This window comes from Nicotiana tabacum, chromosome 19 (assembly GCF_000715075.1).
Source record: "Nicotiana tabacum cultivar K326 chromosome 19, ASM71507v2, whole genome shotgun sequence".
NCBI classification, from domain to species: domain Eukaryota; kingdom Viridiplantae; phylum Streptophyta; class Magnoliopsida; order Solanales; family Solanaceae; genus Nicotiana; species Nicotiana tabacum.
Window position 1 is genome coordinate 81669639 of NC_134098.1, and position 72089 is coordinate 81741727.

Consider the following 72089-nt stretch of genomic DNA (forward strand, 5'->3'; position numbering starts at 1 on the left):
TCAATAGCCACCCTTATCGCTCTTATTGCCACCCTTATTGCTACTATAGCCACCCTTATCGCTCCGTCCAGACAATATTCTAACAAACACAACAACAATAAAATGCCACCCTTATACCCACATAATATCAACGGTGAAATGCTACCCTTATCTCCCCCAAAATAATAACTCACACAACATAACAATTTGCATGGGAAATTAACACGGCAACATAATAAAATTAATTCATATCACAATTTGCCCAATGGCCACAACCAAATTCCAAAGATATAACGAAAATCAATTAATTTCACAACAAATAGCCCAAGGCTCCACACAATGTATATAACACCCAAAAACAATCAATAGAGATAGAAATTACTCAACATAAAGCAAAACCTTAATTAATGCAAATTTAGATAATTATATTAACACTTATTCTTAAGTTCGCTTAAATTAATTATTTGCATAAGAAAATTCATATTGGAATTAATTTTCAAGAAATATTAAACCAACAATACTCACAAAATTTCATAAATATTTCAAGTAACAATCACATCAAATTATCATATAAAAACAAATTCAATAATAAGGATTTAGGCATGGCAAACAGATGATTTAATAATTTTTCACAATTTCCTAATTTACTACACAATAATGCCTAAAACTTAAATTCAATGAATTTTGCACGTATAAACTCGAGTACGTACTCGTCACCTCGCGTACACGGCTTTTCACATTTCACAAATGGCACATAAGACTCAATGCCTAAGGGGTAATTCCTCCACTCGAGGTTAAGCAAGACACTTACCTTTTTGAAGTTAGGCCGATATTTCAAAATAGCCTTCTTGCTTGAATTGACCTCCGGACAGCTCAAATCTATCCAAATTAATTGTATAACTCCATTAAAATTCGTCAGAAATAATTTCGGATAATAATACGTCGGCTTAAAAATTTATTTCAAAAAGTCAACAAAAGTTAACGACCCGCCCCTCGGAACCCGACATAATTTTCATGAAATCCGAACACCCATTCCGATACGAGTTCAACCATACTAATTTTATTGGATTCCAATAACAACTCGACCTCCAAATCTTAAATTTTCGTTTTCAAATCCGTAAGTTTAAACCCCCGATTTATACTTCAAAAACATGTAATCTAATCGTATTATTCGATCATAATTCAATATTATGGAGTAGAAATGATCACAAGGGATTTACCTCAAGTTTTCCCCTGAAAACCTTGCTCAAAAATCGCCCAACCCGAGCTTGAAATGCCCAAAAATGGCAAAAGCTCGGAACCCCTCTGTTTTTGTATTGCCCAGGGGTTTTTGCACTGGCGGTGATTTCTTCGCACCTATGGCTTCGCACCCGTGGTAAAAAATTTTGCACCCGCGGTAATATTCTTCGCACTCGTGGCTTCACACCTGCGATGGATTTCTTCGCACCTGTGGTTTCGCACCCGCGGCTTCGCACCTGCGATGTATTTCTTCGCGCCTGCGGCTTCGCACCCACGACATAATTTTTCGCACCCGCGATGCCTGGCCAGCCCATTCATTTTCCGCTTCCGTGACTAATTCCTCGCATCCGCGACCCTTTTTGCGCAGGTGCGATCATACCAGATGCCCAGCTGCTTCAACTCTTCCTCCAAATCCAAATTCGATCCGTTAGGCATCCGAACTCCCCCGAGCCCCCCCGGGACCTCAACCAAATATACCATCAAGTCCTAAAACATCATACGAACTTAGTCAAATTCTTAAATCACATCAAACAACATCAAAACGACGAATCGCACCTCAAATCAAAATCTATAAACTTTGAACTTTCAAATTTTATATCTTGTGCCGAAACACATCAAATCAATTCGGAATGACTTCAAATTTTGCACATAAGTCATAATTGACATAACGAAGCTATTTCCATTTCCCGAATCGAAATTCGACCTCGTTATCAAAAATTCACCCTTCGGTCGGACTTTTCCCAAAATCTTATATTTTCCAACTTTCGCCAAAATGTGTCGAATTGTCCTACGGACTTCCAAATCCAAATCCGAACATACACCTAAGTCCAAAATCATCATACGAAGGTATTGACATCATCAAAATTCTATTCCGAGGTCGTTTGCTCAAAAGTCAATTCTTCGGTCAACTCTTTCTATTTAAGCTTCAAAATGAGAATTTTTCTTTAAATTAAATTTCGAATCTTCCGAAAATCAAACTCGACCACACCCGCGGGTCATAATACATATTATAAAGTTGCCCGGGACCTTAAGTCGTTGAACGGGGCGTTAATTCTTAAAACGACAAGTCGGGTCGTTACAAAAAATGATTGAAATTTGTTTAAAGGAAGTAAGGAAAAGAAGTTCGTGGTTTAATTAACTTTTCCATCAGAAAATAAGACTCAAGCCTCGAGCAAAACAGACATGTTGGCCCATTTAGAAAATGTCATCGTCGCTTTGTGAGAAACTTGTTTAATTAATGAGATTTTAGTTGGAATTTTCTCCATTTGATTCTCCATTGCATTATGTCCTCTTTTTTTGGCCTTTTCTCATTTGGTTCTATTAGATTCTCCACTAAATCAAAAATGGTAAGGTTTCAGTTCTTTCAGTTTTTTAAGCTGCTGTTCATATGAAATACACTAAAGAGAGTAGGTTGAATATTTTCATGTCAAAGGCTATAGCACGTAGTGGGTATTAGACTTTTGAATATATTACACTAAATATTTATTCGAGAATCAAGCAAATGTAATGAGATTGTTGTGATTCCTCTATCTTAACTAGATGTTTCGGGCGTATTCGAACCCTGAAATTATAACATTTCAATGGGAAGAGTTTTATTTTTTAGTAGATTCACTCAACGTAAATCTAAATTAGTCAGGGCAAGTGTACTTCGAACATAAATGGTTAAACAAAGAAAAAACAAATCCTAGTTCAAAACTTCAACTAACAAATATTTTCGACGTCTAACCGCGTTATCACAGTATCACGAACGCCAGAAAGATTGCTATTACACTGCTAAAGGATGTACATACGAGAAGATCACAATTCACACTTCTTCACTTTTTTTTTACTTTTTTTTTAATTAATCGTTTCAAATGCATGTAAGTCCAACTGAATGGTTACATTATATGATATCATCTATCATCAAATCATGAGTACGAGTTGTCTGTCTCCTTGTTATGTAGTTAATATTATTAGTTTTAATTTATTTTTTCTATTTATTTCGTAATCTATGTTGTAAGAGTAATCCACAATAATAAGTTTGATATATTTGTTATAATTTATAGTATCGTCTTAACATCAATATTACTGCATCTTATGTCTTCTTTAAGCACAAAAGAATTAGAAGTGGGTGCTATTTTAGTCCTAAAGAATTTGACCTCACCATTGATCCACTCATAGTGAATTTTGGGTAGGTGCACAAACAACCATTCTTAGGATGCTATTTAGAGATTATACTTATTTTATTCGAAAATTTTGAACTAGAAATCTTAACATTAGAACAATTTAGAACATTTTTGTCCAAAAAATTGAACTGAAAAATTAAAATTCAAGATGCACCAGCTAATTTCTAAATAACAGCACTTTTGAGTGCCTACATGGTGTCATTTCTACCAAATTTTGAAAACAAATATAAGATCTACATGAGTGGGAGAAGAACAAAGCCCAAATATAAAAACACAGGAAGAGATTTTTACATGTCCAATCCTTTATTTAATATTATTCTTCATTTATTCCATAAATGACAATTCTTTTTACATTTATAGCATATTTTTAATATTTTAAAAATAAATTGACCCTCAAATTAAGGAATTAGTTTTATCCTAATAATATTGATATCCTTTCTCTCTCATCATTATAGTAAACTTTCCATTTTTTACTCCTTTGTAACGGCAACCCCCCCTTTCCCCTTCCTTTGTTGTTGCCACCTTCCATCTCCATTCTTACATATCATAAACAAATTTAAATATTTAAATATATATATATATATTGCTTTTGGTTACGGATTAATCTAAGTGATATTTCACCCTTCTAAAGGATAGTGTGATCACTAGATGTTTTGAGTTATACGACAAATATACCTTATATTTTTTCAACTAAAATATGCATACATTTTTTGTTTATATCTTGTATATAATTAATGTATTTAGCTGGAATTTTTTTTATGGGATGTTCATGATATGTTTAAGATATAAAATGTTAAAGAAAAAACCTATGCATATACTAGTATATTTGTAGAATATTTACAGTATAAAACTTAATTACTCTAAATATACGATATATAATTAATGTATTTGTAAAATATTTACAGTGTCAATTAATATACTTGTTATATAATTAGGATTTAAATATACAAACATGAAAGAAATCATAAACCAAAAAATATAAAATTAGTCAAATACATGTTAAATAATATGTGTATTATCCAAAAAGAAAAAAGGAATGGAATCGATAGGGTTGGGGATTAAGGAAGCTTAGGAGATAAATAAGGGGCAAATCCTTGTGTTACAAAGGCATATTGTTAGGGTTTCGGTTTTGATTAAGATATGATATAGAGGAAATATTTGTGTTCCTACTATTGATATATTATGCCTTTTGTGGTAGTTTAACGGTAGACCAGCATACCTCTAATGAAGTCAGCCCACCCTACTTGTCAGCAAGCCCAATCGTTGGGGCAGATAAGGACACCATGACACATATATGGGGTAAATTTAAAAAATAGTCTTTTTTGCCGGACTTGTAATTGAAAATAGCCACATGTACAAAAGTTATTAGAAAATAGCTAATTTTTGGAATTCATGACAGTGTCCTGAAATTTTCACCTATTTTTAAGGTTGAAATCCATGACACTATCTTAATGTTTTCGTCTTAAAAGTGACTATGCTATTTTTTAAAGACCAATCTAAAAAGTGGCTAGCCCGTATGGCTATTTTCCAAAAACCGGACCGAAAAGTGATACCCCACGTCTATGCCCATCACACAAACTGCTAGGATCCACAAGATTATTGATGAATGACAATACAACTAATTCAAGGGCGATATATAACTAAGTTGATCAAATACGCAGAGAGAATCGAAGATTTATATGACAAAATCCAACTAATTTAATCTTGAAACATAACTAATTGACAGTGACATATAAAATGGTCAAATTTGCCTATCATTCAAAGTTTTTTGCCCACACCCTGATCCTCTGAGTCTATGGAGGATATAGCGTTTGATATGATACACACATTCAGATCATTGACTTATCTAAAGTTGGCTGTATATCTCCATGCCTCAGGACAGTTGCCTAATTAGTGTACAAAGAGTAAAACGGATGCGAACATTGATTAACGTTCTGCCGTTCCTACGAGAGATGACCCACCCAGAATTGTTATGTATAGGTCAAATATATTGTAATTGTTTTCGGTCCTCGTAAACTATTTATTTCTCAAAAACAAGAGATAGTCCTGATTGGAACCTTGTATATGCATGTATAATTGTATTGTAGCCTGTTTCGCGCTTCTAAAATCAGCTTATTTTGAAAAGTATTTTTTCTCAAAAGTGTTTTTTTTTCAAAAGTGTGAGAAACAGTTTGTGCTTGACTAATTGATTTGAAAAACACTTTTTGACAACAATTAGTTTTCGACCAAGCTTTTAAAAAGTGTTTTTAAGTGTATTTTTCTCATAAGTGCTTCTCAACAAAGTATTTCTTAGGAGAAACAACTTTTTTCTTCTTCTACAAAACTGCTTCTGCTTCTACTCAAAAAAACATTTTTTTTCTTTACCTAAAAGCTTGACCAAACACCCCAACTTTGAAATTTGGAGAAGTTTGGCCAAACATGGTATTAGTCGGTCAATAGTGGATGAAAACCTACCGTAGTTCAAATCCCAACAAAAATACATTATCATATATAGTTAAACCTCTTTATAACAACGAATCCTAACAAAGACATAATGCTAGTACATTTAAACCTCTATAGCAACCTAGTTTATTCCGAATATTTTTAGCTGTTATAGTGAAGTATTGTTATAGAAAATAATTATTAGTATAACATAACATGAAATATAAGTTGCAAAAGAAACTTGGTTGTTATAGCAAAGTACCGTTATAGAGAATGACTATTGTAAAGGAGTTTGACGGCATATAATTTATTTTCTTCTAAGTCTTAGTTGGCAAAATCAACCGGCACCTAGCCATGTTATAGTTGAGATGCACCGAAATTGAACCAAACACCCAGCCTGCCTATGTGAATACAGAGGGTGACTTCATTTTAATGTTTGCAGTAATACAGAGACCATGAGTAACATGTTCTGTTCAACCAATTCATGATAATCAAAAGGAGCAAAACTGCTAGAAAATTTCTCAGCTTACAAGTTCTTCTACAGTTACTCTAACCAAAATCAATCACCTTTACTCATCAAAAGCCAACCAATAACCTAAGATACCAAATGCAATTCTTTTTTTTTAATCTCTGTCCAGAGAAAGAAAATAGTACCAAAATCCATATTCCTAACTCCTAAGCATTGCAGCCTCACAAAGCATCAACAACTTAATATAAAATGTAAGTGCTATCTGTCTTCATTTTGTGTCTTATTTCATAGCATGACAACATTGTCACTCAGTATTTACTTAACAGGAGAAATCAATATCATAAAATATAAGTATGTGATACTGTGGATCACCACACAAATTATGGTATTCTATACTTTTTCAAAGTCCTTACTAAAAAGAATCTCATTAACACTTGAGTCTTCAGAGTTCAAAGTGCAGTGCAAATTATGAAGAACAAAAGGAGTTCCTTATAGTTGACATATTCCAATAAACATAATACTGGAAAGAGAAAAGACTGGATATTGAAATTGCAATGCATTAGATAAATTCAGATATTTACATCCAAATCCAAGTAAACAACCTAAGGCTTAAAAACAAACTAAAGAGTTACCAAATTAAACAACAACCTAATTCCAACCAGTCCTAAATACACGAATTAAGATTATATTCAGATCAAATCAGCCATAATTCCAGTTAAATAAACAACCTAAAACTTCCCAGTTATTCATCCTTGTTGAAACTCAAAAATGCAATATTTACCTTAGACATAACTGTGCTGTACACCAAGTCCATGTTTTCCATGAACACAACCTGGCCTGTTAAATATATAAGGTCCTCTTTTTGATTTGTTCATTCTAGAACAAGCCCTTTTCCCTAATTTCCTTATCCTTTGTCTCCCAAATTTATCACTCAACCATTTTGGTACTAACTCATCATCCAAATCATACCCATCATAATCTTCTTCTTCCTCTTCCTCTTCCTCTTCCTCTTCATGACCATCATCAACCCTAACATCAAAAACAAGCAATGGACCAGTGGTTTCAACATGTGAAGGAGAATACGGTGACCCGATTTCACATGGATCAACAAGCAATGGACCAGTGATTTGAACATGTGAAGGAGAAGACGGTGACCCGATTTCACATGGATTATCTTCCTTTGACATCAATTCATCACTTTCATCATCATCAGTTTGATCACTGAAGGAGTAGCTGTCTTCTTGTTCATCGTCCGATGGATTAACAAATTCCCACGAAGACAAATCTTCAATAACATCGTAAGTTTCGATTTTGGACTCAGATCTGGTAACCATTGTTGTTGTTTTTGGTGTTGTGTGATTTTTGCTAAGGATTCTCAACATATTGGCTCTGATTTTTTTGTGTTAGAAGTTTACTTATGGAGGAGTTTTTCTTTGAAAGAGATATACAACTTACAAGTAATTATAAGAAGAGCAGTTTAGGTGACGTAGCAGTTCTAGGCAATTTGGTCCACCTGTTTTTTTGCTGCATTTTTATTGGTTTACGTTACGTGTCGTTTGCTTGTATCGTGCATTTCTTTTTTCTAATCTTTTTGTTTTGCAAATTTCTCTGGGAATACACCGAAAGTCCGAAACAATAGGATGGATTATGGAATATCCGGAACGGTATCGTTTTACTCGAGACGTGAAACAAGGGAAACCATCTTCTAAAGTTTTGGGTTAAGTTGACCCGACAATAATGGAGAAGGAAAAAGAGAGAAAAGAAAAGAATTAGGCTTAACTTCTTTTTCCAAGAAATATTTACCCAGTCAGTCAATTTAATATGTTGTAGAAAGTTACTTTTTATTTTATTTTTAGGTTATTAATAACTTCACTAATTACTTAAGCAAACCTAATAGGAGTAGTAAGTGCAAGAAAATTGCAGTGTAGTAATTAAACCAAGAAACTTGTAATTTTGATTGAGACTACAGTCTGTTTGGATGGTCAAGTAATTAGTGAAGTTATTATTAAAAAAAAAGATAGGGAGAATGATAAAATATAATTTATTAAAATGAGAAAAAATAAGGAAAAATGACAATGTATGGCCACCTCAAACTTGTATAGAAATATATATATATATATATATATATATATATATATATATATATATATATATATATATATATATATATACATTCTTTATGTTATATAAAAAAAAATTATAGTACAAAATTTATTGTGCAGGCTAAAAGTGAAAAAAATCCAAAAAAATAAGGTAATAAGAGTATGTCCGATCATATGTTACATATATCTGGAGATCATTGGTAATCTTGTGCACGATTCAGTGCCCGTTAGTAATGTTATAGTCCGATCGTGGGGAGAGAAGCGAACTGAGAAAGGTCTTAAAAATCATATTGATCTCATTGAACTTCTTAGAATTGTAGACACAATAAATAATGATTATAATTAAGTAGAATAGTAGCCTGAAAAATAATGCATGCAACCTAGTTAATTACACCGATAGCATAAAAGTTCTTCTCATTGTCAACATATACAAGTTAAATCCAATTACATATGCTTCAGAAATAAAAGGTACTAAGACACACCTGCAAATACAACCACGACACATGCAAGTTGAGTTTGAGGCAGCAGAGATAGTAACTGCATACATGATACACCGGGTAAAGTAAAACAATGTGGAATAAAGCAGCTAACTCTTACAACTGCGGAGCTGCTCACCTTAGGAAAATACATTTGCAGTCATAAAAAATACTATAGAGAAAGCAGTTTCATAAATAACTGATCTACTGGTAGCTATACCAAACAGTTCCACAGCATGCAGTTGCTGCAGTGAGGCACCAGCTCAATCATTAACTATGAAATCAAAATCAATTGATAGATTTCATTAACCGAGGACAGGGGGTACAGTTCCACCAGTTTACAACCAATTAATGTAGGCCATGCAAACGGCATCCAAGTTAAAATTGCCAAATTGCACTGTCACATTGTGTTATTGCACTCAGAGAAACTTGCGATGCCGGATACTTACAGGTTAGCTGATGTACAAGGGACCAAACAGGAGGCAGGAGAAGAGAAATTGGATAAAAACTAGACATGAGTGGAGAAAAAAATAATAGAAAACAATGGGACAAAAATGGAAGATGTTAAACGTGATAGAGACCTCATAACTCAAGGGGATCGACTGTGGATCTCAGATTGCTTCATAAAGGTTGCTGCTCAGTAATGCGTGGTAGAGAAATGACGATATATAAACGAATACCATCATGCTTTTTGTAAAAAGAATGTGGACTTATGGTACCTCCAGGTGTAATTACTAGTTTACTACCAAATCTCAACCTTGGAGTACTTTGACAATCTCCCCCGCTCTTGCCTCAATACCTTTCAGATACTCAATCAGAACTCGCTGCTGGTATGAACCGCCTTCCTGAGAGAGAAAGAGAAGAGAGAGTAAACCATGTTGAACAATCCTTTGATGAATGCCACAGCAAAAATCAACTATTGCACCCCTACCGTACGTATCAAAGTCCTTTCCATTCTCTTCTTAATAACAGCATACAATTCCTCAGGTGAAATATCACCTTTTCCAACAGTCATACCATCTATCAAGAGCTTGTTCCATTCTTCCTCTGGTGCTGCATCAAAGGGTAAGATGCATTTCGTGAGAGATAAATAAACATTTTAGGCAATTGTAAAGTAAATTCATAAAAAGGTGAAGGTCATTTATTCATTGCTCTGCTGGTAAATGGATCGTAGAGAGCGAGTACAAGCTTGTCACACTCCATAAGGAGAGATAAGTCATGTATGTCCAGTGAGAGATAAGTCATGTATGTCCAGTTCCAATGTTAACTGAGAAACTCATTGCTCTAGAGAGTCTAATTACTCCATTGCCCCCCAAAAAGATGAATTTTACCCTTGTGGTATCTGAAACTACAGGTTACCTTCGTGTGAAGAGTAAGAGATGTAAATTACTGTAAAACAATGATCTTGATATGGTATATCAACACAAACCTATTACACCACCTGAACTCCATTACTGAAGACTCAAAAACCTCCACCTTAGAGTATGGTTACTGAGCAGATCATCTATTTCCATCCTCGAAATAATTTGCTTATTATGCCTCATATGTCTTTTTTTTTTCTCTTGCTTTGTATTTTTTTTTAGGCTTTATCAGTGTCTAAATACACCTTTGATAGCAAACTGAGAAGGGAATCCATGACAACTACTAAAACCTAAAACCAGAAAACTAACACTTTCTCCTTTAGCGCAGAAGCAATGCTAGAATAGCAAATCTTAAAATGACCAGGGATTGAGATTTATGCTGGAAAAGTTGTTCACTTAACCAATTTTACGTAACAAACAGGCAAGACAAGAAAGCATCATGAACATAAAAATATAACAGACTAACACCTTTCCTCTCCGATTTTAAAGCTACTATAACGACAATCAACTTTATCTAGTGTACCAAATTCATAGTGCACACCACTATTTCTTCCCTAATTCAACAATTCAATGGGAATAAAAAGTTCTGTAACTGCCGACTCAAACTGGAGCACGGACAAACAGTTCAAGTCTACTCCTGCAATAGATTTTACTAATAAATGAGATCAGAGACAGATTGGGTATTTCAGAAAATTTGCAAGGTCCGTAACGGTTGGTTCATCAAGAGGAATACAGGTAAATGGAGATGATATGAAGTTGAGTCTGCACTCCTTAGCGGGGCGGTTCCAATGGCGTAGGTGCCAGACTAGAGACTTGGGTAGTGATCAGCTGACTTTGGTGCTGAAATGGGAAGAGATTATCTTAGACAAAGACGGCTGTCACTCTGCAATTGATTGGTGAGATTGTGAATTGATGCAAGAGGGGAAGAAGAATATTCATTTTATTAACATTATAGAATTTAAGAGCCTCATGATATGAACTGCGGCATGCTGCATGCATTGCTGCAAGTGCAATACAAGCTCAGCCTCTTAAGACAGTAGACCCAATACCAGGATGAGCTTCAGAAACTGCAAGGTTGGTGGCCATTATCTGATGTGGGATAATCAGAATGACTCCACCCACAAGAGATAAAACAATTAGAACAACGAGGCAGAGAGCTAAAATATCTCAATATCTGTACGACTCTCTGCCTCGTCATATAAGTATGTCCTCTCTAGCATAAGTATGTTGAAGACATGATTAAGCAATTAAAAAGATGGATGTGCTGAAGACATGATTAAACAAATATAAGTGTGTCGTCTCTAGCAACTTAAACATATAGATGAGGTGGTCTCACAATTCAACTAATATGAATCCCTGATGCCTGTTTATAATAAGCTCATAACTGAGAGATACCTTTGATAATGCTCTCAAGAAACTGTTCAGCTTTTAACACTTCATTTCCTGCACCAAAAGCAAAGCAAGGATTAGAACAACAAATTCTTGTTTTCAGATTGAACATGCCAGCAAACGAACACAATGGCTTCAACTTCGCAATTACAAAAGATTTATTCCGATGGCCTAGAAAATAAATAAAACTAGTTCATCACTTAACAATTAAGTCAAATGGCATTAAGCAATAAACAGACCTTTTTTTGCATAACTCCGCTTTGATAGCACTCTGGAAGCATACAATTGCAGAACCTTTTGTAACATAGCTTCAAGTCCTGGCTTGTCCCCGTCTTTTTTAGCCTACACAGTGAAAAGTTCAGTACTATTACCCCTTCTCTGTGAAAGAAAGAGCACTATAATGATCATTCCTCGTATAAACAGAGTTTGCTTGTGACTTGAAAGCTTTGTTTGCCAACTCAAGCTTAAAATTATTTACTGTTAACAAAAGAACAAATTCATTTACTGTTAAACCGAATAGGGAGAACAAGTTCCAAAACTAAGAAGGGGGTGAATTTACTGTTAAGGAAGTTGTCAGGAAACACAACAAAATATGAGGAAGTGAGTCTGATGAATGAAGAAGTATTAGAAGAGGGAGGCCATGACGGAGTAGGGAAACCATTTCTATTTTCAAAACTACCCTTTATTTCAGTTAAACAAAAACCCCATAAAGGCAAGACCAGCAGGGAGGAGTACGTGTTAGGAACAATACATGCAGATAACTATTTAGAATCTTTCTAGTTCCTTGTAAAACCTAAAACCAAAATTGACATATGTTCCATCTATGCATTCTTTTTGTCCATTACTATTACAGTCATTTTGTTTAACGGCCATGTCTCACAAGCTGCCCCAACATATTGTTCTCTTTTTTGACAACTCTTTTGCATACATGAAAGATAAAAGAGTGAATTCTGGGTCCAAGTTAGAATCTTCAATTTCAGCTGGAAGGTTTCCCATGTCAAGTAATCTGACTCCCAGATGAGAGAAAGAAAAAATAAAATATGCATTAAACTAAATCACAATGCCAGAGTACAAAGATCCGGAGTAAACCTAAACCATAAAAGAGAACTAGGCTGTGAAATTAACTCAAAAAGACTCACTTGCCGCAACTGTGCATTGACTTCTGAGAGGAACCCTTCATCAAGTTGGCCTTCTTGCTCCCTTTGATTTATTTCCTGAATGTTAAAGTAAACTAAAACAGGTATAACACATAGTGATAATGCCCAAGAAAAATCATATAAAAAAGAAAACGAAATTCTATGTACAATAGATTACATGAACACTCAACAGAACTCTAGCATAGTTCTTTTTTTTTTTTTTGAATAAGTAAGAATTGTAGCATAGTTCCATTACTCAACCTCCTCCTTGCACCCCCTTACTTTTGACTTAAGAGAAGATGATGCTCACTTCAGGTCTTGACCCTGGCATGGCATTTCAAAAGAGTCAACTATGAAAACTAGTTCAAATAAGACAGGATGAAATGACATACTTTCTCCATAAGACTGAGAGCCTCAGGATCACTAACAGGCCAAGAAATTTCTTCTACTTCATCAAGCACAGGTTCTAAGATTGCTTTGAGCACGTCAGTAGATGAATCTATCTTTTCCTGCAGGGAGAAAGGAAATGCCATTAGAAACTGATCGTTGCTCATATGATTTACATAGCATAAAAGTATTATTGTTGTGGTCACTAGCACCAAGCGAACCTTCTGTGGCAGGGTAAATGAGGGTTGAGAATAGAAAGAGAAAAAAAAAAGGAGCGGCGTGCTTTATGTGTGGAGATGTGAGGAACATGGAAGAAGACAAATAACACATCATACACTCAAATCCTATCATATGGAAATACTCAAGAAATTTTCTTTTCTTAGCTTTGATATTTCATTATTTTTATTTGAAGACTTAACCAAATAGCCGCCCATCTAATTTCTTAAACTAAAAATAGCTGGAGGATGTATAATATATGTATAACTATGTATAATCAATGTATAATCTATGTACACAGGCTAGAAAAAGTAAATAGTGAATCTGGCCGGCTATTTGTGTAAAAATCCCTTTTTATTTGATCAAGTGGAAAATCCATGACTATTTCTCCTCATTGTTCATCTCCATCTCTCCAATAACATGTACAGCCCTAATCTGATGCTAAAGAGAAGTTACTTATGATCAGATAGGCACCAAAAATACATGCACTTGTTATGCGTAGTTCAAAAGGGAGATAGAACATATACTTTTGTCTTGTGAACAAGACGATCTACGATGTTCATTACCGACAACGCCAGCTCTTCGTAGTCTTTCTGCAAAAGAAAGTCGACAAAGCTTATTCTGGAAGTTGAAAGAAATTATGAGGCATAAACCACCTGAAAATAATAAGAAATGGAACCATGCTTTGTCATCGTCAGATTTGCAGGTGTCTGCTCTAGCTGCAAGTCTTATCCAAAAGCTCTCGTTGAAAGCGAGAACATTCTCCACAACTAGCTGTGGCAGCTGCAACCATAATACAAAGAATCATAAAGGAACATGTCATCAATCTAGATCAAAGCTGAGATAGAGAAATGGTCCCAACTTGATGACTAGTACAGCTATCTATTTCATAGCTCTTTAAGGGTATCATAGCATGTTCAGATTCACAACAATAGAGAGCTTATCAGGACAATCAAACCTATAATCCAACAAATTGCACTACACAGCAACAAACTAGGCCCACTGTGTTGAAAAGGAAAGAGAGGGCTTGACCAGAATTCCCCAACTAACAGACAGAAGCAAATTCATTGATACAGAAGAACTCGCAGCTACACTAGCAGCCTCATGATTGACAGCAACATTGCTACATGCTTTTGAAACTGACAAGACATTGCGTGCAATTGAATGCAGGTAGATGAGGATAAGTGCAAACTAGAAGCTGCTGCAGGCACACAGTAGAATATGCCTATTAGCTATCTTGCCAATTAATCAGCAGTGGACACTGAGAATGCTTTAGGTGAATGCAAATCAGAGGCATATCTAGATAAGAACTAGCACAAAGCAATTATTCTCGTCGTCATCGAGTAATTAGTGGTCTTACTGCTGTGATATTTTGCAGGTGTACATCTTTTGGTAGGATTACCTTTCTACTTGTGGTCTTATTAGTTATTACTCTAGTGTGAATCACTGGATCCAGAGCAAGCAGGAATGGACCATGGGGAGACCACGGTTTAAATCCCTATAGAGATAAAAGACATTAGGTGCATTCTTCCCATCTGTTTAAGGCTTTAAGCCTTGGTAGATAGAGTTACCTGCTACCTATACAGATGGGAGGTAGCACGTAACAGGTGGATTAGTCGAGTCGCATGCAAGTTGCCCAAACACCACGGTTATAAAAAGAAATCGAGAGCAGCTGAGATATGCTTCTGGGATAAAGCCTTGAAGAAAATGAGAGCAGATCAACTTACTTCCTTATCACTTGCCTCCCTCAATGTATCTATAAGCCTATCCACCTCCACAGTCTTTTTGAAAGATTCCTCAGCATCTTTACTGACTGCACATATGAATTTTCTCCTGCTTAATATACCCAAACAATTAACTTGAGCATCAGTATGTCACCTATAGAAAACGGAAAAAGTACTTGAACATCACTAAATTGTCTTAACAAGTAAAGATTTCCTTCAATCTTCATCCTAATGATCCAGAAATATAACCAGCACTGCCCAAAATGAAAATATCTAAGACATTTATTTTGACTAATATAATAGTACAGTGATAGTGGAAAATAATACTTATATGTAAATTGAAATGTTAGTTTAATAGAGAAATATCACATCAAAGCTTAAAATGTGACTATTTAAATCAGTTTGAGTTCATAAAAGTTGTACGAAAGGAAGACTAATGAAAGAGATTTTTGCCAACCTCTTGTTGAATATGAAAGAAATTTGATAATGCTTCTGAATGTGAATCCCTGCTTCCCCCATTCTCATTGTTCTATGCAAGTAACACTGCATTTATAAGAAAAAGCAATGAATAATGTTGCAATTTAAAAGGTAAAGATTGAGACTTGAAAATGCGAAGAAAGTACCAGATAGCGCTGTGAATTTGAAGGGAATAATCGAATTGCAACTGGTGTTATTGACAAAATAGTTGCCATTTTCAAGCTTTGATTTTTGGTAATGGTGTTTACGGTGTTTTAAGGAATGGCGGGAGAGAGGCTGAGAGGGAGACACATAGCCAACACGTTACGATTCTCATCTCGCGTTACCCGGGCCCACGCAACACTCTATTGGGCTGGGCTGCACAGTAATTCGTGTCACAGACTAAGTTAACCAGTAATGGGCTTTTTAATACATTAAGCCCATAAACTTGTATTGGATTTTAGTTCAAGTCTTCAAGCTATAGAAAGAAGAATTAACTCAAATAGCCATCCATCTAATTTCTTAAATTAAAGTTCCAAGTGGAAGAATTAACCCAAATAGCCGTCTACCCTATCGGTGAATGTATAATATATTCACAATTTATATACTACTTATATATAATCAATATATAATTTATGTTTATGATTAAAAAATATAGTTAATTAATATGGCTATTTGGGTAAAGATCCCATGGGCTTTCAGAATTTCTGAGCCCATATTACTTGGATGAGTTTGGCGATACAAGCAAGAATGAGATGGGGTAGAAAATAAAACATGAAATAGATTTATATAAATCTCAAGCTAGATTCTAAAATAGGATCACACTGAACATACTCCTAATTTCAAAGTTTGCGCAAAGATTTTAACAACTAATATCAAGGTCTAAGGCCATGTTTATTTTTGGAAGATTAAGATCTGAAATACTAGGTAATTAAGAGGTTTTCTCACAGCATCTGAATGTAATTATTTATTTTTATTAAAAATAAATAAATATATAATTTTAAGGCTTTGTATAAGATTTGAGTGATCCAAACTTATTAAAAACTAATAAGTGATTGTCAAAGAAAAACCAAATACACTTAATAAGCTAAGATTTGATAATTCACATTCAAATTTCTATAAGTGCAAACAAAAAACATCTTAATATTTTTAAGTGCTTCTTTCCAGTAGCACAATATTGTCCCTTCATGACAATGAGTGTTCTATTTTTCTCGACCTCCATATTTTCTTGATTTAAGAAAATATAAGGAAAAAAAGAGTAAAAGAAAGTAGAAAAGAGATTAGCAAAAACATATGGTTTCAACTTTCTAGTACAATGCATATGGCCCATAGGCATCACTTTTTGATCCTCAAATTCCAGTTCCATGTGAGAAAGCATTAGAAGTTGGAACTTTAAACCATTTAACGACATATACAATACATAATGGAGAACTATTCATTCTTGAATAACGTCATATCCACCATCATTAATTTTATTTAATAATAATCATATTTTATGATTCTTTTGTTCCTTATCTTCTCAGTTCTCATCCAATCAATGGGTTTCAACAAGTTGCAAGATCTACAATTCTTAAATATTCTAGTCTTCCTTCTAAGATGTTCTAAAGATCTCATCCATATCCCAATCCTGAAAAAGTGATGTTTGTCATTTTGTGATCCTTAATAAAAGCACAACCCTCCTTGAGAATATTGAACTTTTCTTTTCCCAACTTTCCCCCACCTATTTCATTAGGGCCGGAGGTAAAACTTCGATAACGAGTTCAGTCGAATTCAGTAACTTTTATTTCAATTATATATTTATTTTAAAAAATTCATTAAATAGGTATATATTTTTATTTTAGAACTCAATAATATAAAAATATTAGAATTCCGAATTCAGTAACTTCAAATCCTATCCCTGCTTCTATATGTTGGACTGCTATAAAGATTTATTAAGCCAAACTAGTAATGGGGGCTGACAATATGAACTCTAGAACAACAGGCAAGGTAGAAAAGCGTCGGTTTTCTTTCTCTTAAATTTTTGATATGTTTACTACCTTGGGTACATTTCAATTATTCAGCCAATCAAAGTTTAGATAGATAAGAAAAGTTATTTAGCTGTTTTTTCCTTATGCTGGGATTTTAGCCTTATTGGTTTATGATTTTCATTAATTTTATTAACAGCTAGATTACACCTTTAAGTGTGGAAAAACTAAAGTGAAGTTTAAGAATATAGTTAAGAACTGGTGGTCAACCAATCAGAGAATCGTGATTCATGAGCTTATAATTGATACCTTCCTTAATTATGCTACTGGCCTAAAAACATCTTTATCTAACAATTCACACTATATATATATATATATATATATATATATATATATATATATATATATATATTGTATACGGTCAAAATCGGGCTCGCCCCTTGTGTGATTAATCGAGACTAGAATATGATAGGTTAAAGTTCGACCTCGTATTATATCGAACCATGATGCAAAATTAGATCGTCGAGCTCGTGACCTAAAGACCGATCAAGATCGAGATCAAGCAAGATCGAGACCGAGCAAGATCGGGAAAAACTTACCGAGTCAAATAACGGACAACCGAAATATCCGCGATCGGTCGAGGATCACGACGGAAATCTCGGCACGTATCAAGGAGAGGCCGAGTAATTAGCAAATCATAAGATTTTTTACCCTGTATAGAATTGTACCAAGAGTAGGACACCCCTACTATATAAAGGGGGTCTAATCATTTGTAATAGACATCATATCAACGCAACATAAAGCAATATACTGACACTTTCTAGCTTTTATTATCTTGTTACTCTATTAGCATGTTCATACTTCAGTTGAAACATTTTTGGTTTGAATGTGGTCAAACTCGAGGGCCAAGCCAATTCGATACGCGTGGTTTGCATTTATTTTTCTATTGTCAATTTCAATATTAATTTGTCTTCTTAATTTATACCAAATTATATCACGTATCCTTAAAACCGCGTATAAATTCAATTGTTATCCGTTTTTAAGGGTAAATAGTTTGGCGCCCACCGTGGGGCTAAGGATAATAGTGATTATTTGGTGCAAACTTTCATAACACACACTATTTTACACTTGTTTTTTGGAGTATTTTTTATTCCAGGACCAAAATGTCAAACTCACAATCAGCACCCCTTCACGTTGACAATGATTCTGGCCACCACGGCGAGAATGACAACATAGCACCAGGGAACAATGTACCTTCGGTCAATCTCGATGGAGTTCCGGCTATAGATCCGGTTGACGTCAGTTCGCATTTAGCCATTAACGCAAATTTGGCCGTCGATCCCGAGGTCAGTGTCTGTAGGGATGTTCGATCGGCCGCTCAAAGCACCCATGGCGGCGAAAAAGGTGGGATCATCCTGCGAGTAATCTTCGAAATGTTGCAGGCTCAAAAGGCAGCGATAGCACAACTCCAAGAATCGGGGACCGACCCTGCAATCATGAAGATGCTCGAAGAGTTGACAAAACGAATCGAGTCGGGGGAAAAGAAGATCGAGGCAAACGATAAAAGGTGGAAACTTACAATTCCAGGGTCGATCAAATCCCGGGGGCACCATCGATATTAAAAGGGTCTGGACCCCAAAAAGTTCGTGCAAAAGCCTTTCCCCCCGAGCGCGGCTCCCAAGCCGATTCCCAAGAAATTCTGAATGCCCGAAATTTCTAAATATAATGGAACGACCGACCCGAACGAGCATGTCACCTTTTACACATGCTCTATCAAAGGGAATGATCTAGAGGATGACGAGATCGAATCAGTCTTGCTAAAGAAATTTGGAGAGACCTTGTCAAAGTGGGCTATGATATGGTACCATAATTTGCCACCTAATTCTATTGACTCGTTTGCTATGTTTGCAGATTCTTTCGTAAAGGCACATGCCGTAGCCATCATTGTCTAAACTCGAAAATCGTACCTTTTCAAGGTAAGGCAGAAGAACAACGAAATGCTCAGAGAATTCGTGTCTCGATTCCAAATGGAACGGATGGACCTACCACCAGTTGCCGACGATTGGGCAGTTCAAGCTTTCTCCCAAGGACTCAATATTCGAAGCTCGGTGGCTTCGCAACAATTGAAGCAGAGTTTGATAGAATACCAGACTGTCACTTGGGTCGATGTACATAATCGGTATCAATCGAAGATTAGGGTCGAAGATGACCAACTCGGGGCTCATTCCGGGTCCATTTATCCTATCAGACCCGTCGACCAAATTAAGAGGGATATCGACCGAGAATTGGGGTCGAACAGAGAATGATATCAGCCATATAATGGAGATCGCAGAAGCGGCGGACCTAGGCGGAATCTTGTACGAAATGAAAGAAGAAGTGATCAAGGTCAGAGGTCTCGAGGTCTCATGAGTAAGAACGGCTTCGACAAGCCCATCGGACCCAAAGAGGCACCTCAGTTATCGGAGTACAACTTTAGTGTTGACGCAGCCGCCATCTTATAAGCTATCGGACGTATCAAAGACACCAGATGGCCTCAACCTATACAAACCGATCAAATACAAAGGGATCCCAACCAAATATGCAAATATCATGGCACACATGGCCACAGAACGGAGGATTGTCGACAATTGAGAGAAGAAGTAGCCCAGTTATTCAACAACGAGCATCTTCGAGAATTCTTAAGCGACCGAGCTTAGAATCATTTCAGAAACAGGGATTCCAATAAACAGAATGAACAAGACGAGCCCTAACACGTCATTTATATGATCATCGGATGGGTCGATGTTCCTCAAGGTCCGGTGATAAAACGCACCAAAGTATCAATCATAATAAAAAACGGACCCGGGATTACATACCAGAAGGAACTTTATCTTTCAACGACGAGGACGCAGAAGGAATCATGCAGCCCCATAATGATGCACTGGTAATTTCTGTACTCATGAATAAAACTCGAGTTACATGTGTGTTAATTTATCTAGGTAGTTTGGCCAACATCATTCGATCGAGGGTCGTAGAACAACTCGGCATACAGGACCAAATTGTGCCTGCGGCCCGAGTGCTAAACGAATTCAATATGGCTTGCGAAACTACTAAGGGAGAAATAATGTTGTCGGCAAACGTAGCTGGTACCACCCAGGAGACCAAGTTTTATGTGATCGAAGGGGATATGAGGTACAATGTCCTGTTCGGGAGGCCATGGATCCACAACATGAGGGTTGTGCCCTCGACCCTTCACCAGGTATTAAAATTTCCGACACTAGAAGGGATAAAGACGGTTTACGGGGAGCAACCCGCCGCAAAGAAGATGTTTGCCGTCGATGAAGTAATTCCGATATCAACACTCTCATCAACAAAGGACTCAGGTTCGAAAGCGAAACAAGAAGCCAAATAGCAATCATCGATGCCAGCCTCGACCCAATCGGACAAGCAAGGGATTGAGGAAGACGACGATTACGTTCCTCAATCCTTTATAGATCTCAATGATTCTGATGCTACTAAATCGATTGTCGAAGAGTTGGAGCAAGTCATACTGATCGAACATCTGCCCGATCGAAAGGTATACCTAGGCACGCGATTAACTCCCGAGCTCAGGAAAAAAGACTCATTTAATTTCTTATTGCTAATATGGATTGTTTTGCTTGGTCTCATCTCGATATGACAGGGATTCCACTGGAGATTCTTACTCACAAACTAATCTTGGACCCGAAATTCCATCTGATCAAGCAGAAAAGGAGACCGCAGTCCGAGATCAAGCATGCTTTCATCAAAGACGAGGTAATTAAACTCCTTAAAATAGGGTCCATCCGTGAAGTCAAATACCCGGAATGGCTAGAAAACGTAGTGGTAGTCCCTAAAAAGGGAATAAACTAAGAATGTGTGTGTATTACAAGTATTTAAATAAGGCATGCCTCAAAGACTCTTTCTCGTTACCTAACATCGATCGCATGATCGATGCCATGCCCGACCACGAGATCCTCAACTTTCTCGATGCCTATTTTGGGTATAACTAAATACAAATTAACCCGGATAATCAAGAAAATACCTTTTTCATCACTAAGTACGGCACATACTGTTATAATGTAATGCCATTTGGGTTAAAAACTGTGGGTGCCACTTACCAACGCCCAGTAAACTGAATGTTCGAAGAACAAATAGGAAAATATATGGAAGTTTACATTGATGATATGTTAGTTAAGTCCCTGCGAGCAGATGACCGTTTAAAGCATTTGCAGGAAACCTTCAGTATACTAAAGAAATACAACATGAAGCTGAATCCGGAAAAATGCGCGTTCCGAGTCGGATCAGGTAAATTTCTTGGGTTCATGGTATCCAATCGGGGAATCGAGATCAACCCCGACAAGATCAAAGCCATTGAGGATATCACGGTAGTGGACAACGTGAAGGCCGTACAAAGGCTAACCGGACGCATAGATACCCTGGGACAGTTTATCTCGAGGTCTTCCGATAAGAGTCATCGATTTTTCTCGTTGTTGAAGAAGAAAAACAACTTCACATAGACCCCGAAATTCCAACGCGCCTTGGAAGAACTCAAGCGATACCTATCAAGCCCACCACTGTTTCACACACCGAAGGCGGATGAACAAATATACTTGTATTTGGCAGTATTGGAGATAGCGGTAAATGGAGTCCTAGTTCGGGAAGAACAAGGTACGCAATTTCCGATTTATTATGTTAGCCAGACCTTAGGTGAGGCCAAAACTAGATATTCTCACTTGAAAAGACTAGCGCTCGCTTTGCTAAGCGCCTCTAGGAAACTAAAACCATACTTTCAGTGCCACCCTATATGTGTTGTGACAACTTACCCATTGCGAAATATAATGCATAAGCCCGAACTCTCGGGGCGACTGGTCAAATGGGCCGTAGAAATCAATGGGTACGATATTGAATATCGACCTCGGACGACCATTAAGTCTCTAATTTTGGCAGATTTCGTGGTCGACTTCATGCTGGCCCTAATACCCGAGGTCAAAAAAGAGTTACTGGTAAACTCGGGACGTCTTCGAGAATCTGGACCCTCTTTACGGACGGTGCATCAAACGTAAAGGGGTCCGGACTTGGCACGTATTGAATCCACCCACAAGCAACATAGTCAGACAATCCATTCAAACTGTGAAATTGACTAACAATCAGGCCGAATATGAGGCCATGATTGCAGGTCTCGAACTGGTAAAGATCTTAGAGGCGGAGGTGATCGAAGCTAAGTGCGACTCCCTCCTTGTGGTAAATCAAGTTAACAGAACGTTCGAAGTCAGAGAAGAACGAATGCAAAGGTACCTGGATAAGTTACATGTCACATTACATCGATTCAAAGAGTGGACCTTGCATCACATAACTCGAGATCAGAATAGTAAGGTCGATGCACTTGCAAACTTAGGCTCTTCGTTCGAGGGCGATGAGTTCAAATCGGGGGCAGTCGTACAACTCACGAGATTGGTAGTAGAGGAAGGTCACGCCGAAATAAACTCTACAAGCCTAACTTGGGATTGGAGGAATAAATACATAGAATATTTGAGGACCTGCCAAGTACCCGCAAATCCTAAAGAGTCGAGGGCCCCGTGCACAAAGGCAGCTCGATTTTGCTTGACCGAAGACGGAACCTTGTTCATAAGAATGTTCGATGGCCCACTAGCTATATGTCTGGGATCGGGAGATACCGAGTACGTTCTGAGGAAAGTCCACGAAGGCACCTGTGGGAACCACTCAGGCGCCGAATCATTGGTTCGAAAGATAATCAGAGCCGGCTATTACTGGATCAATATGGAAAAAGATACGAAGGATTTTCGTACAAAAATGTGATAATTGTCAAAGGCATGCTCTAATGATTCATCAACCCGGAGAACTGTTGCATTCGGTCTTGTCTCTATTGCCATTCATGAAGTGGGGAATGGACATTGTTGGCCCTCTTCCATGGGCACCAAGTAAATCTCAATTTATCTTATTTATGACTGATTATTTTTCTAAGTGTGTTGAAGCCCAAACATACGAGAAAATCAGGGAGAAGGAGGTTATTGACTTCATTTGGGACCACATCATATGTCAGTTCGGGATGCCATCTGAAATCGTATGAGACAACGGGAAATAATTTATTGGCAGCAAAGTGACTAAGTTTCTCGAAGATCATAAGATCAAAAGGATCTTGTCCACCCCATACCACCCCAGTGGGAACGGACATGCTGAATCGACCAACAAAACCATAATCCAAAACCTTAAGAAAAGGTTGACCGACGCTAAGGGAAAATGAATATAGATCCTGCCGGAAGTTCTTTGGGCATATCGCACGACTTCGAAGACCAGTACCGGGGCTACCCCATTCTCATTAGTTTATAGCACCGAAGCTCTAATACCAGTCAAAGTCGGTCAGCCGAGTATCATATTTCGATATGCAACAAAGGAATCAAATGATGAGGCCATGAACACGAGCTTGAAGCTATTGGATGAAAGGTGTGAAACCGCCCTTGTTCGATTGGCCGCCCAAAAGTAATGGATCGAGAGGTATTACAACCGAAGGGCCAACCTTCGATACTTCAATGTCGGGGACTTAGTACAAAGGAAGATCACACTAAGCACCCAGAATTCGAACGAAGGGAAATTGGGTCCGAACTGGGAAGGACCATACCAGATTCTCGAGGTCACAGGGAAAGGATCCTATAAGCTCGGAGTGACAAACGGAGAATAGCTACCGAACAATTAGAACATAACTCACCTAAAACGATATTACTGCCAAGGTACGACCCCATTTCATTTCTTTTTATTTTCGGACTAACACTGGTAGGTGGCCGACAAGGAGCGGCGCCAGGTCTTTAGGTCTGAAAGCACGCGTTGTACTCTTTTTCCCTTGAACAGTTTTTGTCCCAATTGGGTTTATCGGCAAGGTTTTTAACAAGGCAACAATGGATCGTGTTAACTTAGAATCTAAGGTCGATCACGAATCGGTGTCGAAGATAGCACTAACAGTATTTGAGGTTCCTCTACAATCAACCTCGAATACTGGGGGCCATTACCCTTGGATATCGACTTTTGCGAGGAAATTACTTCGTAATAGAAGGGTCTTGATAGGTAAGATTCGTTATAAAGGCCAAACGGTCAAACGAACCGTGCCCACATAGGTTGCTCGAGCCCTGGCATAAAACATGTATGCATATATAACTATTTTTCACAAGAATAAAGAGAAGTACTTTCCCTGCAATTATCTTATGTCTTAGAAAACTTTTCTCTTTACAATTTCGTACTTTCGATCTCTTAAGGAAGCGAGCCCAAGGGCCGATTATAACCAGAGTTCGGATGATCATTCCTTCATTTGGGGACTACCGTCCGAAAAATAAACTCGAACAGATCGAACTATTAAACATCAGGGGCATAAGACCTCTAAGGCAACCCCTGAATTTTAAAGGCCACGTCCATACCCACTCGGGGACTGTTATCTTAGGCATGCCTGGATAAATCGGGAAAGCAAGCTCACTGGCTATACCCGAATTAAAAGGCTACGACCATATTAACACGGCTTAGAGATGTCAGAGAACCGTAAGATAAAATAGGCCTTCGAAAGTTTCATAATCGGTTTTAAAGGCTACTCTCGACAAACTATAATCTGAGTTACTTACTTTGGGAGAAGGTTCTAGGTAACACCGAACCTCCAAGATGTCTCCAAAATAAAAATAATGTAAATGCAGGGTTTGTTCGAACTTACACAACCTAAGTTATTTTATGCTAAGGCATTTTGACCTTTGTGAATACAAGTAATAAAGCAGAGGAAAAATTTGAAAGCCAAAAGGGAAAAGAAAGCCTTATATATATTTACCCAATAATCGTTTTACAGAGGCCAGAATGGCTTAATTCAAAAATTTACAATGGCCGAAACGGCCTAAAAAAGATACAAAAGAAAGCAAAAAATATAAAGGCCTAAATGGCCTGGTCTTCATCGGAGGCAGGATCTCCGCCCTCGGGATCTTCCTCGCCTTCAAACTCGCTTAAACTCTCGGAATCTTCCTCAGGAAAGGCCAACTTCCGGGACCTGACTTCTTCTGCTTTGGCGTTCTCGATTTTAGCTAGTATATCAAAGTCCTGAGCATGGACTCCCTCGAGGGATTCCCTTCAAGCTTTCCACCTTGCATGATTCACCATGCTCTTGGCCTGCGCCTGGATAGCCTCGACGTCGACCTTGAATTGGGACACTTTACCATCGGCTTTGGTATTGGCCACGACCACCTCAAATTTGGCCGCCTCGAGTTAATTGGCCAAGTTTTCCTTATCAGAAATAGCCAAGTTCAATTGGGATTGCACCGAGGCCTTCTCTTTTACAGCTCAAAGCTGGGTCTCGGTCGACTCCAGTTGTGCTTGGGCAGCTTCCCTCTTCGAGGCTAAGATGTCCATATTTTTCTTGAACTCCTCAGCCTCAGCTTGAATTGTATCTACCTGTGCTTGAAGCTCCCTGATCTGTTCAAGCCTTTGCCGGACCTGTAGGATCAGATCGTTAGTCACTATCTTCAATTCATCTTCACTATCGTGAAGCATTCAAAATACCTGCTCGGCCATCTCGGCATGCTCATTCTGGGCCGTTACTAAATCGGCATGAAGCTTCTCACTGAGAAGCTTGTAAGTGTCATTCTTCTTAGTGAGGTCCCGAACCTCGGCCTCGTGGTGAGTTAATTCCTCCCGGTATCGGAGGAAAGTCTCATGATGTAGCACCGAAGCCTACAAGCATAAGGGAAAGGTGTTATGGTTATTTACAACTTTAAATTTAGAATATATGAGAAGAAAGATACATAAAGTTACCCGATTTAATGCTTGTTGGGATTCATTGAATAGGCAGGGGGTTTCCACCTTATCCATCACTACCTAATATTCTTCGGTCACCAAGCACCGAAGGTAGCTAGCGCCCCCCATGGGGGCAGAGAAAACCCGGGCATCCTTCGATTTAGAGAAAGCTATTAACCGTCTTCGGTCAGGATCGACGCTCGGGGTCGGGAACTTTCTCACCAATTTTGGGCTCGAGGAATACCCACTAGCTCCCGGCGATGGTACATTTTTTGGCACCGGCAAGTCTCCGAGCCCAGTGACATCCTTGAAGGCAGTGGACTCAAATTCGTCCAAGAAGTGGTGGATATCAGTCGCCCCCTGAGGCCCCTCGTAAGAATGACTTTCTAACATACCGGCCTCGCGAATCATGGCGTGTGAAATCTGAGGGGACCCGGTAATGTCGATCACCCCAAGTTCGTCTCTCGGGATACCTTCCTTTGCTCGAGAGGCGTCGCCCCCAGTCTCTCTCTCGACCCCCTTAGTTGGGGGCGGAGTGGCCTCAACCCCTTTTGGTTCGGGAGCTTCGTCTAAGACTCCCTCATCGACCTCCTCATGTCGGGACATCCCGATTTCGTTATCCGTTGGTTCAGAGGACCCTTGCATCACAAAAAATGCCCGCACACGAGCCACCAACTGGGATTTCTCTTCTTCTTCTTCGGACTCGTCCTTAATCGGCGGATTGAGTCCGAAGATAGAGCGTCGATACTTCCCTTGGGCTTGCACGACCTCTTCTTCGGTTTCTTCTTTTTCGAGTTCGGGGAACTCGGGAACCTTTTCCTCTTCGTTTCATCACCTGCTTCGGAGCAGGGGGCTTGAGAGGCACATCCTCCTCACCGGATGGAGGCCTCATGGCAACATCCTTGGGGAGACCTACAAAAGAAAATAGAACGATAAGAATTCGACCTTACGAGGAGGGAATTAAACATTATTACATTAAAAGAGAAAACTTACCATGATTACGGGCCTCCCATCGACCCTTCGATAATTCCATCCAAGCACACTCGAAATATGGTCTCTGTGATACAAGGCCCTCGACCCATTCCTTAAATTCAGGAACTACGTCTGGCACCTGAGCCATACCTGCAACACCAAAAATATCGATAAGGAAAGAGATAAGAGGTAAAACAACAAGATTGAACATTCAAGGCGAAGTACTACTTACAATTCGTGTTCCATTTTTTTAGGAAATGGCATGTCTTTGGCAGGGATCAGGTCCGAAGTCTTTATTTGAACAAATCGGCCAATCAGCCTCGGTCCCGAGCCTCATCTATACTCGAGAACGGGGCCTTGCTGGCCCGACGAGCAAGCTTGATAAATCCTCCTCGATAGAGTCGGGGACTGTAGATGCGCTTAAGGTGATCGAGGGTAAAGGGACATCCCTCAATTTAGCTTATGAAGAATCGGAGGAGAATCACTATTCTCTAGAAGGAAGGGTGGATCTGGCTAAGAGTCACGCTGTACCTCTTGTAGAAAGCAATAATGATAGGGTCTAAGGTACCCAACATTAAGGGGTAAGTGTAAACACTTAGAAAATTCTCCACGTGGGTAGTGATCGATTCCTCGTGCGAAGGTACCACCACATGCTTATCTACCTAGTTGCAATCCTCTTTAACCTTGTGAGGAGATCATCGGTAATTGTGCATATGTACCTCGAGATCGGCTCACATCGACCCGGTACCGAGTAGGTCTTTTCAATCTTAAAATCGGCAACAGTAGGACACCCTGCCAGAACGAATTCCTCAGGACGAGGTTCCGCCGCAGCTCCGTCGCCGGCGGGTCGTGATGAAGAGGCGGCCTCCTTTTGCGGTACAATCTTAGAAGTTTTCGCCATTGTAGAACATAAGAAAAGGGAATTAGGATGGTATGCGATTTGCTAAAAGTTCAAGAAATTTGGGTGCAAGAGTTGCAAAGCAAAGGGATTTTTGAAAAGAAACAAGAATAGGAGTAGCTTTGAACGTAAAGTTTGAATAGAGGAAGGTTAGATACTTATAGCTTTCGGGATTGATTTAGTACCTTGGTAACTGGACCGACGGGAATTTTCGATATTCTTTTGTTTCTTACGTCATAGTCGGGTGTATCAGTAACGCTCGTCGCTTACGTCATGGCCCATCGAGACGGGATTCAGAAGTTCATATCGTTTGTCGTCATCTTCTCTCAGAGAAACGAGGGGACTATATGTATACGGTCAAAATCGGGCTCGCCCCTTGTGTGATTAATCGAGACTGAAATATAATAGGTTAAGGTTCGACCTCGTATTATATCGAACCCAAAGACCGATCAAGATCGAGACCGAGCAAGATCAAAACCGAGCAAGATCGAGGAAAACTTACCGAGCCAAATAACAGACAGTCGAAATATCCGCGATCGGTCGAGGATCACGGCGAAAATTTCGACACATATCAAGGAGAGGCCGAGTAATTAGCAAATCATAAGATTTTTTACCATGTATAGAATTGTACCAAGAGTAGGACACCCCTACTATATAAAGGGGGGAGGGGGGTCTGATCATTTGTAATAGACATCATATCAACGCAACATAAAGTAATATACTGACACTTTCTAACTTTTATAATCGTGTTACTCTATTAGCATGTTCATACTTCAGTTGAAACATCTTTGGTTCGAAAGTGGTCAAACTCGAGGGCCAAGACAATTCGATATGCGTGTGGTTTGCATTTATTCTTCTATTGTCAATTTCAATATTAATCTGTCTTCTTAATTTGTGCCAAGTTATATCACGTATTCTTAAAATCGCGTATAAATTCAATTGTTATCCGTTTTTAGGGTAAACACACTTTTATGAATCCAGAAAAGCCTACTGCAAAGATTATGAAATTGAAAGCATTGATTCAACAAATGCGGCCAGAATGAGTTTCTAGAAAATTATAAAAGGACCGCGTCTCTTTTAATTATTTATTTGAAGATATAGGCTACCTAGACAATGGCATTTTGAATTCTTTGCCATAATCGTTTTACTTGTCTCTCTTCATAAAGTTAAAAGGGACATTAGGCACTATAACTTCATCCGAGTTAGGCGACAGCTCCAGCAGAACTAAGCTATTACACAATGATTGTGTTTACTTCGTCGCTTTCTGTTTTACCCCTCCAATGTTTGGAATCCACTGATCCGGTTAATTTAAATTAGTTATATGAAAAATTCATTATAAGGAATTTTAACGTTCCCTATTAAAGATGATGCCATTTTTAGGGATCGAATTTGAGAAATTTAATTAAAAGTAAAAATAAAGAAAATACTAAACGAGGTAACACAAGACTTCACCAGCCTTGCCTAACCCGTTTGCCATACCTACAGAGTAGTGTGGGACTACTAATCTCTCTCAATTTCTATTTTTGCCCGAAAAGTAAACAGTTGCCATTTTAGAAAGTTTGAAGTGGGAGCTTAATAATTTATGTTATGGCATTTGACCATGTGCGCTAATGTGTCCCTAAATTCGCTTCCGTTAACAAAACTACCTCGTGCTCAAATTTTCATTGGAAATTAATGTCGGTCACTAAATTTCAAAAGCCTGATTTAGTCGTATTGGCACAATTCTCGATAAAATTATTAATCTCTCCCTTTGACAAACTCTTTAGTTTGAATCGTGAATTAAAAAAGACGTGCCTCCAACGACCAAAAAGCTTTCAAAAACGCCAGCCTTCTCTTTTTCACTTGATGAAAGAGTGAAGTAAACTTGTAAACAGACCCTATTTATACTCATGAAATAACAATTCTTTTATGCGTAGTATTACTTAAATGCTTGATGTAATAATGCAAATAAAATTTACACTTTGGCAACGTAAAAATAAAGACAAGAAATAGTCTTCACGGGTAGGGGTAAAATTTGCATACCTATTAACCCCAAAGAATACACTAGAATTATTATTATTGTTGTTGAAGTGATTAGGGATTGAAAGTTGTAATATAAACAAGGATATGTTTTGGGTGGATTTATTATTTTTAGTTGACGGAAGTTACCTATAGTAAAATTTTATATATATTAAATCATATTTGGAGCTTCTGCCAATTTTTTCTTATCCTTTGTGGTGAACAATGAGAGTTTTTAGCCAAAATTGTCCCTTATCTTTGGGGTAAGTCTAACTTTGTCCTTTATCTATTGTCCTGAGCACTTATTGTCCTTTAAGTTTGTTAAACTTGAGCAGGTTTAGTCCGACCGAAAGGGAGACCTAAAAACTAACAGTGATTTCACTGAGTCAACTGGGTAAAGAAACTTTTAATACTCAAATTTTGCAGAACCGATGTAGTGAACCTAAACCTGTTTAACGGGACGAGTTGACACGGTTCCGGACCGGTGGAAGGGGGACGGGTAGGGCTGGGTTAGGGGGTTGGTCCGTATATATTTGTTTACCGATTAATCGGACCGATCAAACCCGATCAATAAATATTACTGTTGAACCGGTTAACCGGCCCGGTTCAACGACTATTTTTTTAATTTTTTTTTAAAATTATCACACTTGTTTCTACAATCTTAAAGGTGACAAAGGGGGTCGGCTGGGTCGGGTCAGCCCCTTATCAATTTTTCACCGGATGGGTCCGGACCCGTTAAGCTCGATTTTAAAAACTCGGTAACCGACCAGGATTGGTGACCGTCCAGTCACTATTTTTCTCAATCGGTCTGGTCCAGTTAACCGGTTCAACAGTGATTTTTATTGACCGAGTTTGATCGGTCCGATTAATCGGTAAAAAAATATATACGGACCATCCCCCAAACCCAGCCCTACCCGGTCCCCTTCCACCGGTCGGCGGTATGATTTACAACTGGTCTAGGCCGGTCCGGAACCGTGTCAACTCGTCCCGTTAAACAGGTTTAGGTTTACTATATCGGTTCTGTAAAATTTGAGTACTGAAAATTTCTTTACCCAGTTAACTCAGTGAAATCACTGTTAGTTTTTAGGTCTCCCTTTCGGTCTTTTGTTAAATTGACTAAATCTGCTCAAGTATAGCAAACTTAAAAGACAATAAGTGATCATGACAATAGATAAAGTTAGAGTTAACCGAAAGAAAAGTGACAATTCAAATGTAAATGGTTTTTTCCCGATTACCAATTCCATCTCAAACACTGTGAACTGTCCCACCAACTGGTCAAAATTGGTCACTTTTCAAGCAATTGTAGAGTTAAAAATGTTCAAAAATATAGGATCTACGAAAAGATTTGACAAGAGAGTCAGGATAGCTACAATGCAATAGTAATTCTTATCCTTAAGCAATTTTCTCTGTCATTTATGGTTATATCATCTATATATAGGGGTGAATAGCAAATAAGTAGCTACTTCATCAATTTCTACTTGGAACAGTTGACATTATTAGCTTTAACCCTAGTAAGATGTGAATTTAAAAGAATAGCTGTCAAAGCCAACCAACACCCACCCCTTTTAATTTTGTAAGAAAAAGAAGAGAAGAAAAACTAAAATGAAAGCAACCGCCTTTGCTTGCCCATAAACTGACATACTTTAGCATTTACACATATTATGTGTCCCACTATGCTCTTATAATTGGAAATATTTTTGGAACAAGTCATATTCCTTTGTTAGATCTACCTTTTACGTGTAAATTTCTAATGTCAAAGCTTCAGAGAGTACCGATCTGGAGCAATAAATGAGATAAAACAACTTTCACCTACCCCATGCAGCAATGCCCCCATTTTCACGTATCAAAAAAACTGAGTTAAAAGATAAAATAAAGTGATGTTCAGATCAGCTTCAGTACATTCTAACTGATTCACATAATATTTATTTCCCCAAACAGTACAAGTATTATCAAGTAATTTTCGACCCCAAGACTGTTGGGGTTTTAAGCTTGATTTAGCTTAAAAGATGGTGAATGGAAAATGGAGGAAAAAATAAAATTTTGATTTTTCCTCATTGACAAAGGAACATTGTCTCATATTGAAGAAGGAAAGAGTATATATATGATTACACTTTTTCTACCTCTTAAAGAGTTGAGAAGAAAGGAGAGTTTAAAATGACTAATGTTAACCATTCCATTATTCACACAAACCCTTCGATGACTTATCGACTGGTTTGCTTGAGGAATAGTTTCACAAAAATGGAGACGAACAGGGATAACGTCCGATCTTGTTTCTGGATTGAGTAGAAAAGGGATATATTCAGTTCGTTCTCTTCCTCTGTGCATCTATATGATGGGTAAGTCTCCATAAAAAGGGAAAACTTTCGTGTAGTTTGTGATTGGATGTAACTGTTAAGATTTTCTCTAGAATAAATCTTTCTCTTAATAGATATCTTCTTGTTCCTCAATCTTCGGAGAATACGGCGTTGTATTATTGTAATTTCTCTGTTCAAAACATTTCCAGAAAGTTGACGACAAGTTTTAAATCTTAATGCAGGCAACGCATATCTCATTAAATCGGTTTTTTTCGCCACATCGCGTATAACGGGAATCGAACCCCTTTCCGATGCTGGCAGGCAGATGTATAATATACTACTTCGATCCAACAACTCGTTAGGAGTAGGTTTTGGCTTGACCCTTTCTTCTTATTAGTCAGATAGGATTTCCACCCTTTCCCCTTTTAATATAATGATAACGTAAGCTTCCAAAGCTCATTTCTTCAGCTGGTGCGCAGGAGCACACTTTTGTTTTCCCCTTTACAATGGGCTTTCATGAATATGGATTTCCAGCCAACAGTCTTCTCTTCCTATCACTTCACTTTGTTCTTGAAATATGATCTCACCGGGCTGGACGAAGGGGGAAGAGATGGGTGGTCCGGGAACAACAACGAGAGAGGGATCGTAGCCCGCCTCGCGCCGTCGTCGTCGCTTGGCTTTGGTTTCGGCTTCGGCTTCAGTATGATTACACTTCTTCTAGCTTTTAAAAAGTTGAGAAGAAGGCAAGCCTCGCGCCGTCGTCGTTGCTCGGCTTCGGTATGATTACACTTCTTCTAGCTTTTAAAGAGTTGAGAAGAAGGCAAGCCTCGCGTCGTTCGGCTTCGGTATGATTACACTTCTTCTAGCTCGTAAAGAGTTGAGAAGAAGGCAAGCCTCGCGCCATCGTCGCTCGCTCGGCTTTGGATTCGGATTCGGTCTAATGATTGATTGATTAATTTTTTTGTACCAAATTTAATAATATTTAATCCAAATCGACTGCTTTTGTAACGATAATTTAAAGTTTCCATCAGATTTTATTTTCCCGTTTTATTTTTGCGTAAATAGTTATTTATGTAATAGCTGTTTTACGTGAACGATCATCTTGAAGGGTTGCACCTCTTCATTTAAACACAACCTGTTGGCTATATATAGAAGGCCATTCCTCAGATTTTCCTTACGAAATTTCTAAATTCTCCCCTTCCTTTCTGCATTGTTTCTTACAAAACAAACAACGTAAGTGTGATTTGCTGTCGCCATTTGTGTTCGTTAAAACACTGAGGTTTGAAGTACCGCTACACCAGTGTATAATCCGTTTAATTTCTACTTCTTCTTCATTTATGTTTATACATTTTTTTCTTCTCCAAATTTATTTTTACAAATACAGTATACTAACAAAAACATAGATAATTGAGAAGAAATTATCTTCAATTTTGTCTATGTTAAGATTTGAGCTATCATCTTTTAGGACAATTTTCACTTCTTAATTATTATAACGGTAATATTTAAATGAGCATGCGTCCATTTCACATGATACACCTAATAGCTAATATTTTTTTCCGAACATATATATAAGGTAACTCTACCAAAATCGTATAAAAAATATCACCTAATAGTAATTTTTGGGGTGCAAAAAATAGAAAATTAAAAATACAAAACAAAGAGTATTTTTTTTCGGGGGGGGGGGGGGAGGGGTGTAGAAAAACAAAAAATAGAAAATTAAAAATACAAAAAAAAAATATTTTTGCGGGGGTGGGGGGTGGGGGTGGGTGACTAAGTAAATTTCTAGATAAGTTGGATTGAAATTCCTTTGTTTTGGGGTGAGCTTCATAGGTTGTAATTGGGCTACTTCATGGGTCAGAATGGGCTATAAAAAATAATGGGTTAACTTGAGCTAAGCCCAAATAGACCCATGAGTTAAAATATTGTAGCCAATCCATTAATCTCTGGGCAGGTTGGATGAGTTTGGGCTCAAATTGCTACTCCTAGATTTGCCACAGAACTTGTGGGAGGAAGCCATTCTTACGGCTAACCGGATACTAAATCGAATATCCAATAACAAAACGCAATCCATTCCATATGAAAAATGAAAAGGAAGGAAGCCCAACTTGAATTATTTTAACGTGTGGGGGTGTTTGACAAACGTGCAAGTTCCTAAACCCAAAAGGGTAAAGATAGGACCTAAAACCGTTGATTGTGTTTTCATAGGATATGTGACCAATAGTAAAGCATATCGATTTCTGGTTCATAAATCAGAAAATTTTGAGATTCATAATAATACGGTTATAGAATCAGATTACGCTGAATTCCTCGAAAATATATACCTCGGGAAGAAACAAAGCAAAGTACATCTAATCAGGAGGATCCAAGACGCAGTAAACGTCAAAGAACGTCTACTTCATTTTGATCAGATTTTGTGATTTTCTTATTGGAAATTGAGCCTCGAACATTTAAAGAATCTATATCTTCTTCGGAATCATTATTTTGGAAAGAGACAGCCAATAGTGAAATAGAATCCATATTGAACAACAACACATGAGAATTGGTTGATCTTCCTCTTGGATAAATATAAGGCAAAACTTGTAGTCAAAGGGTATAGACACAAGAAGGTCTTGACTATTTTGATATATATTCTTCAGTTACAAGAATTACGTCCATACGAACATTAGTAGCATTAGCTGTAGTATATGGTATTGAAATTCATCAAATGGACATTAAGACGGCCTTCTTAAATGGAGATTTGGAGAAAGAAATCTACATGGAACAACCTAAAGGGTTTGTGGTTCCAGGTAAAGAAAAGATGGTATGTAGAACAATGGCATGCGAAATTTGACCAAATAATGCTGTCAAATGGTTTAAAGATAAATGAATGTGACAAATGTGTGTACGTTAAAAATATTTCAAATCATATAGTCATTATTTACTTATATGTGGATGATATGCTGATAATGAGTAATGACATTGTCAACATAAATGCGACTAAGCGTATGCTAACTAGCAAGTTTGATATGAAAGATTTGGGAGTTGCCGATTTAATTTTGGGTATTAATATCCATAAGACTCCACAAGGCCTGGCATTGTCACAATCTCATTATATTAAAACAGTTCTTGAAAAATTCAAGCACTTAGATTTTAAAGTTGCAAAGACTCCAATTTACGTGAATTTTGCACTAGCAAAGAACAAAGGCCAAAGCATATCACAATTTGATTATGCTCGTGTGTTGGGATGTTTAATGTATATCATGAATTGTACACAACTAGATATACCTTGTGCTATAAGTAAATTGAGTCGATACACGAGTAATCTAGGTCAATCTGATTGGATGGCAAAGAAACAAGTTTTGGGATATTTAAACATACCCAAGACTTTGCTTTGCATTACAGTAAATATCATGCACTGATTGAGGGATACTGTGATGCAAATTGGATCACCGGCTCAACTGATTCTAAGTCCGTAAGTGGATATGTATTCATTATTGATGGAGGAGAGGTATCTTGAAAGTCGTCCAAACAAACTTGTATTGCCCGCTCTACAATGGATGCTGAGTTCATAACCTTAGATAAAGCCGGCGAAGAAGCTGAATGGCTCCGAAATTTCTTGGAAGATATTCCATTTTGGCCCAAATCGTTGGCCCCAATATGTATACACTGCGATAGTCAAACGGTAATTGGAAGGGCTGGGAGCGTTATGTATAATGGTAAATCTCGTCATATATGACGAAGACATAAAACCATTAGGCAATTACGCTCTAGAGGAATTATCATAGTTGATTACGTAAAGTCAAGCGATAATGTGTCGGATCTACTTACGAAAGGCCTAACTAGAGAGGTAGTTGAGAAATCATCGAGGAGAATGAGATTATGGCCGAGGACAAGTCATTGTGGCAGTAACTCTACCTAGAAGACTGGAGATCGCAACATCTAGGTTCAAGGAGATCAAACAAAGTCATTAATGGCAGTTCAACATTGTCAACTAAACTTTTTTGGTCCATTCTCGTGATGAGATAATGTTCAGTACCAAGGATAAAACAAAGGCTTTTTTAATGGTTTCTAAGTTTGATACGGGGTATATCAAATAGTGTATCTACGGGATGACACCTTAAGAAACACCTATGTAAGTGTGAAGTGTTAGCCTCTTCAAGGAGAACTTTGTAAAGCCAGTTCTCTACGCACATATGAAACCAGGCGGTGTTCATGGCAGAAACGAACATAATAATGAGAACCAAAGACGGTTAAGGGTTGATTGTGTGACTTATGGTTGTATAGGTATACACTAAAGTTCGATGGTTCAAAGATATCAAATCTACCGATTGACCGAGTATATCCAACATAAGTTAACTACAGAAAGTTCAAAGGGAAACCTACTTATCCAGATGCGATTAATTCTTGCTTGCAAATCACATAGTTTTCATGCATATTTCTGTGATGTAGTCATTCCCCATTCATGTGAGGGATTGTTGGGGTTTTAAGCTTGGTTTAGCTTAAAAGAGGGTAAATGGAAAATGGAGGGAAAAATAAAATTTTGAATTTCCCTCCTTGACAAAGGAACATTGTCCCATATTGGAGGAGGAAAGCTCATTTGTTGAGTATGTATATGATTACACTTCTTTCTAGCTCTTAAAGAGTTGAGAATAAGGCAAGCCTCGCGTCGTCGTCGTCGTCGTCGCTCACTCGGCTCGGCTTCGGCTTCGGTTTCGGCTTCAGTCAAATGATTGATTGATTAATTTTTTGTACCAAATTTATTAATATTTAATCCAAATCAAACATTTTTGTAACGGTAATAAAGTTTTCCTCCGATTTAATTTTTCCATTTTATTTTTGCGTAAATAGACATTTATGTAATAGCTTTTTTACGTGAATGATCATCTTAAAGAGTTGCACCTCTTCATTTATACCCAACCTGCTGACTATATATAGAAGGCCATTCCTCAGATTTTCCTTACGAAATTTCTGAATTTTCCTCTTCCTTTCTGCATTGTTTTCTTACAAAACAAACAACTTAAGTGTGATTTATTGCCGCCACTTGTGTTCGATGAAACACTGGGTTTGAAGTACCACTACACCGGTGTGTAATCCATTTAATTTCTACTTCTTCTACATTTCTGTTTATACGTTTTTTTCTTCTTGAAAATTATTTTTACAAATACAGTATACTAACAAAAACATAGATAATTGAGAAGAAATTATCTTCAATTTTGTCAATGTTAAGATTTGAGCTATCATCTTTTAGGACAATTTTCACTTCTTAATTATTATAACGGTAATATTTAAATGAGCATGCGTCCATTTCACATGATACACCTAATAGCTAATATTTTTTTCCGAACATATATGTAACTCTACCAAAATCGTATAAAAAATATCACCTAATAGTAATTTTTGGAGGATATAAGCTTTTATAACTTTTTACAATGTTGAAATTAAGAAATTGTCTTTCTTAGATTTTTTATATGTAAAAGATAGATCTCTTATGTGTAAAAGATAAATTTTTTAGATTTTTTTTATTTGTATTTTATATGTAAAAGCAAATCTCCCCTTTATAAAAAAAATATGGGATCATAAGACTAAAAACAAATTTGTTAAAGTGAATAGAATATAGGCTTTAGCGCCCCACTTGTTTCCTTTCTTTTATATTCACATTTATTTGGACAGAAGCCATGGCTACTTTTCCAGAGCTTTCTCTTATTAGTCAGTCAGTGAAAGATTTAAAGAGTTTCTGAACTCCTCAGACATTAGCTGTGTTGTGCCCATAAAACTTTTGTCTCTTTCCCAAATTAAATTACTCCCTTCCAACTAATATTTCTTACTATATATGTACATATATCTGTTTAAGGGAAACCGTACAAAGAAAACAGAGAAAAAAAGAAAGAAATGAAGATTCAATGTGATGTTTGTGATAAAGAAGAGGCATCAGTTTATTGTTCAGCAGATGAAGCTACTCTTTGCCAACGTTGTGATTATCAAGTTCACCATGCCAACAAGCTTGCTAGCAAACACCTTCGTTTTTCTCTAATTCATCCTTCTTTCAAAGACTCTCCTCGTTGTGACATCTGTCAGGTATAAAATAGTACTAATCTCGACTAACAAACTTTCGAAATAGAATTTGATATTGTATTTATGTTAAGTTTGATTATAAATATTAGTTAATATCGGTATAAATTTTATATTAAGATTTATGGTATTAACTATCTAATACTCCTTAGATTTAGGATTATAATCCTGGAATTCTTAATTAATCCCAGAATAGCAACCAAAACTTAAAATTTCTTTCACTTTCAACGTATAGAAGCTAAATTCTTTTATTAGGATTTAAAGTATATACAATGACATTGCAAACAATTGTTACACAATAATTAAATGTATTTTGACATTTTCTAACTGGTAACTTGCTCATATTCTAGGTTGTAAATCACATTTTAATGAATATTATGACATGATATAGTAAAATTTCTTTACCTTGATAAATGTATATAAGTTAAACTCTTTCCTAAAAAAATTTAATTTTTATATAATGACAGTATAAAGAGATCTCAATCAATATATTACAACAGGTAATTTGTTTATTTTTCAGGTTGTAAATTTTACTTTTTATAAATGATTATCTATAATTATCTTTTATGTGACATGATAGAATAAAACTTAAAAATAAGTAAAACTATTTTTCTCATTGTATTAGTAATTTTTTGTGCAGGAAAGACGTGCATTGCTCTTTTGTAAAGAAGATAGAGCAATTCTTTGCAAAGAATGTGACTTACATATACACAAAGCAAATGAACATACCAAGAAACACAACAGGTTTCTTCTAACTGGAGTGCAGCTCTCTTCTGTTGTTGCTTCTTATAATTACCAAACTTCTTCATCTTCATCCCCTACTGGATCTGCTGCAAGTAATTACAAATCGTGTACTAGTAGTTCTGGGATATTGAAGAGTAGTTCGACTGTAGAATCAACAACTAATTTTCAAGAGGGTTCAGTTTCAACCAGTAGTATATCGGAGTATTTGATTGAAACTCTTCCTGGCTGGCACGTTGAAGATTTTCTTGAATATCCCTGTTCTTCTCCCTATGGTAAGATTTTTGCCTATTAATACACATTCTATTCTTTTACAATTTAACTTATATCCACCGACAATAATAACAAAGACACCTTTGCAAAAAAAAAAAGTAATCTTATAGTATATGTTTTTAAATCATTAAAATGTCTCTTCAAAACAGCTTGAAAGTATTACAAAGAAAATATCAATTTGAGATGAAGTAAAGCCTTAAAACCAACATAGTCCTAAACTTTAACTCACTTACATGCAAACTTGTAACAATATGTGGACACAACTTAATTAGAATTCTGCGTGCGAGAATGTAAATAAATTTTCACATATCAATATGATTTAACATGTCGTATAAGGTAACTTGTTTTATTTTTCAAGTTACTAATTTCGCTTATTTTGACTAATTACCTTTAATTATCTTTTAAATGACCTAACAATTTGCAAAAACTTGTGTTGTATTAGTGTATTGAATTTAAAAAGGTTTTCTTATATATGTTGAGAACTTGCAACTAATGATGCTGTTTGATTGCAGAACTTTGATCAGATACGGCCTGCTTTTTAGTTTATTTCCACTACAAGAAGTGGAGGTAGCTCAACATCAAATTCAGCCTCTAGAATACAGTGTGTTGAAAGCAAGCAGGAACACAAATGGAGTTCTTGTTCCTCAGATCAACTCTCCAATCTGCCAACTCGATAATACTAAAGGGCATAAATCTTTGGAGATATAAGAAAAACAGAGCTGTACAAGCAATCTGACCTTTTCTTTTGGTTACTAATTTTGAACAGTTACTTGGTTTTTGGACATGTTATAAGCAAAAACCCCACTGTTTTTGCAAGTCAAATCACTTGGACTTGTTAGAATCTGTCAATCAGACTTGGAATGGGTTTTCAAACAAGATCTGGGGTCATCTTTTTTTATTTCTTTTTGAGGAGCCAATCTTTTTGTAATGCTAGTGGGATGGCCTTGTGCCTGTTACCCGCTATGATTATTGAATATGGAGATCGTATTTATTTTACGTATTCATCGCCAAATCAATTAGTTAAGGGAGATTGATGCAGTGTTTATTGGCTTTCCTTTAGATTCTGAAATTAGCCCAGCAACAGCGTCGTTATAATCTTTCAGAACGAACTTTTATATTCAGGGCTCAACTTCTAAGATAAAAATGGACTGTCTATGAAAATGAAATCAACGTCAGTTCAATCATCTATAGTCTATGATAAGACACAACGACAACCGGAATAACTATGTTTCACTATTCATTTTTTTTGCTCTGTTTGGACCCATTCTTAGATATAAACATAAGAGGTTTTCTATATTTCATTTAATTCTTTAAGCATACTGAGAAGACTCGTAAAATACATGATCTAATGTAAGTAATAGCATCATGACTAAACCTTAGTCCCTATTAGTTAGTGTCATCTATATGAATTTTTTATTCCACTTTCTCCTAATTTTCGCTAAATGTCCTAAAAGGCTTTAACTCTTCTGAGAAAAAAAAAATTCATATAATTTCAAGTCTACATTGCACCCTTTTTATACCTTCAACCACTATGGTTTTAAACCTAAAAACCGATCCATTTAGAATTTTAGAGTGAATTATTATCAGGGAATACAGGGTTGGCCAGTGCATGCCCGAGTAAAAGACTAAAATCACACGAGAAATGCATTTAATGACGGTAATGGGATGTTTGGCTACAGTAGGGAAATAACCTCGGTATTTAAGTCGTCATTAATAGCCGAGCGATTGGTTGCAATAAGATTCATATTAGTTATGCTTTAAATCAAGATATAACTTGTCCCCAAGCCAAACTCCTAAACTTATCCGATACAATTTAAGTATTATTGTAAGAAAAAATGACACTATATGATCGCTCTTAAAATAATAGCCGAAAATGTATAATTTTTATATATATATACATTATGTATGTTATATACAAAAATTATACAAATTTTATATACTTTTTCGGCTATCGAATGTAAATAGTTTTTTTGTGCGGGTTAAAAGTGATAATACCCCTTGTTGTAACCTAACAAAATCTCATCCAATCAGTTCAGACCAATCCCAATTAAATATCTCCATGACAATCCAATCCCAATTAAATATCTCCAAAGATAATTTCTATCTAAAGTAATCCAACACACCAGATGGCACTAAGGGAGGATATGAACCAGACTAGCTGGTGAGCCAGATTATGCTTATCTAATACATGCTGAAGACAGGCATAGTTATTGTAAAAGCAGAAACCAAAATGATTAATGGATAATTAACCATCTGATACAGCAAATAAGAAATGCCAGGCACAAAGAGAACCAGATTATAGTCATCGATTGATGTACAAGCTCAAAAATTTACAGTCAAGTCAAAATTGTCATTGTAGCTTGTGTTCTATACAATACCTTTTACTCAAGGAGATCAAACTATGCCAGCGGCAACTCACTGAGTTCAAATTTACTAATTTTCGTCTTTGTTTCCTTTTGTGGCACCTGTCTTTCTTAATTTACAGTTACTTGGTGGACAAGTGCACCAAAAAAAAAAAAAAAAGGATGTACCACTTTGACATTACGTACAGTTGACCTTTTAAAGAATGTCATGAGAAAAGGAGGTTCACGAGAGTGAAGAAAACCTTCCTGCAAAGAGAGAAAGAGAAAGAAAGTAAGCACCTTATTGTAAGTTGCCTTCAGAACTTGTGCATATATTGTTATTGCATAATTAAATTAGGACTCATGATTGTTGAAGTGCGTGACTATAACTACAGAAAACCCTTTAATTACTAACTTATATTATATATCTCCGCAATGACAACTCAACAACCACCTTACCTTTCACCAACTTTCGAGCACTTGAAATGCCATCTCAAGTATAAGCAAAAATTCTATCTGTAATTTTAGTCCGACAGATTGGACACTCGGCACAGGCAAGGGAACAAGATTTACACACTGCAAATTAAGTCAACATTAGACATCTCCTATCAAGGGAGCGAGGATAAGCTGAGCACATAATCAGAAAGTTGCCTTACAGCAAAAATGTCGGCAAGGAAGGAGCATCGCAGAACTTGGCGATTCGAAACAGACTTTACATACATGTGAATTTGCATCAGCATTTCCCAAATATCTGTGCTCCTTTTCCTTCATCTCTTGCATTCGAGCCTGGTAGCGCACACGTAAAAGATCTTTAATATTTCACGTTACACTTTGAGTCATCAAGGAACCTAAAAAACAACAGTTGTTATTAGTACTTAGCTTCTATCAAAAACCTAAACACCAACACGTATTCCCTTACCCATTTAATTTTTTCCATTTTAGGTTTCATCTTAAAATGTTTGAGACAATTTAGCTAATAATATTACACTACAAAGTCAAATTCTTCTAAGAATTTCAAATCTATTTGTCAGAAGATAAAAATGTTCTCTTATGACTAAAACCAACTGTGAATTCAGCATTTTCTTCCATTACTAATATATAATATGCAAGTCACTACAATACGACTAGCCTGAAACAACCTTAAAAGATTGACACAGAGCAGTAAATAGAAAAGCTTATATTGCAGCTCTTAGTTACTTATGAATTATGATTCGTTGGAACATTTCAAAAGCACTACGGTAAACGCACTACTATGCCAGAAGCACCATTGAACAACAAATGATTGAAAGGTAAATACTTCCTCTTTTTCCATTTATAATGACATTATTTATATTTTGAGATGTCTCGAAATGTTTGATACAATTCTATTTCTACACAACTTTCAAGAATAAAAATTCATTACACTATCCAAATTTTAATCTTTGATGTGATATCTTCCCCACCCAGCTAACTTTTACCACTACTTTAATATTTTCTCCAGTTATCAATAAAATCATATGTCATATTAACTTCTTAAACGCCATCATCAGTCAAATACGAACAAAAGTGGGAAGTACAACAACAAACCCAATAGTTTACCACAAGTGGGGTCTGGGGAGGGTAAGATGTACGCACCCTTACCCCTACCCCTGGAAGGGCAGGAAGGATGGAATAAGTAAAAGTATATTAATCCTATGACTTGTGGATGTTGGATACTTACTCTCCCCAACCCCTCTGTTCTAAAAAATCAAACAACCTTCGTATCTTCCAGAAAGCTTGCATATCTTACTGGATCCGAAGTTTATCTCACACTTGTTTTACAACTAAATAGACAAAAATGACCATCCTTCATAGAGAGGGAAAAGCAAAATAAAGCTTATCTAGCCTCTTTATAGGAGCATATCTTACTGGATCCGAAGTCTATCTCACACTTGTTTTACAACTAAATAGACAAAAATGATCATCCTTCATAGAGAGGGAAAAGCAAAATAAAGCTTATCTAGCCTCTTTATAGGTGCATACAGAGCTTCAACTCAGACAAATGACAAGGACGTGCCCAACACATACATGTGACAAGATACAAGTGCTAAGTAGCAAGAAAAGGATAAACAGAATTACCTTCAAGCGGGCAACAAGAATGTCTTCCTTCAGAATGTCTGCAACTGTGGTTGCATGGTCCATGGTCCGGCCATCATCGAGGATGTGGTCATTGCACTCACTATTGTTCATTTTTGGATCATTCATATTGTCTCCTCCAACATTCTGCTTTTCTACTACTGTCTTTAAGTCTTGCAGGGCACCATTTTCTTTCCTGAGCCGAGCAATGAGCACCCACATATTTGCTAAATCATTTTCAAGAGCTGCCTCCCTTTTTTTTCCCTCTTCAACCTTTTTCCTGTACTCATCTTCCAGTATTTCCCTCTCAACCAATGCGGCCTCCAGAGCTGCCTCATGTTGTTTTCTTGCCTGTAACTCCATTTTTAAATCAACGGGATCTAGATCCGATGTGCCAAAGCCATCACGAACAACTCCAGGAATTTCAATTTCTCGTCCAGAAACCCGACCTCTACGTCCTTGCCATAGGCTTTCACCATGCTTTCCAGGGCGAGCACTACCAGTTTGTGCAGTGGAACTTCTAGAATTCAATACATGGCGAGCAGCCAACAATTCTTTCTCGAGTTTTGTATTCTGTATCGATAGCTTTGTCACTTCACCAGCCAAATTTTTAAGTTCAACTGCAGCAGCAGATGCTAATTCTTTTGCATATGAGGCTTCTTCAGACAATTTCTGGTTCTGTACTCGCAATCCACTGTTCTCCTGTAGATATAACACTAATGGAAGATTGAAGAACTCTAATAGAAACGCCTAGTAATGCTTGCTTTCACGCAGGTAAAGCCATTAGTCAAATACAAATTTAACGTAGAAAAATTAACCAAGAGAAATTGAAAGACCAAAATGATCATGTGTCTAGGCTTCATATCACAGCACCAAGTTCAGAATGTTTATATAGAATCGAGCATAAGGTAAAAGACTAAGCATCTCCGATAATTTAAATTCCTAAGTTAAAAAATCTTAAACTATTCATTCATAAAAAACATGCCATCAGGATGCCCTTCAAGGCATTTGCAAGTGTTACTAATGCACTCCTTTGAGTCCTTTCTAATGCTTTCTACAGGCTTTATATAAAGGAAGTAATAAAACACTTTTGTAGGTCTTAGTTTGAATTCTCAATGTATCTTTAGACTTTAGAGGCACTAAGGATTCATATGATTCCTCTGCTCTGCATCTCTTAGCTCAGTTAATTAAACGGTGATATGCTCCAGCAAACCCCTCCCCTGCAGGAGACCATCTTCATGAAAATAAATTAAGAAAATAAAATTTGGTCTCAGTTCTTCATAATCACCACTGCCAAAAGATGCCATATACCGCAAGAATTTAAACAAGAACCAGTCCAATAAACAAATGCGCAGTCAGTTAATCCTGGGCTGAAGGATATAAATCACCTGCAGCTGAATTTTCTTTTTAAGGTCATCAATATACTCGTCTGATACACCCTGTTGTTCTGATGAGGGGTATGACTTTTCCACCTTCAGTACGGCTAGCTGCTGCTCAAGATTACAAATAGCTTCCTGCAGTTCCTTGTTCTCTAAACACTGAAACACATAAAAACGACAGCACCATAAATCCTGGACATCCGCCATTGGCAGACCGACAACATTAAAGTAACGATCATCTATATATAATAAAAGGAAAGTCACAAGTGGCATAACCACAAAAAGCCAAGTGGCATTATTAACACAAAATAAACTACCTTTTTAGCTTAAAAAAAAAACCTTTTTAAATTTTGAATTAATTGGTTACTCTATTTGAATTAATAAATATAGATATCTTATAATTAATTGGTTACCCAAATCCATCATGTTTCTATCAATTAATTGGTGGTTTAAGTTGAAATTTTTTGAAAACCTTCTTGGATAGATTTGAGGATTTGAGGGTCGAATTGTTATCGGAATTTGGTCATTTTGATATGGTTAGACTCGTGGTTGAATGGGCGTTCATATTTCATAACTTTCGCCGGATTCCAAGACGTGGGCCCCACGGGCCATTTTTGAGTTAATTTCGGATTTTATTGAAAAATGTAGTATTTTCTTATGAAATTGATTCCTATAATTTTTGTTGACTGTATCGAATTAATTATGACTAGATATGAGTCGATCGGAATCGGAAAATCGAGGAAAAGGCATACTACTTGGTTAAATTGGAGCAAAGTCAACCCTCAGGGGTTGGCCTGGTGGCAATTGACTTGAGCCTTGGGGTTTGCTCCCTTTCAAGGTCTCAAGTTCGAAACCCACTGGGTGCAAACAATTTCTGAGGACCATCGAACTGGGTAAAACCTGAATTAACCGTGGTGCACTTGCGGGAAACTCCTTGTCGAGGGCTTGTGCACCCCCGGGATTAGTCGGGTCTCAAAGAGACTCGGACACCCGGTGCAAAATCAAAAAAAAATTGGAGCAAAGTCGAGGTAAGTGACTTGTCTAACCTTGTGAGAGGGAAATTTCCCCTAGAATTGGTATTGAAGTGATAAAGTGTAATGTGTTGAAAGTCGTGTACACGAGGTGACGAGTGTGTATACGGGCTAAATGTGAAAGATTATGTTTTTAAATTGTGTAGATCACTGTTGCGCATTTATTAAATTATTTTATCTTGTTATATTCTTCATCATTGATCTGAGATATATAGTTTAAATTTGTTTGACTTTTTTCTGCTAATTGTTTTACCTGTTTAGTTGAAACTTGGTTTCTTTTATACTGTGCATTATTTGAAGGTTTATTTTCTTTAATATAAATATTATTAATATGAAGTATTTGACATTTTTAAATTTGATATTGAAGCAACGTATTAAAGAGTTTGAAATATTATTTTCCTGAATTATTTATTCCTGAATATTTTCGTAAGATTTTTGTTCTCATTGTGATGGAGCCGTGCGCTCTTTATTGTGGAAAAATATTATTGATGATTTATTTTGGCATGAGCCGTGAGCTCTTTATTGTGGAAAAATATTGTTGTTGAATTATTTTGGCAAGTTAAATTATTTGAGCATTTGAGGTGCAAATTGTGATATATTGTGATATGGATACGCATGCGGTGGTATAAGGTCTGGGTATTGAAACGCATGCGGTGAGATAAGGGTGGCTTGATACGCGTGGCTAGTAAGGGGAACTACTAGAAGTCATGCGGTGCGATAAGGATGGCTAAAATGCGGGATGCTATTTTGGGAAAAATGTTTTCTTTAAAATAAATTGTGAAGGCTCCCGCGGTAAGATAAGAAAATGAGATATTGTGAATTTATTGTGATTTGGGACTGCGAGGCGGTACCTCATGAGTGCCCTTGTTGATATTGATTTATGGCCATAGTTGCCTTTGAATATTTGTTGTGATTTTCATAAAGTTGAAAGAAATTCTGTTTTGATTCCATGAGATATTATTTTCCATGTGTAATTAAATGGTGACATGCTACTTGATTCATTTCCATTGTCATTTTATTTTATTATATTGTTAAATATTTTACCATGAAATTATTATTTTCCAGTAGGGCCTGAGACCCGTATTTTTATGACTATGAAATGAGGTGTCACATGGTGGCCCTTTTAATTGAAGAATTATATTCAAAATATTTATTTGGAAGGATTTTTATTCAAAAAGAATTGTATTTGAAATATATTTATTTGAGGAAATTATATTAGAAGAGTTTATTCGTAAGAATTATGTGTGAAAGATATTTAATTGAAGAACTTGATTTAACTGGGTGTAATTGTATTTATCCATTGTTGTGCGATATTAATGGTGATTTCTATTGTCTTACTGTGCACATCACTGGTTGTTTTATGTTGCCCTTATCGTTATTTGTTTCATATTATTTTGTATACTATATTGCACAGGTTATTAGACTAGTGAATGTTTTGACTGTACCTCGTCTCTACTCAACTGAGGTTAGTCTTGATACTTGCTGGGTACCGACCGTGGTGTACTCATACTACACTTCTGCACATTTTTGTGCAGAGCCAGGTATTGGAGATATCAGAATTGGGCAGAGCTTAAGCGGGATCGTAAGGATTCAAGGTAGAGCTGCTTGGTCGTCGCAGTCCCTTGGAGTCTTTTCATTTCATTGTACTGTTAATTTTGAATCAAACAGTATTGTATATTCGGTCTTTGTGATCATCCCATGTATTCAGTTAGAGTTCGTGACTCGGTACTACTAGTCTTGGGAGGCTGTATATTCTTATTTATTCCGCTGTTAGTTTTGATTAATTATTATTTTTTTAAAAAGGTTTCAAAAATGTAATTGAAATCGGCTTACCTAATCTTAGAGACTAGGTACCATCACGACGCCTGTGGCGGGATTTTGCCTTGTCACGATCCAAATTATTTGGAGTTTTAAAATTATTTTAAAATAGAAAACGGAAATAAAGATATAAAAAATTACCAATTTAAACTGGGAAGTAGTTTCTTTCTAATATAGTAGTCTATATATATATATACATACACACACACAAAAAGAGAAATATATATATATATATATATACATACACACACACAACTAAATATAGATTTTTAGGACAAAACTCCAACAAAGTTGGTGTTTTAAAGTTATTTTAAATAAAAAACGAAATTGAAAAAAAATATTGCAAATTCAAATTTGGGAGTAGTTTCAAGTTGGAGTTGTTAGACAAAATAAACTATCTTTCTAACTAAAAAATCTTTTGAATTTTAAATTTTGAATTAATTGGTTACTCTATTTGAATTAATAAATATAGATATATTATAATTAGATATAATAAAATTCGAAAAAAATTACCCATACAAATTGGGGAGTAGTTTCAATTTGGAGTTTTAAAAACATATTAAAATTAAAAAAACAAATGAAAAAGTAAAATTACCAATAATAAAAAACGGAAACATATCAATAAAAGAAATACCCATTCAAATTGGGAAGTAGTTTCAAGTTGGAGTTTTAAAATTGTTTTAAAATAAAAAAAACGAAAATAAAGAAATAAAAAATTGCCAATTCAAATTGGGGTGTGGTTTCAATTTATAGTTTTAAAATTATTTTTAAATAGAAAACGGAAATAAAGGTATAAAAAATTGCCAATTTAAACTGAGTAGTTTCTTTCTAATATAGTAGTCATTATATATATATATACACACACACACCAAAAAAAAGCAAATAATTATATGATGCCAAGTGGCATAACCATGAGACGCCAAATATAGATTTTTAGGACAAAACTCCAACAAAGTTGGTGTTTTAAAATTATTTTAAATAAAAAACGAAATTGAAAAAAAAATACAAATTCAAATTTGGGAGTAGTTTCAACTTGGGGTTTTAAGACAAAATAAACTACCTTTCTAACTAAAAAAGCTTTTGAATTTTAAATTTTGAATTAATTGGTTACTCTATTTGAATTAATAAATATAGATATATTATAATTAGCTATAATAAAAATCAAAAAAAATTACCCATTCAAATTGGGGAGTAGTTTCAATTTGGAGTTATAAAAATATATTAAAATTAAAAAAACAAATGAAAAAGTAAAAATACCTATAATAAAAAACGGGAATATATAAATAAAAGAAATACCCATTCAAATTGGGAAGTCAAGTGAAATATACAAAAATTGGGGAGTAGTTTCAAGTTGGACTTTTAAAATTATTTTAAAATAAAAAAACGAAAATAAAAAATAAAAAACCTTTCAATTTAAATTGGGAAGTAGTTTCAAGTTGGAGTTTTAAAATTATTTTAAAATAAAATAAGGAAAATAAAAAAATTTCAATTCAAATTGGGGAGTACTTTCTTCCTAATAAAGTAGTCTATATAAATATCTATTTTATTTTATATATATATAAAAGAAGTAAATAATTATATGATGCCAAGTGGTATAACCATAAGACGACAAGTGTAGATTTTAAAAAAATAAAAATTGCCAATTCAAATTGGGAATTAGTTTCAAGTTGGAGTTTTAAGACAAAATAAACTTCTTTTCTAACTAAAAAACCCTTTTGAATTTTAAATTTTGAATTAATTGGTTATTCTATTTGAATGATATAAATATAAATATCTTATAATTAGCTATAATGAAAATATGAAAATATAAAAATCAAATACCCATTCAAATTGGGGAATAGTTTCAAGTTGGAGTTTTAAGATTATTTATAAAGAAAAAAATTAGATGAAACAAAAAGAGGAAAAAATATGTATTAAAAAAATACCCATTCAAATTAGGAAGTAGTTTCAAGTTGGAGTTTCAAAATTATTTTACAATAAAAAACGAAATTAAAAATAAAATAAAATTGCCAATTCAAATTGGGGAGTAGTTTCAAGTTGGAGTTTTAAGACAAAATAAACTACATTTCTAACTAAAAAACCTTTTGAATTTTTAAATTAATTGGTTACTCTATTTGAATTAAAAAATATAGATATCTTATAATTAGCTACAATAAGAAAAACCAAAAAAAAACTACTTATTCAAATTGGGGAGTAATTTCAAGTTGGAAATATAGAATGTTTTTTAAAACAAAATGCAAATTAAAATTGGGGAGTAGTTTTAACTTGGAGTTTTAAAATTATTTTAAAATAATTAAAATAAAATAAAGAAATAAAAATCTTTCAATTCAAATTGGGGAGTAGTTATTTCCTAATATAGTAGTCTCTCTCTCTCTCTCTATATATATATATATATATATATATAAATATATATATATAATTATACATATTGGTAGTTTTTTTTATAAAAATAATAAAAAGGCTTATATCTTTATACTTTTGATGAATTTAAAATTATAATTTAGTAAAAAATATTACATTATTTAAATTTTCAGTAAATTTCAAAATAAGAAAACTAATCAAATATTACAGTAGAAAAGAATGTACGAAAAGATGGGGATAAAGAGAATTTTATGATATTTATAGACTTAATTAATAAATAATGAATAATAAATAATAAATAAATAAATAACACTCAATAAAATTATTGATAAATTTAGACAATTTTGAACAGTATAACATAAGGTTTTTAAAAAAAATATTTTCAGAGTAATAAATATATATCTATATTATAAAAAAGAGAAGTAATTTCAAAATATAAAAATAATTGACAAGTTAATAAAATTCACATTAGTAAATGTATAGTACTAAGTACTTGCTAATTTAATAATAATAAAGAGTAATAAGGAAAAAATAATTTATTCAATTACTATTTAATGTATATTCTTTTATTTTGTATAGATTTTTTTATATTTCTGTACATACATGAAATAATAAAATAATAACTAATATTTATTAAAATAATTTAATATATTAGATCATAACCTCATAACATTAATATTCTGTTAAATTATCCGCGCATCGCGCGGGTCCTAACACTAGTTTGATTAACAACAAAGATAAGTAATGGTGTTTTTTCACCTTGTTCTGCAGTTCTTCCTGGAGAATCCGATTGTCTGCTGATTTTATCTGCATTCAAAAGTCAATTTCTAAACAACTTTATATAATAGATGTTCTGCACAGTGATAGAAAGGAAAATTCTTTAGATTTGACTTTAAAATAATTGAATTGGTGCAATCAAGGAAGGACTAATCTGGTTACCAACCTCAAGCTCAAAGCCCTGTTCACTACATTGTGTCATCAGCTTCAGCAAAGTCTGACAAAAGACAGAACTATGAGACAACCACAAACCGCCATGAAAGAGAAAACCTATGAGGTTGAAAAGGGAATGATGTGAAATCACCTGCTGCATTTCAACTAAAGACGCACTGCCGACTGATGCTTCACCAATTTCAACAATGCGCTGTTCTAAGATCCTCATCTGCTCTCTCTTTTCTTGAATGTCACGCTCCAAACTTTGAATCTGTCACAGGTTTAGGAATTACGGTGAGAAAAGATCTTAAAAACAGAAGACCTCTATGTACACAAGAACAAACAATAAGTAGTTTTCATGAAAATCATACAGCTGTTGTTGCTTAACAACAAAATCCTACACACCCGTCAAGGATTTAACATGCTAGCGACTTTGAGGATTAGAAACAACTGAAGACACTAGATCCCGATATGATTCACAAGTAGGATATACCACTACCATGCCTTGAATTTTGAGGAAGCATCAATTACAAATTCTTTAAATTTCAAAAATATATCTTAACTGTTCGCGAATTTCGGGAGAAGATTATTGACTGCAAAATATAGCTGCAGAGTATTCAAATTAAGACCCAATATATGGCTATAGCACCCACACCACATCCATCATATTACTAACCATCATATGTATAAAGGATTCAGTCCACAAAGACAAAATAGAGCTTACTTCAGTACGAGTTTTTGAATTCTCAGGATCATTCGAAGACTGCTCCATCATTCGTTTCAATGTACTCGTACTAAATGCAATCTCTCCAGCAAGCATCTTGACTTGCTCAACTAGGAGGTCCATCTGATCTGACATTGAAACTCCTTCCTATATTCAACCAGAAAAACAAATAAAGCATTAAAAGTTGAAGGAATTAACATTTGATATGTAATGGAGAAGTATCCAATATATAAGAATTAGACATTTGAAAAAAGTAATCTTAATAGAAAAAACAAGATTTGAAAGAAAAGTAATAACTTCTCAATCCTGAAACAACATGGGAGAATGCTCAAATGTACGTATCCAAGGAAGTTTGAAAATTCAATACTTGAAAAAAAAATATAGATATAAAAAAGTCAAACTCCATGCAAAGGCAAAGACCTTAGAGGGCTATTCAGAGTAAGCTTAACTACATGTGGGTTAAAAATAACAACTCCAAATATGAACCTACAAATGATGCAATAAATAGGAAGAGGAATTAAGAACAATGATGAAGTCTCCTCCTTTAGAATGTTATGAAGAAGGAAGAATCATACTATGGGCAGCTTTGAACCACAGGAAGAACCACTGACAAGTTCACCCGCCTGAGTTGATTCAGTAATCGTACTTCCAGCCTGGGAGATATCATCATTCCGCTTGCTTGAAGATTTTTTGTGTTTGAAATCAGAAGTCTCTGATGGAGGATCTCTTTGATTCTCGCCATCAATGAGCACAGAACCATCCAACTTCTGGTGGAAGGATGAAATAAAAGATCAATTTAGAAAATAGATTTTATATTTGAAGGTGAAAAGATAAAAGATCAATTAAGAAAATTGATTCTATATCTATATCAGGCGATATTTCAGCGAATCTGTATGTGAAAATAGATTCCATATCTAGATCAGAATGCCAGAAAATTTGCACGCAAATAGTAATCAGAAAGAAAAAGAGACAAGAGAAGCTTAATTTACCCTCTTGAAGGGGAGTGACAGTATTAAAATCTATGTAAGATAATATGAAGAACACTGGTGACAAGTAGTACGTGAAAGTCTTGCGAAAATCACAACATATTTGATGTATCTAAAATCTAAATTCAGAAATGATAACCAGAGTTCTAGTGGGCAAAGAGTGGCAAATAGAAATAGAACTCAAGATAAATAGAGAGAGCGGCCTACATCATCTTCAGAAGCAGGCTGACTCCTCTGATGTACAGCAACATCCCCCAAATACCCAGGAATTGAATTCTTTGAAGAAACAAGGATCAGTTTAGTTAGCTTCTGTATCCGGCTCAGTAGAGCAGCCTTGGCATCCTCCTCCTCTTCCAATCTTGACTGCATCTTCACTTGTCCCTCTTCCAACTGTGAAAAGATGGTTCATAATAACAAAATACAGAACCAATAACACCCTATGTTCCAATTTACATAGTAGTTTTCCTTTATGGTCCAGTCCAGGATAGTTGACACATTTTCATACTTGGAACTCATTAATTTTAAAATTTTCTCTTTTCCTTTAATGGCATGCCATTGTGGAATCGACATGACACATTTTTACCACAAGATACAAAGGGCACTTTGGGAATGTTAATTGTTTTAGGTTATGAGTCAAAAGTCTTTTATCTTTCTTAAACTTTGTGCCAAGATAGAGACTGCCATATAAAGTTAAACGGATGGAGTACATCCAAAGAAAACATGTTAGTAGCTAAGTACAGGCATCCTCGAACATGGCATCAGTTGTACATGACATATTTGACCTCAAGCTGTAGACAGAGTTTACCAAATCATTGGCTTGAATGCATACCTGCTGTTTCAGGGTCATAAGTTCCTCATGATTGACTCCTACAAGCACCCCTCTTCTTAGCTGATCAAGCTCTTGCTTGAGACAAGATATTTCTTTCTGATATTTCTTAATCAGTGACTTCTCATCAATAATCTGAAAGAAAGATATATGAGTATTCAGCCTTCTTACTGCAATTCCATAAAACTGAAGTGATGCAGACAGGCAAACCTTGTTGCGTGATGCATAAATCTCGACACGCTTAGCCCTGCTTGCAAACTTTAACGTATTATGGGTTTCTTCCATATTGCTTGAAGCAGGAGTAACAGTGCATATGAGCTACAATCAACAAGAAGCAGGGACTAGTCATCTCTTCAGTACACTTCATGCCAAGCAGCATAGATGCAAAAATGTCTCACAAAAGACACCAAAGGCTAAGAATCAGAGGATGCACACCCAATAGGATAAGAGAGCAGTTTCATATGATCAATTCAAGGGATAAGCACGACATGTGCTCAATTGCACTTACAGAAACATGTCCATGCCCACTAAGTGAAGATTGTAGTAGACGAGTAAGTTTAGAATCTCGATACGGAACATGAGATGCCTTCCCTTCACTTAATTTTCCAATGACCTTAACGCATGAGAGAAGAATCAACGTGTCAGATTGAAATAAACCCAGAAGTAGAAGTTCATCTAATCCTTTAACGAGCTCAAGAAAGAACACAGATACTGATCAATTGTACTGGTAGGTAAGGAGGAAGTCAATCAGAACACTGACAAATGTCATTATGCAACTTTTTTGGGAAACCTACATACAAACTGTCAACAATTGTTTCCAAGTACTTACAGTTCCAAGAGTCAGGAGACTTTTGTTTATGTATGAGCCTTCTTTTCGTCGTAATCCTGTAGTTTCAGTTTTAGAGCTCTCAGATCCAGCTAGATCAATCAAGTTCTGTGGGACAAAACACATTAATATTAGCTGGTATCATTCAACAGTTGATATTTTCGATGCTGAACAAATAGTGCGAGAAACCATACAAGCTGTGAGAAGATCACACCATCATATTCATCACCATGGGCACTACTTTCAATCATCTGCAAAATGTGTAATGAAAGAGAAAACAGTCAGACTTGACTAATAAATCCCATCACCAATTACCAGTTGCAAAATTAAACTGCTAGTTGTAGGAGGTTAAGAAACAGAAATTAATCACAGCCCATTAGGGAAACACAACAAAGCTATTCCAACAATGTGAACCAAATTCAGTCGCTCTTATGCGCATCGCCTCATCAAAAAGCATAAACTGTTAAGAGTACCAATACTCTCAACTAAAATCCTCAAGGCATTTGAAAGCTCTAAAATGTCACAGTTGATAACAAAGGTAGTAACTTCCCAGAAACTTGTGTTTGAACCCAATAGTAATAGCTTGAACCGAAACATTTAAGCCTTCGGCCACCAAAAAACTGATTTTTTATGCTGGTTGTGAGGGGTTTAAACTCACGCTCACTTAGCGCAGAAGATAAGCAAAATTTCAGATCAACCAAAGAAATGTATGTATCATAGTGAACATCTGATCCACTAACCAAGGTGAATATTGTGTGACTGCGGCTACTAAACAGATTAAAATTATTTGAACCAACATGGCGGTGCTCTGCAACAGTAAGAATGTAATCAGTACCAGGATACACAAAACCTTGGCTATGAATAAATGTGACTATCGGACAAAAAACAAGAACAGATTCAACAGTTACCTTCCCCAGCAGCAATAAAAGAAAGAGCATGCCCAGGTGACAAAACAACTTCCTCCTTTATACCTTCAACATAAGTACCCTGCAGAATCGCAAGAATAAAAGAATTAAGATCCATACAGCAGCATTAGAATCATGAACTATGATAGGGAAGCATGAATATCTGTTTTTTATTAGAACAACGACACACTGAAAACACCACCTGCAGTTGCTGGTAGGTAATGATAGTTTTTTTTATACTTCTGGTAACAAAAAGAATGCTAGATTTTGTTTCTTTCTTGATACATGCCAAGAGTTAAATAGGTGTTAATAAGTTTGGTGAAATTTTGTCTGATAAATTCAAGACTCGAGCATATGATAACATGTCAGAAACGTATTTTAAAATTTACTGAATTGGTTGTCCATAGCCCATAAGAGATAGAACCATTCTTCGATTCCTCTCATAAAAACAATAGACTTGTTTATCGGTAAACATATAGAAAGAAAGATAAAAACTAACCACAAACATAAGTTGTGGAGAAAGTGGAATTAAATTGCCAGAAGCAGCAAAAGTAGTAGTATTATATAAAAACCTGGGTGTCTTCCCTAATACGCAAATTCTGTCCTGTTGGATTCAGCAAGTCATTGATAACCTGACAACATGAACAAGAAGAGTATGTGCATGATTTCAAGCTAGATTTAGTACAAGATTTTAACATGGATGAGATGAAAAATGCCTAAAGAGAGATGCTCATGAATTAGTATAAGAAATTAGAAAGTGTTAAAGCAACAAGTTCATAAGAAAGATGCTAAATCTACTATCAAATTTTCCATATTGTATAAAAAAAAATGTTTTATGCTGCAGGTATGATGAATCACATTTCACATGAGCTCAGAATATAACATGGATACCAAATCTGCAAGAAAGATGCTTATATATGCATGACCATCTGGTAAAGAAGCTGATGTCCACTACTAACCTCATTATAGATTTCAAGATATGATACACGAAGTAAGAATTCATGTCCAGGAGTCTGAAAGGCAGGTTTCAATAGTTAGCAACAATAAAAGATAATGGAGGATTTGTTTTTTAAGAAAAGGGCTATAGAGCTCTAGAGTGTCATACTAGAGAGGTGCATTATTAAAATTTCAGAATCAGTAAATTGTAAGCTCACTTACATCTTGAATAATGCTAAAAACATCCTTTATTGCAAGCGGAATTATACCTGGAGAACTTTGATCTCCCTGTGGAAACATAGATCCAACATTAAGATAACAAAAGCTTGATGTTGTTGGAAGTTTTTTGGGGAGGGGGGAAACAAAATTTCAATTGAAGACAAATTTAAATACCGTCTTGAACCATCTAATTGACTATATAAATATACAGCTAACACATTACACTTAAGATTGAAATTTTGTCAGTTGCTAGCAATTAAATCTTCTAAACTGTTTGTTTGGGGATGTAACAAAAGCGTCAGAAGCGCTTTCCACATTCAAGGGAAAAAGAAGATTGCAAAAAGGATATATTGACTTACATGCATAGTGTGTGTCTTTCCACTACTTGTAACACCATAAGCAAATACTGTGCCTGCATATGCAGCAGGCCTAGTGTCAAATTACAGAAGCTAAGTATCAATTGAATTACATTTGCAAATGCAACTGGCAACACATAAATAATAAGAGATCAGCTCAACATTATAGCCCGATGGTTTCAAGAACCTATTTTAGGTCAGCACATTGGGAGGATACTTGACTAAATTAGCACTCAACTACTCCGAATATATTGGATGTCAACTAAGCATCACTTAGCACAAATTAATTTTCACGGAGCATGGCCCTTGAACTCACATTAAGTATGACTATTTCATAATGCCACTCCATTCCATTTAGCCCAAAAATGCAACTGTTTTCTAGTGTTACAACATGGCAGTAAGTATCATACCATTTACGCCCTCCATTGCAGCCTTTACCACAGGTCGAGCAGCAACTTCATAAACCTCCTGTGTACATGTATCAGGTCCAAAAACTCTATCTGCCAATTACCCAAAGCAAATATATAAGTGAATCTCCTCCAAACAAGTGAAATATCAAACCATTCCCAAATAGAATATACAATTGACTAGAATATACCAAATGCAAAAGCTGTTGCAGCATTATACTCGTTCCGTACAATTTTATCACCATCAGCATACCACGCAATTTCATCGCCTTTGTTATATTCTCGTTCGCTGTCACAAAAAATTACCTTAATTCCAAGCTCAAACCCTACAGTAGGACACTCAAATTCCGAAAATTGAAATAAATTCAAGCAGATGTAGCATCTACCTCATTGGCCGAAACCTAACTGTGACCGAAATACTCTCTCCCGCTCTGGACATATCCACTGGCTCAGCAATCAACTCCTCCATTGACTGAAAATCTACCGGCGTACGATTTCCGTAACCTCGTGAATACGCCGAATCAGTCCGGTTCCGGCTTGGAGTCGTGGATTTGGAGCTGAAGCCAGTTCCAGAGCCGAAAAACGACGTCGCCGTGGACGAACATGATTTCGGCATGAACCTTCCGTTCATGAAAGATGATGAGGACGAAGTAGACGAGTACGGACTCGATGACTTACGGTAGTGAAACGGCGAGCTACTTCTCCCTCTCGACGAAGAAGCCGCCATTGAACCGCCTCACTCTGTTTAACGAAAAATCAATACTACGATTATATGTGTACGATGCAGCTGTTCTTCAAGTATATATATGCAGCTAAAATTCTCAGTGAGAAAAACTTTAAGACAAAGGAGAACTGCAGAGAGGTGAGAATCAATGGAGGCGTATGAATTTTCAGAGTTTGATTTTTCAAATTTATAAATTATTTTATTTTGTGCGAAATATATTGGAGGAGAGTGGGCTTTATTTGAATGAGGATGGTGTGACGTGGAGACGGAAAGTGGCCCTCGCCAGTCGCCATTGGTGGAGGTGGTTTAATTTGAAAAACTGATTAACGAGGAAATGAGCGGGAATGAACATGGCCGTAGCTACAGATAGATTAATAATTATCTGCATTATTAATAGTAGTATCAATAATAACTCTAGAACGAGTTGGCTAATTTATTACAAGTGGAACATTTAACTAGAAATTAAAAGCTATTTTCCTTGGGCCAAAATATGGAAACACACTTGATCAAGATTAATTTGAACATAGAGAATTAATTCCGATTAAATAGTTTAAGCTTAGGCTGTGTATCAAATTAAAATTAAACTTTTGGAAGCTTTTCCGTCCTTCGATTAAATGAGTTTACAGAATCTCAATGCAAATAATAATATTTTCACATTATTCCTAAGACATTCATTGACAGTGATTTTTGTATGACCAACATTAACCAACAGTGATTTTTGTAAATAGTAGCAAAAATATAATGTAGCATTGAATTGCATTTTTTTAAGGTTAGCTTTCACCTCATTTCGACGATGACGGTTATTTCAATTTGTTGCAAGATGGATCTGATTTGAGTGAGAAAAAATATTAATTTAACAACACAATCGTTAATCGTTAAAACCATCTTCTTGTTCTAATATTAAATCTCCAGCTTAATTTGCTTGCTAGTTCCGATTTGCAGATACAATAATATTTTCACATCTAATGGTTTTAAATCATCGATCCGCTTTTGTAAGGTGCCCTTGAGAGGAAAAAATTAAAAAAAAGTGAGAGTGAGGGAATCTCTCAGATATTCATACAAGTGAAGGAGTAGAAGCCAAGAATTGTTATGCTAAGTTTCTATCATTGAAACTGTCGAAAGTTTGCTTGCACATGGTTTTCTTTTTCTGCTAGCTCTCATTTGTGGTCCTTTTAAAGCAATATATGGTTGAGAGGATTATTATTTATTATGTTATGTTGTAAGTGGTTGACAACCTTATGGGTTCGAAGTAATTATGTTATGTTGTAAGTGGGTGACAACCTTAGGAGTTCGAAGTTGAACTTAATGCGGCGGAATTTTCACGAAAGAAATTCAAAATGTAAATAAATAAATACACAAAGAAAACTAAAAAAACAATATTTATTATATATACATTAAAAAATACTTTTACCCTATATATACTGTATAGGCAAAATATGCCCTAAGGATATTTAGCGTAATATGGCATTAAGCAAATTGTCGGTCGAGGTCGACCAGGAAGCAGCAAAATTTGTAGCCAAGATGTCAACCGTGACCGAGGTCGAGCATTGTGTGAAGAACAGTAACCATGTGCAATGGGATACTAGAGAGAATATTCTAGTGAATATTCTATACGCTTGTACTATTAGGGTTTGCTAGGGATATTTGTCAAATATATAAGGGGAAAAGAAAATGAAGAAAGGCATGTAATATTCATTTGATAAGAACACTTTTCAAAAGAAAATTCTCTCTCTCTTGTGAAAATACAAAGGTTACCTTTTGGTAAAGATTCTTGTTCAATATTATTCCACACCTTTCCACCAGATCCGAGAATTGCTTAAACAAATCTTGGATATTTCTGTCACTCATCATTGTCAGAGGAACATTCGTTCACTCCATCAATTATAGGGTGAATCATTCTTCCTATTTAATTAAATATCATTTATTTCTAGTTACACTTTCATTACTACTCATACTTTAGGAATATTTTGTATTTGTCGTCATCAATCATTTACGGGATTTGTCCCCACCTCACACACATTTCCAAAATTTGCATCTAGAGTTATTATCCTTAACTAGATTTAACCCATCATTACTTAGATTTAACAGTTTAGCCGAAAGGTATATTTTTTAGTCAAATAATTTGGCGTCGTCTGTGGGGATTTTCTAGTTAAGTATTTTAGTTTTCTCTAGATCTACAACCGACACTAGTCACTAACATTAAAAAAAAAAAATAATAATAATAAATAAACAAGAACATTTTTCTCGTTGCATGCATAGGTATAATATGATAGGTAACAGAGAAGAAAGAACTAGCATAATGAGTGACTTCCCAACCAACCTCATGAACATCATCCACGAAAGCTCTAAAGCAGTGGATGAGGACACGTCGCCCAATACCTCTCCTAGGCAAGGTGGATCATCCTCTTCCCACTGCAGCATCACAAAATCTCTTGGTAAGACAACCTTCACATTCGTGGGAGAGGAGGCACCACCAGTGATAAAGAAGCTCCTTGAGGCTTGGCTAACTGATACACTGACCAGCGTCCTACATAAGCCCGTTCGGGACGCGACCGCAAAAAATGCAAGAACTTGTGTCATGCCACCAGTGGATGAGCAACATGATCAACCTCCTCCTCCCACGATGACATGTATTACTCACAGTGTTGTTAACGATGCAGGTGATGATGCCCTCACGACCATTCTGAAAAGGATGGAGGAAATGGAAAATGAGAACAAGGCACTTCGAGACCAAATAAGAGAACACCAAGAAAGGTTCGATAAAATACCGGGTGCCCCTAAGCTATTGCCGAAAAGAGATGACGGTCGGCTCGTCGAGCAACCGTACCGTGATAGTGCTGCCCCATATGCCATACCAAAGACCTTTAAGATGCTCCCCTATCTGAAAATATATGACAACACAACTGACCCCGAAGATCATATGACCCACTATGTCACTGTTGTGAAAGAAAATGGCCTCGCCAAGGAGCAAGTATCCTCCATTCTGCTAAAGAAATTCGACGAAGCCCTCACGGGAGGCGTGTTAACCTGGTATTCGCAATTGTCTACACGCTCCATCGAGACCTTTGAGGAAATAGACGATAAGTTCGTAACGGCCCATGCCGGGGCCAAGAAGGCCAAAGCTAGAGTAAATGACATCTTTGCTATGAAACAGTCTCCGGGAGAGAGGCTGAGGGATTTCCTCGCCCGTTTTAACCGGGTAAGGATGACCTTGCCAAATGTATCGGAAGGAATAACGATAGCAGCTTTTCAAAATGGGCTGAGCAGAAATGGTTCAAGGTCTACGAGAAAATTATTAAGTCGACTTATGAAGTAACCCCCCCCAACTACTTGGGATGAAATACACTACGTCTATTGTGTCGAGGTCCGAGCAAGCGAGGACGACCTCAATGGTCCGACTTATCGACTGACCTCGATACAAGCCAAATCCAGAAAAGATCAAAGAAATGATATCAGGAGAGACCTAGTAGCTCCATGACCCAACCGGAAACGACATCTCCCATACGTCAGAACCACCGTTGCGTCCTCATCCCGCCATGAAGAAGGCCCACCCGACCAAGAATAGGGACTCACCGGAATGAGAGAGATTCACTCACCATTTTTGCGTGTCACCTACAGAGATAGTCTACACCTTGGAGAAGCTCGAACCAAAGGTGAAGAGGCCACAAAAGATTAGGTGAGACCCGAATACCAGAAAATCAGATGCCCTCTGCAAGTTCCATCAAGAGCGAGGACACAAAACCGAAGATTGCATCGCCCTAAGATAGTAGGTCGTAAACATGCTACGACATGGACACCTTAAAGAATTGTTGAGCGATCGGGGAAGGACCAACTTTGCCGGGGGACGTGAACAACATCAAGGGCCACCGAAATTGCCCACGCTAGCCCGTACCATCCATATGATCATCGGTGGCGGGGACGATGCATCCAACAACTATGTGAAGTTCACCGCAACCCACAAGCTCAAACGGTCGATCACCCACGAACGGTATGATGAACTCGAAGAAAGCATCATCTTCGATAAGTCAGATACCGACGATTTGGTTTTCCCTCACTATGATGCCCTTATTATTACTTTACGAATTTTAAACACTAACGTAAGACGGATCATGGTAGACGATGGGAGCGGCACATGTATTATCCATCCTCGAGTACTCGTACAAATGAAACTCGAGGACAAGATAGTGCCATGCAGCATCACACTAACATGCTTTAACAATGTAGTTGAGTGGACATCCGACGAGATCACACTCCCCGTCTTGGCGGGTGGCGTCACTTTAGAAATAACATTACACATAATGGACGAGGACATGGCATACAAGGAAATAATAGGGCGGCCATGGATACACACCATGAGGGCCATCCCTTCCAGCTTGTACCAAGTCATCAAATTCCCAACTCTATGGGGAATATTCAGTATACGAGGGGAGCAACGCATATCCCAAGAATGCTACCGCATCGCCCTAGACTGTACGGTCTCCCAACAAACAAAGGATAAAGAAAAAGAGGCATAGCAATCAATAGGGTCGAGGTCAGTATGCGATGACAGCGAGGACGTCATCAGAGACCCTGATGTGGTCGAGGCCTTAGGATCGACCATAGATGACCTCGACATCGTTCAATTAGATAGCAACGACCATAACAAGAAAGCTTACATCGGCTGCAAACTTCAGGAACCAGGTAAGTTTCGTAAATTTTTGACTGCTAATGCGGACTTGTTTGATTTTAGCCATGCACATATGCCAGGTATCCCTAAGGAAATCACCACGCACAAATTGAACGTCGATCCACTCTAGCCCCCGGCAAGGCATGTTAAGAGTAAGTTCAACTCCACAATTAATGATGCAGTACGCGAAGAAGTGGAAAACTTGTTGGCTAACAGTTCCATTCGAGAGTCAAAGTACCCCCAATGGGTCACCAACGTGGTCATGGTGAAAAAGAAGAACGACAAGTGGCGGATGTGCGTTGATTGCATTGACCTGAACAAAGCTTGTCCCAATAATTCATTTCCATTACCTCATATCGACCAACTCATCGACGCAACAGTCGGGCACGAGCTACTGAGTTTCTTGGATGCCTACTCGGGCTATAATCAGATCCTTATATAGGAAGAGGACCAGGAAAAAAAACAACCTTCATCACCCACCAGGGGACGTACTGTTACAGGGTCATGCCCTTCAGACTAAAAAATATGAGGGCAACTTACCAAAGGTTGGCGACGAAGATGTTCAAAGATTAACTAGGCAAAATGATAAAAGTCTACATCGATGACATGCTGGTCAAATCCAAAAGAAAAGAAGATCATATCGACCACTTGAGAGAAGCCTTCAGCATAATCAAGCAATACGGCATGAAACTAAAATGTGCATTAGGCGTGGCCTCAGGAAAATTCTTGGGCTTCCTAGTGTCGCAACGAGGTATCGAGGTCAATCCCGACCAAATCAAGGCCATTGAAGGGAAACCATAACACTTGACCACCAAGAAACAGGTATAGAGGTTGATCGGGCGTATCGCCGCCCTTTCGAGGTTCATCTCATGATCCTACGATAGGTGCCATAAGTTCTTCGACGTACTCAAAAAGGAGAATGGCCTCCAATGGACCTCTGAGTGCATCCAAACCCTTGAAGGAGTTAAATGTGTACTTGTCCTCGCCACTGTTGCTCTCAAAACAGGAACCGGGACAGCCCTTCCTCGTCTATCTTGTCGTGTTCGAAGTAGTTGTAAGCGCAGTCCTGGTCTAAGAAAATAAAGGTACGCAATCTCCCATATATTACACTAGCAAAACACTAGTCGACGCCGAGACAAGGTACCCCTATTTGAAAAAATTGGCTTTGTCCTTAGTTATAGCTTCACGAAAACTTAGACGATATTTCCAATGCCACCCCATCTCGGTCATCACGATTTACCCCTTAAGAAGTATTTTACATAAACCCGAACTATCGGGAAGGTTGGCCAACAAGGCCATCGAACTAAGCGAGCACGATATTACATATCGGCCGCGAACGGCTATAAAGTCACAGGTCCTCGCAGACCTAGTCGCCGACTTTAGTGCAAAAGTAATGCTCGAAATCGAAAAAGAAGTCGTCCACATTTCTCCCCAAACACAAGACCTCTGGGTCCTATACACAGATGGCGCGTCTAAAGTGTCAAGGTCTGGGCTGGGACTTATACTCGAAGTCCCAACAAGCGAAGTGATTCGCAAGTTCATAAGATGCCCGGACATGACCAATAACGAGGCGGAGTATGAGGCCGTAATTGCAGTACTGATACTAGCACTCAAATACGGGCGAAGCGTCTAAGGTTGTGCTGCGATTCTCAACTCGTGGTCAACCAAGTCACACGAACTTTCCAAATCAAGGAGCAAAGGATACAAAAGTACCAGACCAAAATCTGCATACTGCTACCCGAGTTCAACGAATGTTAGCTCGACCAGATTCCCCGAGCACAGAACACCGTGGCGGATGGCCTTGCCAAATTAGCAGTAGCCATGAAAAATATTACAACCGGAGACCAAAATGTGGTCCACCTTATCAACTCGTTGATAGATCAAATCGAGGTATAAACCATAAACCTGACTTGCGACTAGCGCAACCGTATTATTACATATTTGCAGGATGACGTACTCCCCAACGATAAAAAAGAGGTCAAGAAGCTGCGAATGCAAGCGGTCAGATACAACATCATTAACAATGACATGTACAAAAAGGACATATGGCGACCCTCTGGCGAAATGCTTAGGCCCAACTCAGACGCGGCGCGTCCTTGAAGAAGTACACGAAGGCCACTGTGGAGCTCACTCCGACAATCGAGCTTTGGTCAGATGCCTCATACGAGCAGGGTATTACTGGCCCACCATGAAAAGGAGGCCGCGAATTTTGTGAAAAAATGCGAGCAATGCCAGAAGTACGCCCCAATGATCCACCAAGCAGGCAAACACCTATACTCAGTAACTTCCCCTTGACATTTCATCAAATGAGGAATGGATATCGTGGGACCCTCCTAGCAGGACGAGGTAACGTACGGTTTCTCTTGGTTTTAATTGACTATTTCTCTAAATGGGTGGAAGCAGGAGCATTCGCCCAAATACGCGAACATGAAGTGATCGCCTTCATATGGAAAAACAACATATGTCATTTCCGTCTCGCCAAAGAAATCAACTACGACAACGAACCCCAATTTGCAGGAAAGAAGGTTGCCGATGTTTTTTGAAAAATGGCACATTAAAAGAACACTCTCAATGCCTTACCATTCTGCGGGCAACAGGCAAACGGAATCCTTCAACAAGTCAATACTGAACATCATAAAGAATAAACTCGAAGACGCCAAGGGACTGTGGCCGAAAATATTACCAGAAGTACTCTGGGCCTACCAAAAAATACCAAAGACGAGCACATGGAAAACACCATACTTGTTAGTTTATGGGATTGTTGCAGTAATATCGGTCGATGTCGGGGAGCCCAGCTTAAGGTACTTCCGCAAAAGCGGACCCTGGAACGATGACAATAGAATGCAGAAACTCGACGAAGAGATATGGCCTACGTGAGAATGGTTGCCCAAAAGTAACAAACAGAACATTATTATAACAAAAGGCAAAAGTCAGGCCACTTAAAGTTGGGGACTACGTGCTTAGGCTAAAACACAAACAAGCAAAGACCCGCGAGAAGGCAAACTAGGAAAAAATTAGGATGGCCCCTACAAAATCACGGCGATGGCAAACAAAGGGGCATTCATACTAGAAACAATGGAAGGAAATCGACTACCAAATAACTGGAATATTACACACCTCAAGTACTTCAACTTTTAAGAAAACGCGTCCTCCAAGTCGTACTCTTTTTTCCCTCACTCAAGTTTTATCCCAATTCGGTTTTCTCAATGAGGTTTTTAACGAGGCGACGAAGGGTACACTTCAAGTTGAAATACGAACTGATGGAGGCACAGGATGACTAGTTCATTGCTCGACCTCTCAATATGTTTCTCCAGGTCGACCAATGAAGGGACTAAATAGACTGGGACTGGAATCCCAGCCAACACTAGATAGACTGGGATTGGAATGCCAGCCTAGAAAATATGTAAATTTCTCCAAGTGTATGAACAAAGTACAAATACATGAAGTTTACCCATGTTTTCGCCAAACGTACAGCCAAAGCAACGTTGCCTCGACACCTAGTCGGCCCCCGGCCATAACTAAATATAGGTTATATTCGACCTCGTTCGAACCAACACCTATACGGCCCCTGACCATAATTAAACATAGGTTATATTCGACCTCGTTCGAACCAACACCTATACGGCCCCCAACCATAATTAAATATAAGTTATATTCGACCTCATTCGAACCAACACTTATACGGCCCTCGACCATAACTAAATGAAGGTTATATTCGACCTCGTTCGAATCAACACCTCGTCGCCCCCCGGCCATGACTAAATATACAATGAGTTTGTAACGACCCAACCGGTCATTTTGAGTATTACAGTCTCGTTCCCCTATTTACTGCTCAATTTGTGCTTTACAGTTATTATGTGACTTGTCAGAGAAATTAGTTTGGGTCCGGTGAGGTTTCGGAATGAATTGAGACACTTAGTCTCAAAGATGAAAACTTAAGTTGAAAAGGTTGACTGGATGTTGACTTGTATATAAACGACTCCGGAATAGAGTTTTGATAATTCCAATAGCTCCGTATGATAATTTTGGACTTAGGAGCGTGTCTAAAAAATTATTTGGAAGTCCGTAGTTAAATTAGGCTTGAAATGGCTAAAATAGAAATTTAAGTTGGAAGTTTAACCGGGGAGTTGACCTTTTGATATCAGGGTAGAAATCCAATTTTGAAAATTGGAACAGGTATGTTATGTCATTTATGACTTGTGTGCAAAATTTGATGTCAATCGGACTTTATTTGCTACGTTTCGGCATCGAATGTAGAATGTCCTGACATTGTTTCTTCAAGAATAAGTGGTATCACATTAATAAAGTGAACTCAAAATTCAATTTTGATTAAAACATTAGATCCGTATTGAAATTTCGGAGCCATAGCAAAAATAATCGTCGAATTTGGACATCGTATGAGAGAGTTATGCCCATTTCCGTGTCGTGAAAGATTTTCCGTCGTCGCCAGCGCCCAGGGTAGCGTGGGGCACTAGCCCTGGTGCTGGGAATTGTTGGAGTTCTGGAAACTGCACCACAGGCAGTGCCCCACGCTACCTGTGGCGCTCAAAAACAACAGAGGCTCTATAAACGGAGTTTTTTTTGCCATTTTTTACAAAATAGAGTTGGGGAGCTCGGTTTGGGCGATTTTTAGAGGCAAACTTCACAAATTGGAATGGGGTAAGTAATATTAACTTGATTTAGTCTGTTATTCATGAATCTAACACTATTTCCAGCACATATTTCGTGATTTAGGGGATTAGAATAGAATTTTTCCAAAAATTGATTTGAGGGTTTGAAGGCCGAATCGGAGTCGGAATTTAGTAATTTTTGTATGGTTGGACTCGTGGTTCAATGGGCGTTCATATTTTATAAATTTTTTCGGGTTCCGATACATGGGCCTCACTATTGATTTTTGAGTTAATTTCGGATTTTATTGTGAAATTTATCATTTTCATATGGAATTGATTCTTATACCTCGTGTTGATTGTATCGAATTATTTTGACTAATATTCTAGGCGTTCAGAGGCCGAATCGCAAGGAAAGGGCTTATTGGAATAAAAAATTGCTCGGATTGAGGTAAGTAACAGTTCTAAATTTAGTACTGAGGGTATGAAACCCTAGATTTTGTGATATGTGATTGGTTTTGAGGTGACAGGTGTGTTGGCGTGCACAGTAGGAATTGTGACTTGGTCAAATTCCATGGAAGTGTGTAGTTGAATAATCTGTTGTTATGTGTACATTCTCTATGTAGTAGAGAAATTATACCACAAATCATGTTTAGATTATGTATTGCCACTATAGGGACCCACAAAAGTCGTGTACATGTTGAATTATCTGTTAAATTGTTATTTTGTACTCAGTCACAGCTTACTGGTTTATTTTATTCCGGTCTCTATTATTCATTATTATTACATCATATCATTGTTGTTTGGGCTTATTTTTATGATTATTGAGAGTCCGAGAGACTGGAGAGATTTATGACGGAGTGAGGTCGAGGGCCTAATTGTGAGATATTATACAATAGCATGTTAGTTGTCCGTGCAGCACGTGAGTTGTCCGTGTGGATCCAGATATTATACTATAGCACGTGAGTTGTCCGTACAACACGTGAGTTGTCTGTGCAGATCCAGATATTATATTAGCACGTGAGTTGTCCGTGTAGCACGTGAGTTGTCCGTGCAGATTATAGCGCTTGGGTTAAAGGAGCCCCTCCGGAGTCTGTACACACCCCAGTGAGCGCAGGTACCTACTGAGTGCGAATTTTGAGTGCTGAGCGAGTGGGTGGACTGAGTGACTGTTGCTCTGAGATGATGCATTGATTTCATTATTGTTGTATTTCAGCTGTCATATATCCCTGTTTTGGGAATTTCTGAGAGATATTATCTATTTTTTGGTTGGACTTGATATGAAATTACTGTTTTGGCCTTAAATGTTGAACTTGAAAGCATGTCTACCTTGTTATGTTGGAAATTACTATAATTAGACTCAGCTGTGAAGCTCGTCACTACTTTCAGTTCTTTATTTAGTATTGTTACTTGCTGAGTTGGTTGTACTCATACTACACCCTGCACCTCGTATGCAGATCTGAGTACTTTCGAATACGGCAACTGATAGATCTTAGAGTGTTATCAGTTGGAGACTATCAAGGTAGTTGCTTGACATCCGCTAACCTTGACTCTCTTGCTTTAAGTTATTGTATTGTTTTATATTTTCAGACAGTGTTTTTATCAGTCAAACTTTGTTCTCATTTAGATGCTCATGTACTCAGTGACACCGGGTTCTGGAAATGTATCTTATGTCAGTAATTTATAAGCTTTTCTATGGAAATTTAAATATTATGTTTTCAAACTTAAGAGAAATTGTGGTTTATTGAGGTTGTCGACTCGCCTAGTATTGAGATAGACGCCATCACGACAGGTTAGGATTTTGGGTCGTGACAAGTTGGTATTAAAGCCTAGGTTACATAGGTCTCATGAGTCCAGAGCAGGTTTAGTAGAGTCTTGCGGATCGGTACAGAGACGTATGTACTTATCTTCGAGAGATTGTCGAACCCTTAGGAAAATTTCACTTTCTTGTATTTTGTCGTGCGAATTTTTTATTTTCGGAAACTAAAGTTCTGTTATTCTATTCTCTCACATGGTGAGGACACGTACTACCAGATCATACGGTCAGACACCAGTTAGGGCCGCGAGAGGCTGGGGCCGTGGTAGAGGTCGAGGTGTATCTCGTACAACAGTTGGAGCAGCACCTGTAGCACTACCAGTTGCTCCAGCTCAGGAGCAGATTCCAGATATAGTTGAGCCGACAGGACCAGCTCAGGCACCAGCTATGCCTATTATGATTCTAGGCCTTCAGGAGGCTCTAGCACAAATATTGATTGTTTGCACAGGGCTTTGCTCAGGTGGTTTCGGCTTAGACTGCACCAGCCACTTCTCAAGTCGGTAGACATACTCATACCCCTGTTGCCCATACTCCAGAGCAGGTAGTGGAGGGACTTCATATACCAGGGCCACTACCTGCCCAGCTAATTGCAGCTACTCAGGCCCATGTAGTCCCCGTTATGACAAATGATGAGGAGAAGAGACTTGAGAGATTTGGGAGGCTTCGACCTCCATCATTTAGCAGTGATGAGTTAGAGGATGCTCAGGGTTTTTCTGGATAAGTGCCAATGGATGCTTCGGGAAACGGGTATTCTGGAGACTAGTGGGGTCTCGTTTTCTACTTTTCAGTTTTTTGGGGATGCCTTCATATTGTGGGAGGCTTATGAGAAGCGCATTCTGGTCGGTGCAGTACTAATTATATATCATGAGTTTTCTGTTCTCTTCTTGGAGAAGTTCGTGCCGTAGTCGCGTAGGGAGGAGCTGCGCAGACATTTTGAATAACTTTAGAAGGATGATATGTTTGTGACCTAGTACGAGATGAGGTTTTCTGAGTTGGCTTGTCATGCAGTTTGGTTGGTTCCCACTGATAGGGAGAGATTAAGAGGTCCATTGATGGCCTCACGTATCAGTTGCGGTTTGTTATGACTAGGGAAATGGTATCTGGTGCCACTTTTGATGAGGTGGTTGACATTTCTCGGCAGATAAAGGTGGTCTGTAGCCAGGAGCGTGATGAGAGGGAGGCCAAGAGGCCTCGAGGTTTGGGCAGTTTCGGTGGGGGTACCTTATGGGGGACAGTCCTACAACAACATGGGTCGCCCTTATAGGCCCGCTCAGACGAACCGTTCAACTCAACAAGGTGCATCAGCTAGCCACGGTTCTTACAATGCTCACTCAAGCCAGTCTTCATTCAGTGTACTACCAGCGCAGTTCTCACCATGCCTCATCCGTTCAGGCTTCTACAGGTAATTCCTCGGGTTATCAGGAGTAGCAGTTCTATCATAGGAGGGGTTGTTTCGAGTGCGGAGAATTTGGTCATATCAAGAGAGATTGTCCTAGATTGTTGAGTGGGGCTTCACTGCAGAGTTCTTGGCTGATGGCACTAGCACCAGCAGTTACACCACCTGCCCAGCCAACTCGGGGTGGGGCTCAGTCAGCTAGGGGTCGCCCAAGAGGGGGAGGCCGATTAGGTGGTGGTCAGGACCGATTCTATGCTTTTTCTGCCAAGCCAGATATCGTTGCTTCAAATACAGTGATCAAATGTATTATCTTAGTATGCCATAAGGAAGCTTCTATATTATTTGACCCTGGTTCCACTTATTCATATGTATCATCGAACTTTACTCATTATCTAGATATGTCCTGTGAGTCCCTAGTTTTACCTGTTCGCGTATCTACGCCGGTGGGCGATACTATTATTGTAGACCGTGTGTATTGGTCGTGTATGGTAACTATTGGGGGACTGGAGACTAGAGTTGATCTCTTATTGCTTAGCATGGTTGAATTCGATGTAATCTTAGGTATGGATTGGTTGTCTCCATGTCATGCTATTCTGGACTGTCATGCTAAGACCGTGACATTGGCGATGCCAGGGTTGCCAAGGATTGAATGGAGAGGTTCTCCAAATTTTGTTCCCAGCAGGGTAATTTCTCACTTAAGGTCCCAACGGATGATTGGGAAGGTATGTTTGTCTTATTTGGCCTTTGTGAGAGATGTCGATGTTGACACTCCTACTATTGGTTTTGTTCTAGTAGTACGAGACTTTCTGGATATGTTTCCTGTAGATCTGTCGGGTATGCCACCCGACAAGGATATTGATTTCGGTATTGACTTGGTGCCAGGCACAGAGCCCATTTCTATTCCTCCATATCATATGGCACCAACTGAGTTGAAAGAATTGAAAGAGCAACTTTAGGAACTTCTTGATAAGGGGTTTAATAGGCCTAGTGTGTCTCCTTGGGGTGCACCAGTTCTGTTTGTGAAAAATAAAGATGGTACTATGTGTATGTGCATCGACTACAGGCAGTTGAACAAAGTTACAATCAAGAACAAGTATGCTTTGTCGTGTATTGATGCTTTATTGACCAACTTCAGGGAGCGAGGGTGTTCTCCAAAATTAATTTGAGATCCAGGTATCACTAGTTGAAAATTTAGGATTCGGATATTCTAAAGACAGCATTCAGGACCCGTTATGGTCATTATGAGTTCCTCGTGAT

The 72089-nt window shown here is 37.2% G+C and overlaps 3 protein-coding genes across 5 annotated transcripts; 1 reads left to right on the plus strand and 2 right to left on the minus strand.

Annotated features, from left to right (window-relative positions):
• Positions 1-8774: 8774 nt before the first annotated feature.
• On the minus strand, positions 8775-15820 carry LOC107805060 (uncharacterized). 2 transcript variants are annotated; one of them, XM_016629039.2, is made up of 11 exons: positions 15688-15820; positions 15522-15607; positions 15068-15173; positions 14025-14123; positions 13868-13933; positions 13130-13246; positions 12741-12815; positions 11841-11943; positions 11608-11655; positions 9783-9904; positions 8775-9696 (listed from the first exon to the last, which is right to left on the minus strand). In XM_016629039.2, the coding sequence occupies exons 1-11, from the start codon at positions 15754-15756 to the stop codon at positions 9604-9606; spliced, it is 984 nt and encodes a 327-aa protein (XP_016484525.1). In that variant the 5' UTR covers positions 15757-15820; the 3' UTR covers positions 8775-9603. The 2 variants fall into 2 exon arrangements, with proteins under 2 accessions (XP_016484525.1, XP_016484524.1); XM_016629038.2 differs by having other exon boundaries at positions 15068-15176.
• Positions 15821-38155: 22335 nt separating this feature from the next.
• LOC107805058 (B-box zinc finger protein 20-like) lies at positions 38156-40348 on the plus strand. The gene is made up of 3 exons (XM_016629035.2): positions 38156-38475; positions 39110-39485; positions 39996-40348. The coding sequence occupies exons 1-3, from the start codon at positions 38290-38292 to the stop codon at positions 40001-40003; spliced, it is 570 nt and encodes a 189-aa protein (XP_016484521.1). The 5' UTR covers positions 38156-38289; the 3' UTR covers positions 40004-40348.
• A 1423-nt stretch (positions 40349-41771) lies between these two features.
• Positions 41772-58628, minus strand: LOC107805059 (kinesin-like protein KIN-7D, mitochondrial). 2 transcript variants are annotated; one of them, XR_012702830.1, is made up of 25 exons: positions 58010-58628; positions 57815-57912; positions 57627-57716; positions 57220-57272; positions 56864-56929; positions 56665-56718; positions 56278-56337; positions 55709-55787; positions 55541-55608; positions 54995-55051; positions 54804-54908; positions 54483-54587; positions 54185-54292; positions 53978-54109; positions 53356-53538; positions 52738-52929; positions 52163-52309; positions 51590-51709; positions 51452-51502; positions 51268-51315; positions 45308-45457; positions 43923-44621; positions 42482-42673; positions 42285-42401; positions 41772-42092 (listed from the first exon to the last, which is right to left on the minus strand). XR_012702830.1 is itself a non-coding variant. In XM_016629036.2 (25 exons), exons 1-24 carry the CDS (start codon positions 58348-58350, stop codon positions 42319-42321), a joined length of 3219 nt encoding a protein of 1072 aa, XP_016484522.1. In that variant the 5' UTR covers positions 58351-58628; the 3' UTR covers positions 41772-42092; positions 42285-42318. The 2 variants fall into 2 exon arrangements, 1 of the variants encoding a protein (XP_016484522.1); XM_016629036.2 differs by having other exon boundaries at positions 42482-42611.
• Between the last annotated feature and the right edge of the window lie 13461 nt (positions 58629-72089).

Coding starts and splice junctions, on each gene's coding strand:
- LOC107805060 (XM_016629038.2), bottom strand. CDS start 15,756: ATGGCAACTATTTTGTCAATAACACCAGTTGCAATTCGATTATTCCCT. Junction 9,905..11,607: donor TCTTGAGAGCATTATCAAAG/GTATCTCTCAGT, acceptor CCTTTGATGCAG/CACCAGAGGAAGAATGGAAC. Junction 9,697..9,782: donor AAAGGACTTTGATACGTACG/GTAGGGGTGCAA, acceptor TTTCTCTCTCAG/GAAGGCGGTTCATACCAGCA.
- LOC107805058 (XM_016629035.2), top strand. CDS start 38,290: ATGAAGATTCAATGTGATGTTTGTGATAAAGAAGAGGCATCAGTTTAT. Junction 38,476..39,109: donor CTCGTTGTGACATCTGTCAG/GTATAAAATAGT, acceptor TTTTTTGTGCAG/GAAAGACGTGCATTGCTCTT.
- LOC107805059 (XM_016629036.2), bottom strand. CDS start 58,350: ATGGCGGCTTCTTCGTCGAGAGGGAGAAGTAGCTCGCCGTTTCACTAC. Junction 54,293..54,482: donor GTGGGCATGGACATGTTTCT/GTAAGTGCAATT, acceptor TGTTGATTGTAG/CTCATATGCACTGTTACTCC. Junction 51,316..51,451: donor AACAGGGCTTTGAGCTTGAG/GTTGGTAACCAG, acceptor TTTTGAATGCAG/ATAAAATCAGCAGACAATCG.